Raw genomic sequence first — 72,089 nt, 5'->3', positions numbered from 1 at the left:
CAATCCTTGAGTCCAGAAGTAAGACAGAGAGAGGTCATGGTGCAGAAGAGGTAGAAATTATAAATGAACTATAGTTCACTTATAGTTCACCTATATTCATTCTCACATTTTTGAGATGTGAGAGATCCTTAGTTCCAAAGACTCCTGATAACAAGTAAACTGAGTTCTCCAAATATGAACTATGAAGCTGGACCAGAAACTTCTTTCTTTGACTCAGCAACCTAATTCATCCACTACAGTGGTTCTGAGCCAATACAGGCAGTATACCTTTTGAAAATGTAATGGAGTAACAAACCAAATTCAATCCATTTTCGTCAATGAGCATAAAAGTGCTCTTAGGGGAAATCGTTAGCTCTGTTAACTAAGCACTGTCCAGGGTGCTGAAAAACCAAATACGACTATTAAATCTTTCAGGAACCCACTCCTTAAGACCCTTTGCCTCTTGTCAATATTTTCTTTCTGATTGATACAGTGTTCTTCCCTAAACATTCCCAGTGTCCTAGAGATATTAGTGAAAGAACCAATTCTGTGAACATCTCTCATCTGAAGAGGCAATATTGCCATCTATCAAATTTGATGAGTTCCATCTGAAAATTGCTGTGAGACCACAATCCCTTTACCCTACAGTACTTCAATTCTTCAAGGACTCTTCAACTGTAGCATATTTTGCACTGGAGCTTAGCCAATCACCTCTATTAAAAACTCAGTCTTAGATTCCTCCATTGTTGAAAAAAATGACATCAATCTGAGCTCTGCATGCAGTAGTCTAGGTATTTTCAAGATGTGAATTTATAAAAGACTATAATCATTTTCAGGACTCCTACATGTTTATATGCAGGAGGTCAAAATTAACATTTTAAAGACATATTCTCTTTTTTCCTTTTATATGTAGTTAGAGTGCTATAGCTATGATGCAGAAACAGTAGCCTTTTTCACAAATAGTTTTATTCATCCTCACTGATATCTTCACTTAGAAGTGCTATTATGCTATGATTCATGATTGATTGCAACTACAACTAGGATGGATAACAAAAAGAAAATTAAGCTGTGGTGGCAAAGTGGTTAGAATGCAGTATTACAGACTAACTCTGCTGACTGCCAGCAGTTTGTTACTGACCAGCTATGTTTGAAAAGGGAATAGATTGCTTGAGAGATTGGATTGAAGAGTGGATATCTTTTCCTAAGTATAAATAATATGCTTAAATCCAACCTGCTATTAATAATGAATCAAAAATGTTAATACATATGTAGAACATCTGAGATGCCACAAGAAAGCAAACAATAAATGGTTAAAAAGCTTACTTTAAGTATTGTACTTCTAACCAACGTCCTTAGTACCGGGTGAAATCCAGCAGGTTCTGACAGGTTCTGGAGAACTGGTAGCAGAAATTTTGAGTAGTTAAGAGAACCAGCAAATAGCACCTCTGGCTGGTCCCAGAGTGGGGTGGGAATGGAGATTTTGCAATATCTTTCCCCCAGGAGTGGGGAGAGAATGGAGATTTGGCAGTATCCTTCCCCTTCCATGCCCACCAAGCTATGCCCACTAAGCCACACCATGCCCACCAAACCATGCCCACAGAACCGGTAGTAAAAAAAATTGGATTTCACCACTGCCTTAGTAACTTGCTAATCTACTTTCATAATTACTAGAAATAGAGTGTCAGCAGCTCCTGGTGGGTTGTGCTACCATGTTCATTTTTTATTCTTGGCGTAAGCATTGGATCCATTATTGCTTTTGGTGTGTTCATGTATCAAAATTATAAATAGGGTATGAGAAAATATACAAGACTGCCTTAACCCCAACATTCAATTTAAGTCTGAACACTCTCCACTCCACTCTATCCTATATACCTCCTTTTTGCAAAGATGTTGCGATGGATGAATGTATTTACAAACTACCGGTGAGAATTTATGAAACTAAATTAGTTAATGACACAAACTGGTCTTACCATGGGGATCTTATAATTACCAAAAACAGTGGGATTTCAAGACATTAAATATTAGGGACTTTCTTTTTTCTCTGTCAGACACAAAGAATTTTTAAATACCTTTTATTTGTACCTTAAGCGGAAAAAAAAGTGATGGAAGACATCTGAAAAAAGAAAAAGAAAAGCAGACCAAATATATCATTCTGCAAATCTCCACTGAAAGAGCTCATAATGAAATATTTAATTACAGCCTGTAAGCAGGTGATTTGATTAAAATAAACAGGCTTACCTGATTAATGTTCTCTGATATGGTGAAAAATGGACAAAAGGCTTTTTAAATATTAAAGAAAACCACAGCCAGCTGCTATTTTGACTACTAAGCTCTACCTATTGCTATTACAGAATGAAATAAATCAAAATGAGATTAATGTTCCCCATGGAAATAGGTACCAATAAGAATGTGAAACTCCACTGCACAAAAGTCCATGACTTTAAGAAAGTTCTTCTGAGAGCCTTCAACAAGCTGGAGAGTTGCAGATGTCTATTAGGAATTAAGATTAAATTTGTACAATCTATGAAAGTTGAAAATGAGTTACAGTAAGGGCCCATTTGTGGAACCTTAAAGGTGATATATTATGCCACAAGGTTTCATGGTCTAAAGCTCAGAGCTCATAAGCTCAAACTTATGAAATCATAAACGTGTTAATCTTCAAAGTACCATAAAGCCAAACTATGCTTCAGCCTGCCTCATTTGTGCTCCCCCCACTCAAGTTGGCAACCTTCTATTCATATTTCTAAGTTTCCTTATATCTACAATTCCTGGTATGGGACCCATGCATCTGGCCTTACTTTGCATCATAACCAAATAGCTAGCTGGAGTATCTGGAGCAGTTGCACCATAAGCAAATTCTACAGGCTAGTTGTATATTCATTCTCCACATGAAACTGCTGCAGTGCATAGGAGAAATGGAGATAGAATCGTCTCCATACAGCCAAGCTTGAGGAGATAAAAGAAGGAAAAATGAAGAATGACATGATCTGAGAAGAAAATTGCACAAGATGCAATGATCACAGGGGAATGAATGAATGATAGATAAGGGGGAAAAGGTATTCAATGATGAACCAATCTTTGGTCCTTTGGGATACACAAGAAAGATCGAACTGCTAAGAATGTTCCCTACCTCCATCAGTTTTTCCCAATCCAACCCACACTCCTGACAGACAGAACACCAAGCCAAATACCTGAATGGAACAAAGAAGCAGCAGAAATGAGTGAGTGAATTAATGGAACTGAGACAGAAGAACTGCAAGAGACAGCCAAGTGGCAGCTGCCATCATGATTCCAGTGTCAGCATTGTTAAAGGTGCAAATGAGTAGATTTTGGCTCAGAATTCAACGAAGATATTTAACAAGTTGGATTGGAAGGATAATTTTACTCTCCAAGATAGATTTTGAAAGTAATTAGGGCTTTGAACTACTCATTCTTGAATTGTTTTGATTTCAGTAATGTTTTATATTGCTGGAACTGGCTGTCACATAAATTTTGAACGAAAGAAATACTTCAGAGGGTTCCTGTTTCCTGATCTATTGTCACAGAAGAAATGGTCAAGTTGACAAAATATTATGATACATCTCTAAAGAAGAGAGAGAGAGAAGAATTTTGATTGTAGTAGAATTATCATTGGTCATAATGGACATATTATGGGTCAGATAGTACAACCAGGAAGATATTTGACATCAAAGGTAGCTGAAACTGGATAAAAGATGTTAAAACTTTTATTCTTGGTTTAAAGAAATGATGGAGAAAACAACATCTCCTTTTAGCAGTTTTTTACATCTCCACTCAGTGAAGTGGATTATAGAATTCCCAGAAAAAGTAAGAAAAAAGAAATATACCCAGTGATGCAGTTTTCTGCCTGTTTGCTGTCAATTTCATATTATAAAAGGTGTTCGAAAAATTCCTCAGGATTTTTAATCTGTTCCAATTTTCAGTTTATAACAAGAGAAGTCAATCTTCTTGCTGGTCAAGTTTTCCTTCCTTCCTTCCTTCCTTCCTTCCTTCCTTCCTTCCTTCCTTCCTTCCTTCCTTCCTTCCTCCCTCCCTCCCTCCCTCCTTCCCTCCCTCCCTCCCTCCCCCCTTTCTTTCTTTCTTTCTTTCTTTCTTTCTTTCTTTCTTTCTTTCTTTCTTTTGGGGTGAGGCCACCAGGAGTATAATAGTGGAACAATAATGACTCCACTGAAATAAGGCTTGAAATTTTGCCTCTACCCTGGAATTTCAAAGAACCAATGTCCCTTCAAGACCAGCAAATTAACACTTTCTCATTCTTATAATCACAATAACCTAATCAGCATGGCAACCATCTAATCATACTTAATGCCCTGCAGGTGAATAGCAGAAAAACCATGCCATTTTATTCAAATATTCTAATTATGAAAGTTAGTTCTCAGAAGGCTCTAGTGATCTAAAAAGGAAAATAAATAAATAAAAATAGAGAGGTGGAGAAGGTTCAAAAGCTGTATACATTTTAAGCTGCCCACTTCTGACATGTAGCATCTGACTAGATGCCTTTTATACCCTGCTCATATGTGTTATACATAAATAAATAATTCAAATAATTTGCTTTAATTGTTGTTATTCTACCCAAGAACATCATTATAAGACAGCATTTAAATATTTTAAATAGGTGAAGGATGTTCCTCTTCAACTTCTCTTTTCCCAAGGAAGTTCTGTTATTTCTTTTTCTACTGTTCTTTGTTTTTCCCCTCTTGCTTCTTCTAATGCCAATGCAGTTACTAAATCTGGGGGGGGGGAAGTTGCTACTGAGAAACAAAGAGGAGTAATCAGCATGTTTGGAATAAAGATATTTAATTCTATGCTCATATGCATGCTTGGCTGTTTTATTACAGCTACCAAGATCTGAATTGAAAAGATTTGGATGACAACAAATTCTTCTAAAAGGGCCTCACATAGAGAAACATACACACAATAGCAAATATAAAATGAATTTGATTAGACACTATCTACAACTTTCTTGGGAGTGAGGATGGATAGAGGGGAAAAAAACAGAGGGGGAAATGGGATGGAGGCACTAGGAAGAGAGTCTGGTTAGCTAACTGTTCATTCCTTCTCACTTGGCCAAATAAAGTTATTGTGTATTCTGCATTCTGGATTCTGCATTCTGTTCTGTTCTGTTCTGTTCTGTTCTGTTCTGTTCTATTCTCTGAATAATTACAATGCAGCATATCCAACTTGCTCCTTATTAAACTACATGTTCTTTTAAACCAAGCCATGTGAGTAGAGTAAAAAAATAGAATATAAATAAAGGAAATTAATACCTCTCAGAATAAAACAGTTACTATGTTTTTTTTTAGGGGTGCAGGAGAAAAAAATCCATCATGGAAGATGAGTGTACCTAAAGGCAATGGATTGGCTTTACTGATCAAGGACTTCTAGGAAAGCGTGTTCTTTAGAGGGGGGGGGGAGTGGTAAATGTTAAATAAAAAAGGTCCTTGTATTTTTTGCAGTTCACTTTTGAAATAAATACAACATTCATGATGCTAAGTATAAAGTCTCTAAAGTTTATTTGAAAAGCAAGGAAGTTATAAGAATATTCTTTCAATTTGAAGTGTCCTAACCAATCCATTTTGTTCCCCCAACGGTCTAGTAAATCTCTTTCTAAACTATCCGCAGAAACAACAATTTGTTTGCATAAAGTCAGCTTCCAGACTTAGACTCAGAAGGATCAGGTCACCCAGATGTCAAGATGTCAGGCAAAAGGTGTGTAAAGAGGTCAGGGCCAGAGGGGAAACTATAAGGAATTAGATGCTGCCAGTTCAGAAAGCACCAAGAGAGTTTGCATATAAAACGATATTGACTAAAAAGCCTGTGATTCCAACAGATAATGAAGCTAGCTTGTGTTCAAACAGGATATTTGCAGCTCTTTTGATACTGCAAATTCACAACTGTGAAAGGTCATTCACTGTGCAGAAGGTAATGTTCTTTTTTTTTATTTTGTCACAACAATATACACAAGCATCAACATAAAATAACTACATATCATATAAGCATATATATGAGCAAAAGTATGCAATAACTATATTAATTTGATATAGTGAAAGGAAACATTAGGACAGGAACGGTAGACACGTTTGTGCTCTTATGCACGCCCCTTATAGTCCTCTTAGGAATGGGGTGAGGTCAATAGTAGAGGGTTTTTGGTTAAAGCTTTTGGGATTTTGAGAAGAGACCACAGAGTCAGGTAGTGTGTTCCAAGTGTTAATAACTCTGTTGCAGAAGTCATATTTTCTGCAATCAAGATTGAAGCAGTTAACATTAAGTTTAAATCTATTGATTGCTCTTATATTGGTGTGATTGAAGCTGAAGTAGTCTTCAACAGGAAGGACATTGCAATAGATGATTCTATGAGTTAAGCACAGGTCTTGTTGGAGTCGACGGAGTTCTAAGTTTTCTAAACCCAGGATTTCAAGTCTGGTGGTATAAGGTATTTTGTTGTTTTCAGAGGAGCGGAGAACTCTTCTTGTAAAATAATTCTGGACACGTTCAATTGTGTTGATGTCAGAAATGTGGTATAGGTTCCAGACAGGTGATCTGTATTCAAGAATAGGTCTAATAAATGTTTTGCATGCTCTGGTTAGTAGTGTAGAGTTTTTGGAAAAGAAACTATGCAAAATTAGGTTTACAACTCTTAGAGCCTTTTTTGCTATGTAGTTGCAGGGGCTTTGGCACTTAGATCATTTGATATGAAAACTTTTTGGATACTGTCTTTCTTCTACTATAGACTTCTGAATATATTTTCATATATTTCATGTGAATCAGTTTGATGTACTGGTTAAGGCACCAGGCTAAAACCTGAGAAACCATGAGTTTTAGTCTTATCTTAGGCAAAACTCAATTGAGTGATGTATCTTACACATGTTTGAATTCACAGAGATTAAAGGGAATCTAGTAAATCTAGTATAAATCTAGTATGTATATGTATGTGTAGATATGTGGATCATTTGGCACTAGAATTGGCTAAACTTGATTAGTTAGATTAAGTTTTTTAAAGTGATAAGATATGTATCTATACATAGTCAAATTCACAAAGATTCAGATCAGGTTATTCCATAGAATTCACTCAAAGTTTAATATCTGGATGTCCAAATCTTTTATTTTTATTTGCTTCGGTACCATACTGAGAGGAAACAATCTCACATCAGCAGAAAGTAGAGCACAATGGATCCATCATATGAACCATTGACTATATAAGAGCAAACCAGATTGATGGAGAATGATTTTACTTTTATTTTTAATTTAACGCCATATTCAAGTGGTCAAAAGAAAGAACTGTGTTGGTGTTTTTTTTTTTGTGACCTTGTGTTTGGTGGTGTTTGCCTGGAGTACCCAAGTAAATATTATCCAGCAGAGCTATTTATTCTTATAAATTCTCCAATTTGAGCACAAACTGGCGAGTTTTCATTAGTTGAGTGAATAAAGAACTTTCAGCTTGCTGCAGTGACTCTTTCAAATCACCTAGAAATTTGGAGTGATTTCAGAAACATTTTCAAGAATTATATTAACAGGGAGAAAAAAGTTGAGAGGATGAAGGAAATGCAATGTCTTTCTTTAAAGAAAGAGATTTGTATTACTTCTGCTCCTTTGTTATCTGGTTTCTCAATGCCACAGTGTGCTATAGTGGAATTCAACAGCATAACTCATAGCTTTGACAAGATAAACTTGTTCCATAAGCAAGTTAAATGCATTTGTGTAACTCTCTGCAGAAAAAAGATTTACCAAGCACTCCATTGTATCAGGTTGCAAATACTCTTTTTCTTTGTATACCCATCCACCCCTTACAGTATGAAGTTAAAAGGAGGAGGCTACTTTTATTAATTCAAAACATTTATCTCTGTCTTCATCACATGACAATTCAGGACAGTTGTTAGAAAATGATCCATTTATTATTTAAAAATATTAATATTTTTGAATATGAAATTTAATCAGTTTAGCAGTTGCATTTCCAAGAGGAAAAATAGTTTGAGAAATTGTATCCATCAGAATTTCTGGATACATCTTAAATAGCAAATTAGCATAGATACCCAACTAACCTCTTCAGAACAAGGCTAGGGAAAGTATGCTTTGTGAGTACATAGCACTTCTTGTGAGGAAGGCAACCGGAGGTACAATATCATCAACAATAATATGGCATTTTGCCTTCAGTATATCAAATGAAGCAGGGGACTGACTAGTAGTGTTCACCCATGAAAATTTCATGTTTATAGCAAATACTTTCTTCTGGCAACCTAAAAATGTCTCTGCTCTTTGACATCATTAGATGGAGAACATGGGAATCAGATTATCAGTATACTCTGCAATCAAGCACGGAAAAGCTCTATTGAGTCAGAAAATCATGACTTAGTCCTGACTACTTATCCTATTTCTTCTTTATATTTTCCTCTCCAGACGATCTTGGCTTTCTTGGCATTATATCACTTGATCTTCCCATGATATTTTCACTTGATTTTGTCATGTTATAACATCTTGTTTTTCTATTCAACTAAAATTATGAACTCCTTCTTAAATTATAATTTAAACTAAAGGTATAGGGCCAACAAAATACAACATCAGCAGTAAGTCACATGATTATGTGGTGAACGTAAAGAATATATTTAATGGATTAATTTTGATGGATATGGTGCCTGAAGAAATTTAACTGAATTTTGAGTAACCTTGAAAGATGAAATATACAAAATATATTCCCAATGCTAAAGAAAAAAGGAAAGTGAAATTTATTTCTGCTGACATTTGAAAGTAAAGTAAAGTAAATGAAAAGCCAATAGAGACAGAGAGAGAAAATGTCCAACTAAATGCTAAAATCCACAGAAGTTCAAGAAGATACAAGACATTATAGTTAAATAAGTATTGTAAAGTGTCAGAATATTCATGACTGGGAAGACATAGTAACAAGGTCAGCCAATTGGGAGCTGAGACAGACTGGAGCCAAGGCATGCCTTAGTCTGCAACTTCTGATTCTGTGCAGAGAAATGAAACTGAAACTAGTGTGTGCTAAGCTCTGAGCTGTGAAGCTGTGTGCCTGCTGTCTGCTCTGCTGAAATGAAACTGTGAATCTGCTGTTGGTATTGTAAACTTACTTCATGTATTATTGTGTATATAAAGAAGTTAATGAATCCTCTGCATCAGTTTATCTATGTGTGCTTCTGGATTCGATTTTTGCAAAGAACTCTGACATAAAGAATTTTTTTAAAAAATGAGTGGAAGAACAAGATATTATAGCATAACAAATCCAGGTGAAAATATTATGGGAAGATCAAGTAATAAAAAAAAAAACCAAAACTCTACAGGAGAAAGAAAATATAAAGAAGTAATAGGGTAAGTAGAAGGAGAATCATGAAAAAAGGTTCCCCACTTTGATGACACATATGAAAAACTAGAACCTGTTATTCTTAGTGAAAATAAATGGTATGTGGGAAATATTTTTACTAACAAAATTGCATAAGTTAATAAAATGCCAAGAGAACTGCTTAAAATCTTACAAAGGTGTTCCCGTTTATGATTAAATGTTTGCAAGAAGAAAAGGAGCCTCAAAGAACACAATCCTACAATGTTCCAGTTGTCAAACAGTTGCATGTATCTCACATGCTAATAAGATAATTACTAAGAAGAACCACCAGATGCATATGGAACATAGTATTGAGTGTGAAATTATCTGAAACCATGTTTGTTTCTTATCTATGCTTAGGATCCAGTGCTTGCTGTATTAGGAAAGTAGCTGTTTAAAAGAAAGTTGTGGTGTCAACAGTAGAAAAAGAAAAGTTAGACAACAGTATGGCTGAAGAAGATGGAGGAAGAGTGGTGGTAGAGGGATGAAAGAACAGGAGATGTGTGTGTAAGGTCCTGCCGTGTCAGCCTTATCAGGAAAGCAGAACTCTTGAAACAAACGGCATTTCAAAATGAACTTTTATTGGAAGACAGTGATAGTGTCAACTCTGAATTGAACCTCGCTGAAGCCATCTTGTGCTGTTTCATAGTTGCCATGCACTATGGGGGGAGGATGAGGGGAAAATAGCTAGACCGCCTCATAGACAAAATAAAGAGATCTCCCATCAGAACCAAGGTCATCCCAATAGGTGGCAGTAGAAGGAGGCAGAAGTGGTCGAGGGAGCCTTCCAACTGCTTTGATTGGACAATGTGACCTGTGACACCTGGGGAGGGAAACTTTTGCTCTTTTAATTGCATGGTAACTGTGGAAACTTTTAGACTTGGTTTTCACTGTCTCGTTCTCTGAGGAACGTTCCTGCCTTGGAGTTCTGATTTCTTTGGATGCATTAATCGTAACGCTCACAGATAGCAGAGAGAGTTTAAGCAGAATCTGAAATTCCCACACTGGAGCGTAATGTTATACTGCTGCTTTTGAAACCCCTCCCAGTGTCCAGTTCATCTTTGAGCCAATCCCAAGGTGCGGAGATGTTGTGAGAACTTAGGGCTGAGAAGGTGATAACAGGCAGTTCCCCAGTGCAACAATCTCCCTCATCCAGTGTTGAGGTAAAACAGATGGCCCCAGGCACATTCTTTCCCCCTTGAAACTTCCCTAAGGTACATCAAAGCAGAGAAAGGAACAAAGGAAAATCCCTTGCAAGCGTAACCTAATCCTCCCCCCTCCCACCAGAATGGCAAGGTCCCGATAGAGATCTATGGGGCCTGATAAGATGTTTAATGAAATAGCAGATGAACAGGACATTGCAAGAGGACCTTGATTGGGCTTACTATGTGGTTCAGCAGTGCAGCAGCAGGAGTAGCAGGCCCAAGCTCCAGCAGTAGAAACCCAGGGGATGACATTGCTGTCAAGTGACCCAGGAACTGATATAATCAGACATCTGGAGTGATGGGTCAAGGAAAAAACATCTGAGAACACCAGCAAGCAGCCCTACTAGTATTGGCGCATCTATAAGTGACACAGAAGGCAGTATGGAGCTGAGCTACCTCCCACTTGAAGAACCTGGTAAGAGTAAGAGCTTTCCAAAAGAGCCTTTCATTTCTAACCAATATTTGGAGAACTTGTGATCATTCTGAGGGTCTTCATGTCACCCAAATAACAACATTAACTATTGATATTACTATTGTTATATCTACATAAAGATGAACTTATCTTTATAAAGATAAATAGAATTTAGAAGAAAGAATTATAGTCTTTCTTCTATAATTGTACAATGCAAGAAATACTGTTCTTGTCCAGGAAAGCCATCTGCAGCTGTTTTGCACAACATTTTGTTTAAAACGGTAACACTTTTTGATATATTGCTGACTTCAATTAGTTGGTTAGTTGATTTTGCTGTAATTACAATTGATTCTTACTGGATTGTTTTGAGTGATCTGTTCACTCAATTAGATAAATTAGATTGATTTAGAAAGTCAGCCATCTGCACAAAATATCTGTGAAAAAACTCTCCAGCTGATATCTTTCCCCAGCAAAAAAGGGAAAGGAAAGGAAAAAGGAAAAAAATCCAGCATTTTGTATATCTGGGAGTCGTAGTCTTATCCTATCTACTAAAAATAAGAGCAGAAGGCTGCTATAGATATTTCCCTGTTAAATTCATTAGATAGCATTTCAGAAGATTGAAGTAAAATTCCATAAGTAAGATTTCCTTGTTCAAGGTTGGAAAAGGAGATCCAGTTTCAGAGGGGAGGAAAATAGTGTAACACAAGCACTTAGACTTGCATACTGCTTCACAGTGCTTTACAGCCCTCTCTAAGAGGTTTATAGACTAGACATCCTCAGAGAAGTGAGGATGGGTTTCAGCACAAGACAAAAACTCTGGTCCTGGTGACCAACCCAGACTGGATCTTACAACATTATCTTGGGACACATACATTTGCCTTCATTAATCAGCATATTGCCCACAGTAATTTGGGTCTTCATTTTACCAACCTTGGAAGGATGGAAGGCTGAATCTACCTTCAGCCGCTCATGACTGAACTCCTGGCACGGAATGCAGAGCTAGCCTGCAATATTGCAATCTAGCCACTGTGCCACCATAGCTCTTGAGTAAGTCTCTGTTATTTCTAATGAAACCCAAAGGAGGGAGAGATTTCAATGGGAAATTCTTCCCATGTGGTTTTTGCAATAGCTTCTATCACCCAAGTTCTACCCTTTGAGAAGTTGCTGGATAATTTATTCTTCCCATACAGAAATTTGAAGAACTTCTCCAGCCACTTTTTGTATACACAAAAAGTGGAGCTAATCAAAAAGTTCTAGTTCTTCCCCACAGCCCATTTTCTTTTAGCAAGTGGCTAAAAGTCATAAATATCTGGCTGTAATTTACAATATCTCAGAAAAAGAGAGGATTTGTTGCCTTAGTCTCTTATAAAGGTAAGTTTTTTCTTCAGTTTAAAAAAGCTATTATTTTGCTCAAGTCATCCATGCAATGAATCCTCAGATTTCCTATTTCATTTGTTCTTTCCTTTTCCTTTTCTTTTTAAGAAACTTCCTCGCGGCAATTATAGAATGGTAATAAAACATTTTCCCTTCATAATCAATACCAAACTACCATCTTCAAAACTTTTGTCCTTGAGCATCTTTTAGTTATGAGTTTAATCAAGAACCATTTAAACAAGAATCTCATCCAACAACTCTCTGGTGAATTTGTGTTAATTTTCAATTAGACTTCGAGCAAACCAACTAGGATTTGCCTTTTTAAAGAGCAAGAGAATCAGAATGTAATCACATTCCTCAGTTGGCCATATAGAAATAAATGGAGTGATTTTCCCCCCAGTTTTTTGTTTTGTTTTGTTTGCTTGCTTGCTTGGAACACAGAGACTTTATGTGTTCCTTCATTACCAAACTGAAAATTTACATATCAGGTACAATATGCTTCCATTACATTTTTTGTCCCTACTCTGTTCAAATTATAAATGCTTTTTCAAATAACATCAAAATAACTACTAAGGTTTTTTGTACAGTAATTGACTAAATAGGGATCAATGAGACAATTTCACATCTGTGCCTACTTCCTTGTCCCTTGAGTTCAGATAACCATCAAAATCTACATTGTTGTTAGGTTTCCTGATACTCCTCTCGTCTCCTCTCATCTCCTCTCATCTCCTCTCATCTCCTCTCATCTCCTCTCATCTCCTCTCCTCTCCTCTGGGAATAAGTGGCGGTATAGCACATAACTGTCCAAAGGCACTTGGAGTAAAGCAGCATGTAAAATTTATTATTATGGTTTGTTGCAGAGTCAGCCAGATGTTTAAACTGGATCTGGGATTTGTATGCATCTATTGAGTCCTTCCTAAGGACTTGGGATAACCAGATGTTCCTTGAAGGTGTTAAAGATATTATCACACAGTGTAAGTTGTCCCAAGTAAAGCTGCCTTTTGCAACTGACTGTTGGTGATTTTTATTAGGAGATTTTTGAATTTCTTTTTGTTTCTTTTTGCATGATATGTGGGTAATGATAGATTGATAGATGATAGATAGATAGATAGATAGATAGATAGATAGATAGATAGATAGATAGATAGATAGATAGATAGACAGACAGACAGACAGACAGACAGACAGACAGACAGACAGATATATGAATGAAGTAAAGGTCAAAAACAACTTGATGACAAATAATCAATCTGTCTGCCTCATATGAATACTTCTGCAAAATTATTTTCCAGCAAATTGAATGGAAAGGATAAAAAATACTGAGTACTTTTTTGGTAAATCACTATGGCTGAAAATGTGGTTGGCTTTTGTAGCCAACTGCAGCAGTAGTGAAATCCAATTTTTTTTTTTACTACCGGTTCTGTGGGCATGGCTTGGTGGGCATGGCTGGGGAAGGATACTGCAAAATCCCCATTCCCTCCGCACTCTGGGGCCAGCCAGTTCTCCGAACTACTCAAAAATTCCACCATCGGTTCTCTGAACTGCTCAAAATTTCCGCTACCAGTTCTCCAGAACCTGTCAGAACCTGCTGGATTTCACCCCTGAACTGCAGGTATCAGTGTTAGGATACAACAGAAAGAACCTTCAAAAATGCTTTCTCATTCTGTAACTGAATGAACTGCAATTGTGCTGCTTTGTATGTAGCAGAAAATAGGTCTTTACTTGACACACAGGCTCAAAATGCATGAACCCAATACAAGAATGCCCTGAATGTTCATCAAACATTTGAATACCAAAATGCCAAGCATTTGAAAAGTTTGGGATTTAGATGAGACTGAAATGTGAAAAGTGAGAATAGTAACATAAATATTTGTTTGCTTAAGTAACAATTCAGAAAATCTGAGCATGAAACTTTCAAATTTTTCAGATTGCTAGGGGAGCAGCCATAGGTGAACTAATGAGAGGAAAGTCCTTATTTCCTTTTGAAATAAGTTCAAAAACATGACCAGAAGAAATTCAAAATAAATTTTCAAGTACCATGGAAAAAGCTAGAAAACAGAAATGTCTTTTTATAAAGGAAGAAGCCATTTCTGGAAATTCAAGACAGATTTTAGTACAAATTTAAAAAAAGTATCTTACATAATTTTATTCCAAGATATCCAGTTGATCAAACTCATGCTAACTAGATACTTATGCCTACTCTTACATGTAGCACAAGGGTTACAAACTCAAGGCCCAAGATATCCAGTTGATCAAACTCATGCTAACTAGATACTTATGCCTACTCTTACATGTAGCACAAGGGTTACAAACTCAAGGCCCGAGGGCTGGATCCGCCCCACTGGGTGCTTAAATCTGGCCCATGGGGCCACCCTAGAAACAGCCTGTGGAGGCTCTGCCAGTGAAAATGGAGCTAGGGAAGGCCATTAAGTGGTGGGATTAAAAAAATTTTTACTACTGGTTCTGTGGGCATGGCTTGGTGGGCATGACAGGGGAAGGATACTGTAAAATCTCCATTTCCACCACACTCCAGAGGCAATTTACTGCAAAATCCCCATTTCCTCCCAATCAGCTGGGACTTTGGAGGCAGAGAATAGATGGGGGCAAGTCCAGTCAGATTTTTTACTACCAGTTCTCAGAACTACTCAAAATTTCCACTACCGGTTCTCCAGAACTGGTCAGAACTTGCATGCATGCACTGCCCTCCCAGGCTCTGTTTTCAGCTGTGATTTATTTATTTATTTATTTATTTTATTTATTCATATTTTTATACCACCCTATCTCCCTAGGGACTCAGGGCAGTTCACAACCAAATAAAAACATACATATAAATACAATTAAAACATCCATTAAAAAACTTATTATAATTGGCCAAATAATTAAAATAGTAATAAAAATAATAAAATCCCCATTAAAACCAATTTGAATTTAAAATCTAGTCCAGTCCTGCGCAAATAAATAGATGTGTCAAGCTCGCGGCGAAAGGTTCGGAGGTCGGGAAGTTGGCAAAGTCCTGGGGGAAGCTCGTTCCAAAGGGTGGGGGCCCCCACAGAGAAGGCCCTTCCCCTGGGTGTCGCCAGCCAGCACTGTCTGGCCGATGGCACCCTGAGGAGTCCCTCTCTGTGAGAGCGCACGGGTCGGTGGGAGGTATTCAGTAGCAGCAGACGGTCCCGTAAGTATCCCGGCCCTATGCCATGGAGTGCTTTGAAGATAGTCACCAAAACCTTGAAGCGCACCCGGAAGACCACAGGTAGCCAGTACAGTCTGTGCAGGAGAGGTGTCACATGAGAGCCATGAGGGGCTCCCTCTATCACCTGCGCTGCTGCATTCTGAACTAACTGGAGCCTCCGGGTGCACCTCAAGGGGAGCCCCATGTAGAGAGCATTGCAATAATCCAGACGAGATTACAGCCCCCTGAGCTCCCTTTTCACTGGCAGAGGGCAGAGGAGGCCGTTGCAGCTGAAAATGGAGCTTGGGAACTCGTTTTCACTGGCAGAGCACTCGGGCCACCACAGACGCCCCCAGCACAAATGATGTCAAGTTGGCCACGCCCACCCTGGCCATCCTCACTCTGGCCCCCAAGGTCAAAACAACCCTGATGCAGCCTTCAATGAAATCGAGTTTGACACCCCTGGTGTATCACAACAAGTATGCAATAACCCTAAATTTTGAAGTTTTGAGCGGCCAATATAACAAACATTGCACATAGTTGTAGGAACTGAAATAGGCTTACATCTCCTAGAAAATTTTATGCCTAGCTATCTACCACTCTAAGCAATATGATATCTGTTAAAACAGCAGGCCTTAAATGATATCAGGACATGTGCTGATTTATATTCAGAATCCTTTTCTCACTTGAGTTTTTTTCTATAATTCACAGTTGACGGAACACCTAATACAGCATGTTTATCTCCATTTAGGGCTTTATGTCCCTTTTGAAAAACTAGGCAAAATTTGTTTTATCAGAATGTGTTGTGTCTTGCCCGCCCTCAGAGCAGCCGGGGCCTTCTTATCTGCTCCCGAACACGGAGGAATGTATGCCTTCCAGCCCCAGTCCTGGCTCCATGCCCAGACAAACTGCAGAAGAAGGAGCATCTCCCTGCCCCAGCCCTGACTCCATGCCCAGACAAACGGAGCAGCTAGACCCCTCCCCCTCCTCCACAGCAGGTGAGCCTGAGGAGGGTTTACTCCCAACAACAGCTGATTGGAGTAATCCTCGCATCAGAAGATTGGATAGGCGGAGGCAACAGAAGGAAGGGAGGGGCAGGCCTTAATGAGTGCTGAGTCATGGAGCCACACCCCATGGCCTATATAAAGGATCTACTTTCTGGCAGTCTCTGAGTCAGGCAAAAGTCGAACTTATCTTGCTGAAGTCACTTACTGGTCTCCTGCCTGCTCTGAGGACTTTGCTAGGACTTTGGGCAGAGCTGCAGAGGCAAGCCTGATTCGGATTTCCCTGACCCGGCCGTCAGCGGAGGAGTGGGCACGACAGAATGTAAGGTAAAGGTAAAGGTTCCCCTCGCACTTACATGCTAGTCATTGCCTACTCTAGGGGGCGGTGCTCATCTCCGTTTCAAAGCCGAAGAGCCAGCGCTGTCCGAAGACGTCTCCGTGGTCATGTGGCCGGCATGACTCAATGCTAAAGGCGCATGGAACGCTGTTACCTTCCCACCAAAGGTGGTCCCTATTTTTTCTACTTCCATTTTTACGTGGCTTTCGAAAGTGCTAGGTTGGCAGAAGCTGGGACTAGTAACAGGAGCTCACCCCGCTACACGGCAGCACTAGGGATTTGAACCACCAAACTGCCGATCTTTCGATCGACAAACTCAGCTGTCTTAGCCCCTGATGCATGACAGCCAAGACACTGGCCTATCAAATACATGCAAAGTATTTTTTTTTTAAATAAAAGTATTTGCAGGCTTTCCTTTAGTATGTTTCCTTCAGAAGCAAGCTTGCTTCGGGCCTCAGGATTCAGTCTGGAAAAGATCAATGAGCAAAGAAATAAGTTATGAGCCCAACATTTACACTGTTCATTACAGCTTATTGCCTTAGTTTCTTTTTGTGTAACGTTTGTTTGATGTGCAGAAATCCATATATGAACAGTAAAATGCAGCAAACATAGAAATAATCTGGTTGCCTCTGCATTACATTTGCAGAGTCAGAGCACATAGCAGGACATGAACTTTGATTTCAAAACACTAAATGGGGTCAGTGCTAAGCAGAAAAATCCCAGTTTGTAGACTCGGTGGGATGTCACAAAACCAGTTCTGTAAGATAGGCAAGAAAATTGAAGGTGCACCCCGGCAGGTATTAATTTTATGAAATCTTCACTACGTTCCCCTTTTTTTCCTCTTCCTCTACAAGGCAGGAAGATGTGGGATCTAGAAAGAGAAATATTTTTCTTAGGCCCTATGTGCATGCCTCCAACTGTATGCACAGATGTTTTCCAACTGATGCCTCCCAAATATCAACTAAGAATTGCTTTACAATGACAGAGGGATTAATTTGTATTCAGTCCCTCTGTCTCTTTAAAATGATGCTTCAAATGGAATGTATAGCAAATGCCCTTTGAAAGGCTATACTAACAGTATAATTTTTTTGCCTAAATATTGTTGAGAAGAGAACAAGGACCTTGACCTTCACCAATTATTTGGCTCATGGGAGAGCATAATGTTCAACATTATTATAGGAAGATTTTCAATATGAAATGACTCTGTGACCATAATGCTAGTATTTCAATAAGGGTGACTTAAGGGCAGCCTCAATTAATTCACAGATGGGTACTTATGCATCCCCCATAGCCAGTGTAATCACTTCCCTTGCAGTATGCAGGCTAATTCATTTCTAATAGGAAGCATCTATTGATGTGAGTTATAAAGCCATCTGAACATGCATTTGCTACATCCTAGAATAAAGTTTCTTTCTTTCTTTCCTTTTTAAAGCAAACTACAGCTGAATAATGTGCAATCTATTTTTTTCTTTTGAAACAAAGTCATTGTGGCTGAAAATTCAAGTTGCATTGGTTGATATTAAGGGAGAGCAAATTGATTCTTTGATCATAGCAATATTCCTGATATAGCTCAAGGTACATCTGTTGCTCAGTCCATTTAACCCAACGTCCTTCTAGAAGAACTTGTACCAATTGGAATTATATTTCCAAACTTTTCAACTGACATTGGACTTACTTAGGGAAAAGCCATAGTTGTACTAATATAGAACCATTTTGAGAAAATAATTTTGGAAAATGGAAAATGCTGCATATTGAAACCAATTTTAATGAATATTGGTATTAATTCCAATTTAGGGAAAAATTACACCTATTCTCAATTCTTATTCTTTCATATGTAAACATTTCTTTCCTTCTTTTTCCTTCTCCTGTTTCCCTTTTTCTTTCCCTTTATGTGATCATCTATACATAAAAGCACTAAAAAGTAAGCAATTATCAGAGATTAAAATCAATTCTACTGGAAATCCTGCAGGGAATGAATCTGAATTCTTCTTTTCCCATAAATCCCACACTAAAAGGCTACAAATCAGAATAAAGAGATGCTGACTTAGAATAAAATTGGTAGTTGAGTTGGACAGAGATTGCACATTTATAACATGGTCATTATATATATATCATTAACTGTTGAAAAATCCAGTTTATTTTCCAGCACTTCCTAATCACATGGCATTCAAGGGGGGAAATTAAATTTATAAATAACTCTTCCAGGTGTGTGCAAGCATGTTTTATGTATTAAGATATACGTGACATGTTGGCAACCTTGAAAAGCTTCAAAAATATGTATAACCACTATTTAACTCCAGGTCTGACCTAGTCAATTTCTATCAATGTTTAATTTAAAATCAGTCTAGAAATGTATTAACTGAGAAACTAAGACTGCATTAGAGCAGTCCACAAATATCTGCCAGTGAAATAAACAACATCCAGCAAAGATGGATTTTTATTCATGGCAAGTGTGTGAATATGGAATCAAAAACCTCTTGTTTTGCAGATTTGCATAAGCAGGAAAGGAGACAAATGATTGTGCCCAACTAGTGTTGTCTCCAATATTAAAATAGAAAATTGCTCCATTTTTGCTCTATAATTCTATCACCAGGAGCCCTGATGGTACAGTGGTTAGAATGCAGTATTGCAGGCAAACTCTGCTCACAGCCTGAAGTTCAATCCTGATAGGGCTCAAGGATCACTCATCCTTCTGAGGTCAGTAAAATGAAGACCCAGATTGTTGGGGACAAGATGCTGACATTGTAAACTGCCTAGAGACTGTTGTAAAGTACTTTGGAGTGGTATCAAGGGTGAAATGCTCCCAGTTTGGACTGGATTGCCTGATCCGGTAGCGATGGCAGCGGGTAGTTCGGAGAACCGGTAGCAAAAATCCTTCCCCCCCCACCCCCAAATGCCCAGCTGAGTCAAGTAATCATCAGAGGTTGTTTTTTTTTTCCTTTTAAAAGCATTTTTCTTCAGGAGAAAAAAAAAGAGAAAAAAAGCCTCTGATGATCACGCGACTCAGCTGGGATCGTCAGAATTCTTTAGAAGCATTTTTTTTTTCAGCCGAAGAGGTTTCTAAAAAAATACTTTTAAAAGGCTCCTATGGTGATCCCAGCTGAGTTGCCTGATCATCAGAAGCTTTTAAAAGCATTTGCTTTTAAAAGTTAAAAAAAAATGACCACACCCACCCAGTCCCATTACCCACACCACCGCCAAGCCACACCCACAGAACCGGTAGTAACAAATTTTACATTTCACCCCTGGGTGGTATATAAGTCTAAGTGCTATTGCTACTACCCTTTGTTGAGCAAGGGCAGACTAGGTGGCTCAAGTAGCTAAGACGCTGACTTTGTCGATCAGAGAGATCGGCAGTTCGGTGGTTTGAATCCCTAGTACAGGTCTCCTGCTTGAGCAGAGGGTTGGACTAGATGACCTCCAAGGTCCCTTCCAACTCTGTTACTGTAATATTACAGGCAGGATCTTGCCAACGGTTCCCTTGCCATTGCCCTTGTCAGCACCAGTTTTATTCTCTGAGAGACCCATGTACTCATTCATTCGTTTGTTACATTTATACACTTTCCACCTCACTATCTAAAATGATTCTGGGTGACTTTCAATGGCAAACATAAAAACATTAAAATTAACAACAGTTAAATAAAGGCTAAGAATTAAGAGGGTGTGGTGTGGGAATGGTTTGGGAGGGTGGGCTTTTATCTCCATCAATCACTTCCAACATAGCACTCCCCCATCCTGATCCAATCAGCTAATCAGCAGAATCAAGTTTTAAGGTCCTTCCAGTAAGCGTGAGGATAGACCTCACCTCTAGCAGCAAAATGTTTTTAAATCTTTGCACAACAAACCCTTTGCTGTTTACCATGAGGGTTTATAGTATTAGAGCAGAACTGAAGAGACCCAGGTTCAAAATTCCATATGATCAATTTCGGGGAAGGGAGGGTTTATTATGCTGTGAGGAGAAAACATTTGTGGAACAGGGTAGGTGATGGAGATGGATTATGAGCTCCTGGAGAAAATATGGGCTATAAATAACATGCATACACAAACACACACACATACACAGAGAAAGAGAGAGAGAGAGAAAGAGAGAGAGAGAGAGAGAGAGAGAGAGAGAGTTTGCTAGACCAATTCTTGAATACAGCTCACCTGTCTGGAACCTATACCACATTTCAGACATCAATACAATTGAACGTGTCCAGAAATATTTTACAAGAAGAGTTCTCCACTCCTCTGAATACAACAAAATACCTTATGCCACCAGACTTGAAATCTTGGGTTTAGAAAACTTAGAACTCTGCCGCCTTCGACAGGACCTGTGTTTAACTCATAGAATCATCTATTGCAATGTCCTTCCTGTTGAAGACTACTTCAGCTTCAATCACAACAATACAAGAGCAAACAACAGATTTAAACTTAATGTTTAACCGCTTCAATCTTGATTGCAGAAAATATGACTTCTGTAACAGAGTTGTTAATACTTGGAACACACTACCTGACTCTGTGGTCTCTTCTCAAAATCCCCAAAGCTTTAACCAAAAACCCTCTACTATTGACCTCACCCCATTCCTAAGAGGTCTGTAAGGGCCTCTTACAGCACAAATGTGCCTACCGTTCCTGTCCTATTGTTTCCTTTCATTATATCCAATTAATATAGTTATTACATAGTTATGCTTATATATATATGCTTATATATTATATAGTTATTTTCATGCTTATGCTTATATATACTGTTGTGACTAAATAAATAAATAAATAGAGTTTTCTTCCTAGATTTTTCAATTGTCACTGCCTCCTTTCTAGGGCTGAGACAGAGTGACTGATCCAAGAATACCCAGCTGGCGTTGGGCCTAATTCAGTCTCCAAGTTTCTACCCTATTGTTTTAACTATTACACCAAAATGGTTCTCATATCATATGTAATATAACATCCTTTTTGAGCAATAGGAGATGAACAGTTTAGAGGCAGCAAACAAATTATGTATCTCTCACCAACCCAATTTGGTTATCTAAAAGTTTGCAATTTTTAAAACGAGAAATGTAGTCAAGCTGTAGGCGCCAATTAAAAAAACATATCTGTTTATGAGGAGATAACCTACAATGAAAATGTTTCTAAAATTGATGCCCATTGCATTCTAAATATCCACAATGTACAGTATGAATTTTCACCTATGGGATAGTGAGGCACCTCTCTTGTAGTGACTTCTGAGAGAGTGGAATAATAATAGGAATAGAATAGAATAGAATAGAATAGAATAGAATAGAATAGAATAGAATAGAATAGAATAGAATAGAATAGAATAGAATAGAATAGAATTTTATTGGCCAAGTGTGATTGGACACACAAGGAATTTGTCTTGGTGCATAGGCTCTCAGTGTACATAAAAGAAAAGATACGTTCATCAAGGTACAACATTTACAACACAATTGATGGTCAATATATCAATATAAATCATAAGGATTGCCAGCAACAAAGTTACAGTCATACAGTCATAAGGGGAAAGAGATTGGTGATGGGAACTATCAGACGATTAATAGTAGTGCAGATTCAGTAAATAGTTTGACAGTGTTGATGGAATTATTTGTTTAGCAGAGTGATGGCCTTCAGGAAAAAAATGTTCTTGTATCTAGTTGTTCTGGTGTGCAGTGCTCTATAGCATCGTTTTGAGGGTAGGAGTTGAAACAGTTTATGTCCAGGATGCGAGGGGTCTGTAAATATTTTCACGTCCCTCTTCTTGATTCGTGCAGTATACAGGTCCTCAATGGAAGGCAGGTTGGTAGCAATTATTTTTTCTGCAGTTCTAATTATCCTCTGAAGTCTGTGTTTTTCTTGTTGGGTTGCAGAACCGAACCAGACAGTTATAGAGGTGCAAATGACAGACTCAATAATTCCTCTGTAGAACTGAATCAGCAGCTCCTTGGGCAGTTTGAGCTTACTGAGTTAGCGCAGAAAGAACATTCTTTGTTGTCCTTTTTTAATGATGTTTTTGATGTTAGCTGTCCATTTTAGATCTTGCGATATGATAGAACCTAGAAATTTGAAGGTTTCTACTGTTGATACTGTGTTGTCTAGTATTGTGAGAGGTGGAAGTATGGAAGGGTTTCTCCTAAAGTCTACCACCATTTCTACGGTTTTGAGTGTGTTCAGTTCCAGATTGTTTTGGTTGCACCACAAGGCTAGTCATTCGACCTCTTGTCTATATGCTTGTAGCAGGTTTTCCTCTATCTGTGAAAGAATTTTCCAAATTAGCATCCTCACCGTCCACATTAATATTTATCTGGGGGAGGGGGCAGGGGATGCAGAAAGTGAAAAATTATAAGAAAAATGGGGAGATTTTGTTTAGTGTTTGTTTAGTCAAAGTGTTTAGTCTTGATTTGAAAGATGCCTGACATTTAGAACTTAGGGAAAGTTCCTATAATAAATTCAAAATCAGATAACTTAATCTTGACAGACAATTTTTATTTATAACTGCTTATTCAAAATAAGCAAAGTATCACAATATAAAATATACCACGTGTGGCCATGAATACTGATTTCCTAGCAGACTAATTCGCAAATGTGCATCTATTAGTTCCTGTTGTCTTACATGCATGCCTGTCCCATTAATCAATTTTATTTTAATCCATTTGATGTAAGTAGATATCATTCACACATCCATTGGGTAGTTCAATTGAATAATCATATAGGGAGAGAATCAGGTAAGAAATATGTTTTGGCAGGCCCAAGTCTTTTTCCAAGACTGGTAATTTAAAATTCAGAAGAGAATTAACAGAACAAAAACTCTGCTTACCCTTTGAAACTGGAACATTCTAATATACTTTAGATTTGGCTAATTTAGTGGTTACTCATCTGCACGGAATGTATAAAATGTATAAAAAAAAAAAGTATAAAAAAAACTTTTATGTCTTAGTCCAAATGCAAACAATCTCAGTAAAACAGTCATTGACTCCACTCTGCTGATTTCAAAGGATGCCTATATAAAGATGTCACTTTGTACGCAGCCTTATATTGTGCACTGCAATTAATACATCACTTCAAATTTCCTCTGTCTATCAATCTCATCAGCAATAATTGAACACCCATTTATTTTGGGATTTTCCTCCAAAGAACCGTGAAAGTCCAGAATGGCAGAGAGGATAACCTCAATCACAATTGCTCTGCCAAATATTAAAAAAAAAAGATAGGCTTTCAAATAGTTAGAATGGCAATAATAAAAGGAACTAGCTAAGCCAATAGATTGAAGGAGTACCCAATATTTCAGAGCTGAAAGAATCTTGCAAAAGAGATAAAGACCTTTTCAAGAAAAAATCTAATAAAGTCAGTGAGCATTTCCTGCCACAACTGAAAGAAAACGGATCAAGATCGCAATTGAAAGAAAATGGATCAAGTCTTTTCAGCTCAAGCAAGCTATTGCAATAAAAAGAAGAAAGTTCTTATAAAACCGCTGGAGCCAAAATGCATCACAAAGAACGGGCAATTGGCTTCCAGAGCAAATGGGCATTTCTTTTCCAGGTCTGAACAGGAATGTGATACTTGGACTGAATGTAATGAAATTGCTTCCAAGTCTGCTCAATGGCTCTGGGAATGTTACAACTTTTTTTCACCTCCAAAGCCTAAATAAATTTCTCCCAACTCTAGAGGCAATGGTTCATTTCCTTTTTTTATAAATGGAGGGAGTTTGTGCTATGCTCTTCTTATGCCAAAGTCTACACATGCCAAGTTGTACAACACTGTAGAGATGTATTGAATGTAGTGACATCAGTACATAAGCAAAGTGCAAATATACCCTTACTAACTTCAAAGTTAATTAATGCAGGAAAGCGTACTTGACTTTCAAAGTCGACGTGTGTGCTTCAAAGGCTTTGTAAAAGAACTATTTTCATTCTGATGAGCATGGAAGGCTCATGTCCTATTAATTCCAGATCTGATAGTCCAGATTTCATTTGAGGTTACATTAGGATTGCATAGAATTGTGCTGCCTGTTTATACAAGGGAAAATTATTTATTCATTTATCATATTTATATAGCTGCCCATCTTATAGTCTCTGATTTTTATAATAAAGGTAACATGAAAAAAATTAGCAATACGCTAAAAAGCAACAGGAAGAACCAGAAATTATCTTAGTGCTTTTATTGTTATTAATACATATTGTAGGAGAAGAGTAGGCAAAATTAAGGGGCAGAGTTAAGCAAGTCATAAGCCTGGAGTCATTATATTCCAACAAAAGGTCTAAGTACAAATCCTCTTTTAATTCCATTAATTCTTATCTGGTGCCAAACCCCCAAAGCTTCAATCTCAAACTGTCTACCCCATTCTTGAGACCTCACCCCATTCTTAAGAGGTCCGTAAAGGGAGCATAAATAAGCACACCAGCATGCCTACCATCCCTGTCTTACTGTCTCCTTTTATTTGTATTTACTTCCTTTGTTTATGTTCATACCTGTAGTTGTTATATTGTACATGTTTGACAAACAAACAAACAAATAAATAAATACAGAAGTATGGATAAAAGCTGAGTGTTTATCGTGTCCCACCCCCCCCCCACTCCGACGAACGAGTCAAGGAAGTCCGTAACCAATTTGGCAACAAAGCCTCTGCAGCTTGCCAAGTTCCTCCGAGGTTTCTCAGGGCAGGCAGGAGTCCAAGTTGTGACTTCAGTGATAGGGTCTGGTATCAGCAAACTCGATAAGACTTTGCTTGACTCAAGGTTGGAATGCCAAAAGCAGGTCCTTTATATAGGCTGTGGGGTGTGGCTCCATGACTCAGCATTTATCCAGGCCTGCCCCTCCCTTCCTTCTGCTGGCGTTGCGTCTCAGATCTCCAGAAGCGAGGGTCCTCCCACCCTGAATTGTCTTCAGCTGGATCTGCTGGCAGCTTCTGGGAAAGGGAGGGGTCAGAAGGAATAGGCCCGAGCACTTCCAATACCTGGCTGTTTTCCTGCTCTGATGGCTGAGACAAAGGAACACACGCTGTATGAGTGAGATTTATCGGGCTTGTCCTTCCACTCTTGGAATCGTCTCCGGGCATTGGGGCCAGGGCCTGGGGCTGGAAGCATGACAGGCCGTTCATCTTCATTATCAGACACGGAGTCTGATAACAGGCCTGGTTGGAGACGGGAGCCCAGCTGAGGAGAGGAGGGAGGACGAGTCACAACAGTGTTGTCCAAAGAATCTAGTCTGTTCTGGAGCTATTACTGCTAGCCTAGTACCTTTCAATTTACTACAAGGATTCATAGAAGAATCCTTTTGGAACCTGGATGGGGAAAAAAATCACTCATCTTTCTTTTCTATAGTTTTAAGTCATTAATGAGATGGAGGCAGCCAAATATAAGCAAACTGACCTGCTTCGAGATCTGGCAGATTTTGAAGTTCCACATGAGGCCTAAAGATTATTAGCCACACGAGCTAATTATCAGCCGCAAATCTCATCTCTCTTTTAAAAAGTGTAGGAGAAGTCACCATTTTAAAAAGTTGTGTTTTCCTTTTCTATTTTTAATGCTATTGATCTGTGACTTTGAAACGCATTCATCTACTTCTCAGTTCAAAGGACGATTGGATTTTCCTACATTTATCAGCAGTGATCATGAGGCTTACCTGTAGCTGCTTCAAATGTGAAGCGAGAGAGAAACAGAGACAAAGACACACACAGAGAGAGAGAGAGAGAGAGAGCCCGCTATCTAAGATTCTTATTTGCTCATTTTCTCCCATTTTCCAAAAATCTGCAGATTTATTGTTCTTCCTTGCAATGAAATCTATGAGCTTTAAAGGTCATAGGAAGTCTATGGGTAATATGCTTAATCCCATGCTATGCATTATACAAAGAAAATGTATAGAAAACTTCTTTAGCACCAAGTTATGCTCCAATTCCTGCTGCTCCTCTTCTTATGCCATGCCATTATTCTAAACCAGCGATTTATTTATTTCTTCTTATAGATTCTTATAGATCTTATAGATTTCTACTGATTGCTTATATTTCCAAGCTTAAAACCTTACTACTTTTGCAACACCCCTAATCAAAGCCGATCAGGATATGCAGACAACTCCTTCTCAGCACTTACCATTTCCTGTAAAATGAATCAACTTCTCTGGAAGTAAATAATATATCAGAAAGAAGTTTGATAAGGCTTCCAGGAGTAATTTTCCAGAGTCCCCCAGATTAAAATGTCGGCACATAAAATATCAGGGACAGCTACGGCTATTTATCTTCACATAAGAAGAAAATTCAATATATGAAACAGAAAGTGGCTAAGCCAATGGCTGCCTGTGTGCTTCCTCCCCTCCCCACCTTCTTGTTATTTTGCAATTTAAATGGCTACTTGAATTGTGATGAATGGCAGAGGAATAAATGCCAGCTTGTACCAGGGATGCACATTCCTAATGGAACAGCCATCATATGATTTGAACTGGTGCAGATGAAAACCCAGACGCAATAAATTAATTGCACAACCCTGACCTTTGAAGAGCAAAGGAATACTTTTCTGTGTGTGTCTCATACACAGAGACGTTTATCCACATTCATCCTTTTGTGGTTTTCTAGCATTGCAAGGAAATTGTGCTACAGAGACAAAGGAAACATTACTGACCATTTTAAAGCAATTGCATATCTTCTGGGGTGAGAGGGAGAAAAAATCTTAATATTTCATCCCAATATTTGGATGGACTTTGAATGAAATTAGTGGGTTGTGGTAACCAGTTTTGGTCACCACATTATACAAAAAAAAATGTTGAGACTTTAGAAAAAGCGCAGAGAAGAGCAACAAAGATAGGGGACTGGAGAATAAAACATATGAAGAAAGGTTGCAGGAATTGGGTATGGCTAGTCTAGTGAAGAGAAGGACTAGTTGACACATGATAACAGTGTTCCAATATGTGAGAGGCTTCCACAGAGAAGAGGGGATCAATCTATTTTCCAAAGCACCAGAATACAAGAAACAATGGATGGAAACTAATCAAAGAGAGAAGCAACCTAGAACCAAGGAGAAACTTCCTAACGGTGAAGACAATTAACCAGTGGAACGGCTTGCCTTCAGAAGTTCTGGGTGCTCCATCATTGGAGGCTTTTAAGAAAAGACTGTCAGCCATTTGCCTGAAATATTATAGGATCTCCTGCACAAGCAGGAGGTTGGCCTAGAAGACCTTCAGTGTCCCTTCCAATTCTGTTATTCTGCTATTTTGTTAAAAAGAGAGCCAGTTTAGTGTCATGATTAAGACATTAGGTTAGAAACTAAGAGACATTGAGTTCTCAGTTTTTTGTGCCTTGGGCACAAAACTAGCTGAGTAACCTTGAACCAGTCAATTTCTCTCAGCTCTGCGAAGTAGCAATGGCAAATCACTTCCTGAAAAACCTTGCTAAGAAAACTGCAGGGACTTGTCCAGACAGTCTTCAGGAAATGAGGCAATGAAGAATTACCTCATTTCGGACCTTAATACAATTGAGCGTGTCCAGAAATATTTTACAAGAAGAGTTCTCCACACCTCTGATTACAACAAAATATCTTATGCCACCAGACTTGAAATCCTGAGTTTAGAAAATTTAGAACTCCGCCGCCTTCGACAGGACCTGAGTTTAACTCATAGAACCATCTGTTACAACGTCCTTCCTGCTGAAGACTACTTCAGCTTCAATCACAAAAATACACGAGCACACAATAGATTTAAGCTTAATGTGAATCGCTCCAATCTTGATTGCAGAAAATATGACTTCAGTAACAGAGTTGTTAAATAAATAAATAAATAAACAAACAAACAAACAAACAAACGAACAAAGAGGAGATCATTGAATGGAAGTGGGGGGGAGCTATTAAAATGGTAGGACAAATTTGGTGCATTTCAAATGTTTTGGACTTTGATCTCCATCAGACCCCAAAAGCATGCTCTTTGAAAAGGGATCGTGGGAGCTATAGTTTAGAGCAGCAGCCACCAACTAGTGGTCCATGGACTACTGGTGGTCTGAGAGAAAACTTTGGTGGTCCGCAGAAAAATTATTTGTATTTTTTATATTGCACTAAATCACGGGTCCTCAAACTACGGCCCCTGGGCCAGATATGTGCAATGAACATTTGTGTTGCTGTAGAGAGTCTTCCACTTTGGGATCTTTTTGTGTAGGTCAGAGGGGAAGGGCAGAAATTCTGACTTGGTGTCTGCTTTGACCTCCTGGTGCAGGGTTTTGGGCAAAGGCTGGAGGGAAGTGTCACTGGTGGCAAAGAGCCACAGGGCCTTGTTCCAGTGGAACTCCATCATGGCCTGAAACTGGCTGACCATCTCAGCCTGCTGAGCTTCTAGTACCTGGCCTTGCACTCCCTCAGGTCTTCCCTCTGCTTGGAAAGCCTATGTTCGTAGTCCTCAGTGAGGTGCTTCTGCTGAGCCTCCTTCTTGGTCAGATCCAATTTGAACTGAGCCAGCTGTTTTGCCAACTCTTTCTTGTGGTGGCTGCTTAGCTCCAACAACTGCTTCCTGGTGGGGCCCTAAGGAGGCTGGGTGGACAGGCGAGGAGGGGCTGGGAGGGGAGGGGTGAGTAGAGGCCAGCAAGGTGCCCCTCAGTGTGAGTGACATCAAATTGGTCACACCCACCCAGTCACATAACCACCTACCCACGCCCACCCAGCCAGTCATTAGGCAGATCATTTTAGTGGTCCACGGGATTTAAAATTATGAATTTAGTGGTCCCTGAGGTCCAAAATGTTGGGGACCCCTGGTTTAGAGTTTGTGGGAACAAGGCTGGCTAAGGCTGGCTAATAGAACTAAAGAGGAGGAGTGTATCGAATTACCGCAGAAGGCTGAAGGCAATTGCAGATCGTCAAACTGCTAAGCACAATAACCTCTAATTTATTCAAGAATCTGTGATCAAACAAGAAGCTAATGTTAAGCAGCTGTAAAAATATCAAAAGGGGAAAAAACTAATCAACAATAAATTATCCTGTACTGATTAAACCTTTTAGCTTTCCATCTTTCCTGTAGCCCACCAAAAACACCAACAAATGTGGGAGATCAATTAATTAAAATATTTAAAATTGAAGGCAACTTGCATTTGCAAAAATGTGATATCATGACAGAGACATGACAAGCCTGTTGCTGGAAAGGCTGGTTGAGATAATAGATACATCAAGGATGAGATGAGGATGAGCAAGAGGCTGGCTTTCTGCTGCAGTAGAGAGAGTAGCGATTTATGTCTAGGCCACTGGTAGTCCCAAATTTATGACCACAACTGAGCCCCAATATTTCTGCTGTTAAATGAGACATTTGTTAAGTGAGTTTTGCCTCACTTTATGACCTTGCTTGCCACAGTTGTTAAGTGAACAACTGCAGGTATTTAATTAATAAGACAGTTGTTAAGTAAAACTGGCTTCCTCATTCATTTTGCTTGTCAGAAGGTCGCAAAGTGGGATCACATGATCCCAGGACACTGCAACTGTCATAACTATGAGTCATCTGCCAAGCATCTGAATTTTGAACATGTGAACATGTTGGTGTAATGGTTGTAAGCAGAAGTCACCAACTTTTCGGACCTCAGGGACCACTAAATTCATCATTTTAAATCCCGTGGACCAGGGGCCTCCAACCTTAGAAACTTTAAGACTTGTGGACTTCAACTCCCAGAATTCCTCAGCTTTGCTTTGCTGGATGAGGGACTCTGGGAGTTGAAGTCCACAAGTCTTAAAGTTGCCAAGGTTGGAGACCCCTGCTGTGGACCACTAATATGAATTTTTAAAAAAGGTAAATAGTATTTAGTGCAATATAAAAAATGCAAATAATTTTTCTCCGGACCACCAAAATTTTCTCGCAGACCACCAGTTGGTGACTGCTGGTCATAAGCATAAAAAATGATCATAAGTCACTTTTTTCAGTGCCCTTGTAATTTTGAACAGCCACTAAATAAACTGTTGTTAGTCAAGGACTTCTATCCCACTGTTAATGGTGGCACAGTGGTTAAAGTGTAATATTGCAGGCAAACTCTGCCTACAATCCTGACTGACCCAAGGTTGACTCAGCCTTCCATCCTTCCAAGATCGGTAAAATGAGGACCCAGATTGTTGGGAGCAATATGCAAAGAATGTTTCTAAGTAGTAAACCACCCAGAGCATGCTGTAAAGTGCTATGGAGAAGAATGTAAGCCTAAATGCTATTGCTATGCTAAGACATAGAGACTTTGGAAAGAGTGCAGAAAATAGCAACAAAGATGATTAAAGGGCTGGAGGCTAAAACGTTTGATGAACAGTTTGCATGAATTGGATATGGCTAGTCTAGTGAAAATAAGAACTAGGGGCAGGGGTGAAATCTAAAAATTTTCCCTACTGGTTCTGTGGGCGTGGCTTAATTGGTGGGTGTGGCTTGGTGGTCAGATGGCTTGGTGGGCGTGGCGAATAACAATAAATAATAAAAATAATAAACAAAGTATAAAAAAACAATAAGAGGTACCAAAAACCAACTTTCACACTTTACACACACACACCACAACTAACTCACACACAATGTAAAAGCAGCTGCACTTGACACTTCACATAGCCACAAAAAGCTCAAAAACCAACTTTCATACTTTACACACACACAACACAACACAACACAACTGACTCACACACAGTGTAAAAACAGCTGCACTTCACATTTCACACAGCTACAAAAAGCTCAAAAACCAACTTTCACACTTTACACACACACAATTAACACACACACACACACACACACACACAATATGCCACATACAGCTTTCTGGGATTTTGTGTGTTTGTGTAGTTAGAGTGAAACACTACAGAAACACATCAAATCTCAGAAAGCTGCACAAATATTTTATTTTATTTTATTTTTTATTTTATTTTATTGTGGACTTCAAATCCCAGAGTTCCTCAGTCAGCAAAGCCAGCCAGTTGATCACCGAGAAAATAGATTAGCTGAGCGATTGATTCTGTCTGGGCTGAAACTGAAACTGCTTTCCGGCTGGAAAGAGAGCCATGCGTTCATCAGTAATCAGGTAAGTGCCTTAGAATCTCTACTCTTACTTGTAAGAGTACAAGTAAGGATCTGCTGTTTTTTTTACTTTTAAAGGCCTGTTTTGGCTGAAGCAAAACCGGCTTTTAAAAGATTAAAAAAAAAAAACCCTCTGCTGATGGTGCGGCTCAGCAGAGGCGGGGGGGGCGGGGCCAGGGATTTTTGCTACCGGTCCTCCAAACCAGCAGCCGCCATCGCTACCGGATCACGCAATCCCGTCCGATCTGGGAGCATTTCACCCCTGATTAGGGGTGACATGGCAGCAGTGTTCCAATATTTGAGGGGCTACTTAGTAGAACTACAAAGATGACGGGGTCTAACTAACTAATTTTCAAAGCACCAAAAGGCAAGGCAAGAAAGAATGGATGGAAACTAATCAAAGAGAGATCCAACCTAGAACTAAGGGAAATTTCCTGACATTGAGAAAAATTAACCAGTAGAACAGAAGTTGCCTTCAGAACTTGTGGATGCTTCTTCACTGCTGGCTTTTAAGAAGAGACTGGACAGCCACTTGTCTGAAATAGTACAGGGTCTCCTGCTTGAACAGAGGGCTGGATTAAAGGTCCTTCGCAACTCTCTTATTCTGTTATTCTGCTAAATCACAGCACTGCATCACGGTAATGTAACAGACCATTAATGAAAATGAAATTATATTTAAAATTGAAATCATGCAGGAGTCAAAAGCTTTGACTGTATGGCATAAAAGGAATGAAGCAAGCAAGCATGACTTTATGGCCATTATTAAAATATTAGGCTGGAAGAAGTCCAATCTCAGGCATGCAACTTGTGAGGACACTTTGCACCAATCCGCTGTCTTTCATCCTAGCCCTCCTACAGAACTAACGATGTGAAGATATAATGACAGGAAAGACCTATGTGTCTTGCTTCATTTCCCAGAGGAAAGTTAGGATATAAAATAAACTAATGTAAAAGGCATATCCAGTCAGAGAAAGAAGAACATATGATCACTAGCAATTCATGCTTGCAGCCTGCAAGACAGCCTTCTGATGTAGTACTAGGGCAGCAGGAGAGAGAAGTGTAAGAGTTCAAAGTCCTTCACATATGCTATCTACAGAGCCCACTTTCCAAGGTAGGCTGGAATGAGAATAGGAATGGAAAATAGGAATGGGAATGGAAAATAATAGAATAGAATAGAATAGAATAGAATAGAATAGAATAGAATAGAATAGAATAGAATAGAATAGAATAGAATAGATTTATTGGCCAAATGTGATAGACATTTGTCACTGCTGCATAAGCTCTCAGTTACATGCAAAACAACAACAAATAATAATAATATCCATGTAATTATATTCATTATAATGATACCAATAAGAGAAGGCAGTGGAACAGATGAGAAGGATAAAAGTTATACTGTCAGATCCCTAATGTGATACTGCCATTCAAATGGAGGGAAGGGGAGCATAGGGGTAAGCTGAATTTTATAACCTTTTTCCTGGCGCCTAAGCACCCTGCAGCATTCTCACCATTTTTGGAATGTAATAAGGAGGGCGGGCCATGTGGATTGCTTCAGTTTGTTGAAAGCAGAAGAAGACCCTGGGAACAGGCTCCTTATCTATTTCTCAAGACAGCCATTACAATAATATCTTCATCCCTGTGGATTGGCTGAATCCACATTTGGACTGGAAGGAGGGATTCTAAAGCCCTATTTCTAACTGTATAGTTTGGGAGGGAATTTAGAGTCTGCTTCACCTTGTCCTGCTATCACTTCTTCTCAATAAAAGGTTCCTTTTGAAATACCACGTTTCAAGAGTCTATACTTTCTTGGGAAAAGAGGAGAGGCAGGGCCTTATAGATACATCCATACTACATGAGTAAATTTACTTCGATGTAAGATAGCACTATGGGAATTAGGCACTCAGCAGAGTGATGGTATGAGGGGAAAAATGTCTGTGTGTCTAGTTTTTTGGGCATGCAACACCCTGTAGCAGTGTCCCAAGGGGAGAAGTTGAAACAGTTTATGTCCACAAAAAGAAAAGTCTGTAGATGTTTTCTCAGCTCTCTTTCTGACTCGTGCAGAATATAGATACTCAGTAGAAGGCAGGCTGCTTGCAATAGTTTTTTCTGTCGTCTTAACTATCCATTGAAGTCTGTATCTGTCTTGTTTGATTATTGTACCAAGACAGAAGTACAACGGACAGACTCAATAATTCCTCTGTAAAACTGTAGGTTTTATAGCCTAGAGAACAGAAACTTGGAACAATAATATGCCATCTGCAACTCTTTGGATACCCGGAAAAAGCTATCATATCTCCCTGAAATCTTTTTTTGACTGTTCCCCTAACAATTTCTCATTATTTGTTTTTATTCCAGCGCTTTTATCATTGTAGTTGCTATCCCCTAGACATATTCCTAAAATATGGTCCACAAAATTGGATGCAATAATCTAGCTGTGATTTGACCAGTTTCGGAGCAGAAGAATGATAACTTCACTCCATCTTCACAATCACATTTCTTTAAGCTAATATTCCCCAATCTTTTTCACTGCTTTTTTTCCTCTGGTTCCATTGTATACAAGTCATCCCAAACTGTGAAGAATAACTGCCTCTGTAAACATTTTAAAATATGAGTTTTAACTTTCAGCCAGTGCAATCACAAACATTTACATTATTTCCAAGATTTATAAATAAACCTCTTCAATATGTTTATTCATCTAATGATATAATTAGGGGGAGATCAAATCACACACTAAAAAAGAATGATTCCAACATGAGATGAAAAACACTATATTAATTCCAGGAAATGTTACCATCAAGCAAATTAATAGACATACTAAAGAAAACAGATGCAATAGTCAAATCTAATTTAGTGAGTTCAAATTAGCACCTACTTGAAGTTCACTTTAAAGAACTACAAATCAGTTAACCTTAAATTAAGAAACTTTTATTATTCAATTAGCTAGCGCAGTGTGTAGCAACAACAAAAGATTAGAGCAATAAAGGGCAATGGTACATGACAAACCAGGTGAATATTTCGTCCTTTTTAAATAACTTGATTTGGAAACAAGCTTTGTTAGTGTCACAAATTTAGGGACATAGCAATTGACAGTGTAATCACTCAACATCAATCAAGTTCTTTTATTATTTATTTATATTTGTTGAAAACTTTACAAATAGTAAAAGTCAAAGCTAGAGAAAACATAGAAAGGAAGAAAAAGGTGCAAGAAATGAAACTAATGACCTTTTCTTAAATATTATACAAATCCCTTTAATGCCTCACATATATCACTTTGATCCCCAAACCCATAAATCATCATATTATTTTTCCTTCTTTCAGCATATAAGATTTCCAATCTTTTAGAGGATTTTGTGTTTTTTTAATCTGACCAAAGAAATCAACTTTGCCATCTCAGTTAATTCTGACATTTTCACAATCCATTCTTCCAGAGTGAGAATTTCATTATTCTCCCATCATTGAACATACGATAGTCCTGCTGCAATTATCATAGACAAAATCAATCCGTCATGACTTATTTCTTGTCCATAAACCCCAATAAAACAGTTCTAGTTTCTTCACAATATTTATCATTTGCATCATGTGATTTTATGTTCAAACTTTCTTAGCTTTCTCACAAGTCCATCAGGCGTGGTATAATTTCCCATCAGGTTTATCACATTTCCAACTCTGGTTTAAATTACCTGTGTATATTTTTGATAATTCCTCTGGTATCATAAACTAATGACACATCATTTTTGGAAATTTTTCTCTTAAATTATGACACAGTGTAAATTTGATACCAGTTACCCACATTCTCTCCTGAGCATCCATCTTTGTATTATATCCAATATTAATAGGATTAATTGTTCACCTTTTTGCTATTGCACTTTCGTCATTTGTACATAATTCAAACTCTGTTTTGTATTTTTTTAAAATTTCAGATGTTTTTAAATGCCATATTAAACTTTTCTCTTAACATAGCATATGAAAACCATTGAAAACTACCAGTATACTGTTCTGCAGTCAACTTTTTCTCTTAGCTTCATTTTAAATTCTTCATCCTCCTGTCTTGAAATATACCATATCTCTCTGTGTTGGGATCTTTTTTAATTTCCTACTTCTAGTCAATGTCTTTATTTAATGGAGTCAATCATTCTCTTCAGAAATCTAAACATTTTCCCCCAATGTAGGTACATTTTGTTTAATTACTTCTTTCAAATGTTTTTCATTGACAAATTAACAAGAACCAACCATGACTTTGTTGTATCCTACTTTTTAACATAGTCCAAACTCCAGGCTAGGTTTTAACTATTAAATCCTTTAATTTCATCTGTCTTTTTGAGTTTTTTCCATGGGTTGAAGGTTCTCTCATCCAATTGGTATTAACTGCTGTGTTGTGTCAAAGGTCTCTTTTTACCATAATCCCTTTTCTCCAAAATGTGCTTAAGTGGATCCAGCAAAGTCAGTGTCCATTAACAGTCTCCATCAGAGGCTTTGACTTGCTGCCTTATTCAACAGTTCCTGGCACTCTGCTTGAAAGTAGCTGATGGATCGTGCCAGGCTGTTGTCAAGAAGCACCCCAGAGTACAAATGGGCAATCTCATAACTCTTGTCTCATCTGGGGAAACTCTCTTGGTTTGGTGCAATACTGGTTACCCTTAATTGCCTCAGCATTGTTTCTACCATTTAGAAGAGGTGGTTCGGTCCACTGTTGTTCTACCCAGAAACCAATCAATGTCAACGAATGTCTGTATCATTTCTTTTAGATGGGAAGGAGACATTTTCAGTAAGGAAGAAAGGAGATAGAACAATTCATCAGCAGCTCATTTTATGGAAAGTGATTCTTTTATTTATGCGACATTCCAGAGGTTGGGAGAAATAGAATTGAAAAATATGTTATATACTTAATGCTAGAAATAAATTTCAAGACTATTTCTCCACTGTGTTACTTACGCTGGGACTTGAATAATCTCAGTTCTGGGATTTATTTATAGCGCTCTACCTGAGGGAAAAAGTATGTGTGTTTAAAAATATATCTTACCCTGAACATCTACATATTGCTTCCCTCAATATTGAGTGCTAGTTTATTTTATTTATTTGTCAAATTTATATAACCACCTTTCTCACAAAACAACAAACTTTCATAGGGAAACTGTTGAACTAACTCAATTATAGTTGCCTGTTGAAAAAAGCACCTATGGGACAATTGTGTGGCTTTCTATGCAATAGTATCAGTAGTGGGTTTCAATTTAATTTGCTACCAGTTTGCTCATGCATGCGTGTGCGTGTGCTCACGCACATGCATGATACTTCTGCGCATGCGCAGAAATGTCTGGGCGGTTGGGCAGAGCCTCCCGCTGCCACCACTACTGGTTCACCCAATCCGTAGCGAACCGGTAACAACCCACTACTGAATAGTATGTATTTTTCATTGTCTTCTGGGAGGTTTTTCCAATTCTCATCCTCAGTCTAGGATTTGGATTTCTTGGTCTCTTATCCAGCTTCTAACGAGATCTAATCCTGCTTACATTTTTGAGATTGTAAACTGATATATGTCAAAATAAATCATTTATGGCCATTGACTGAAAGACTCTGTTCCTGTGGCTCAGGAGAGGTGGAGAGTGTGGGTCACATACTCCTTCCATATTCCTTTTGCACAGAGATTCAGAAAAAAACATATCCTGCCAATAACTGCTAAGTATCCTGGCTGTTCTGACACTGCTTATCTCCAGTGGCTGCTTAAGGATGAACAGTCCATAACTACAGTGCAGGTGCCTAGATTCTACGCAGCAGTAGTGGGGTTTCATCAGAAACATGTATCTAATCCACCATAGTCATGTTATATAACAAATATGACTTCAGTAACAGAGTTGTTAATGCCTGACTCCGGGGCCTCATCCCAAAATCCCCATAACTTTAACCTAAGACTGTCTACTGTTGACCTCACCCCATTCCTAAGAGGTCTATAAGGGGTGTGCATAAGAGTACCAGCGTGCCTACTGTTCTTGTCCTAATGTTAATGTTCCCTGTAATTGTATTTATTTTATGTATTCATTTCATGCTTATACTTATATATTATTTAATATGTATTTGACAAAATAAATAAATAAAATAAAATAAAATAAAATAAAATAAAATAATAAAATAAAATAAAATAAAATAAAATAAAATAAAATAAATGTGTCAAACCCTTTTCACTGCTTATTGCTTTCCCTTTTAGTATTAAACTGACAATAGGCCACACAGTTTATGGATTGTAATTTTACTATAGTTAGGCCAGGTATAATTGACAGACTGGATTTTATCATAGATTTTAGTTGTTATTTATTATTTTATACTAGAATTTTTAATGTTATATTTACTGAGTGTTTTTGTTTGTTCTGGTCTCTTGTCTATGACTGTTATAAATTGAATTGAATTGAATGGCCAGTTGAATTGGAGTTTAAAGAGAAGTGAAAGTCTTAGCTTTTCTGCTATGAAGTAATAGTGTATGGGAATGACCTGAGGAAGCTGGCATGGGGTCAGAGGATGCTGCCTAGGGAACGATCTGATAAAAGGAGAGGAATCCAAGGTTGCATAATGGGAAGAGAAAGAAACTCAGAAATGAACATCCCTAGTTTACCAGGTCTGGAATTTGGGGACAGGACAATTAGAATTTACAGCTGGGTTCTAATTCGGGGGTCTCCAACCTTGGCAACTTTAAGACTTGTGGACTTCAACTTCCAGAACTCTTCAGCCAGCTTTGCTGGCTGAGGAATTATGGGAGTTGAAATCCACAAGTCTTAAAGTTGCCAAGGTTGGAGACCCCTGTTCTAATTCACACATAGGTCTTGAAAGTGCAAATGTCCCATTAAAGTATAATGATCTATTAAAATGTGAAATAATTTATTTCTTCCCATTCTTATTAAGAGAACTTTTCAATGTTACATTTGTCTTTACCATACCATACCTCCCATACTGAAAAAGCTATGTCAACCAAGAACACACTGTTGTCACATCCCTCTCTTCCCATCTCCAATAGGGCTACATTTCTTTCCTGGATGTGCTAATTGGGTCATGTATTAACCAGATGTGTTAATTGGATTGTGGCAAGAGAAGTGGAACAAATTCAATTCCTGGAACAATAGGTCATAAAGCCTAAAACTCAGAACTTAATCTACTGGATTGAACTGCCTGAGGACCAACAATTATTTCCTTTATGATGATGGTTATGTAGGGCAAAGCAGTTTTGTACAATGGCAGTTCCTTTTCTAAATTACAGTTATCCCTGTCCTTGAGTCTTTGCGCTAGGACTGCAGATATCTCACCACATAGATTAATAAATGCCAAGAAGTCTGGTTTTGCCTTTGGACTTAAATGTTCCATAATACATCATTCTATCCAGAACAGGCAATGTATTACTCCAGCATGTATTTCTATAGCTGAGCATTCAAAGGAGACCACATCTATTGCTTAACAACAATCCACCTCAGCTCAGCACCACTTTTAGCTAGTTTGGTTATGGGATTCAATAATTACTGGTATTGAGGTCGACCTTTAACTCATAGGAGTGACCAAAACTAGAATAGCAATAGCACTTAGATTTATATACCAGTGCTTCGGAGCACTTTACAGCCCTCTCTAAGTGGTTTACAGAGTCAGCATATTGCTCCCAAAAATCTGAGTCCTCATTTTACCAACTGAGAAGGATGTAAGGCTGAATCATCCTTGAGCCGATGAGATTCAAACTGTTGAACTGCTGGCAATCGGCAATTAGCAGAATTAGCTTGCAATACTGCACTCTAACCACTATGCCACCATGGCTTTCTTTTACAGACTGAAATATTCATGTTCTGGGCGAAGGTTAGATCATGGTTTCATATTGCATTATATATTTTAGATTCTCATTTTTTTATTGTTGAGATTGCACAGAGCAAAACAAATTTGTGGATATTTTCAGAGCTATAGATTTGTCCATAGCTTTCTAGAAATATACCATTATATGTCCATTTTTATCTCTCTAGAACAAGCATTGTTTTCAATTTAATATGGATCACTACTTTTTGTACAATAGCTGCATGTCATTTAATTAATATTTATTTAGAAACTTGCATTCTTCCATAATTGTATTAATCATATCCTATATTTTCTGGGTACTAATTCCATCATTAATCATAGCCTAGGAGTGGAAAAAAGTGCCCATGTATATATGATAAAAATATTTAAACTCACAAATTTAAATAAGACTAGATTTGAGTGTTTGACTCTTGTTATTTGATCAACAGCTTGTCTTTTTTTTCAATGTAAAAGTAAGGATTTGAAAATGTATAAAAAACCAGGGGGGCTATATCATTAAATAAATAGCAATAGCACTTAGACTTATATATCACTTCATAGTGCTTTACAGTCATTTCTAAGAGTCAGCATATTGCCCCCAAACAATCTGATTCCTGAGCCAGTAAAAATCGAACTGCAGAACTGCTGGCAGTCAACAGTCAGCAGAATTAGCCTACAATGTTGCATTCTAACCACTGCACCACCACAGCTCTTAATCAGGTATAGTAAAAGGTAAAGGTTCCCCTCGCACATACGTGCTAGTCGTTGCCGACTCTAGCGGGTGGTGCTCATCTCCGTTTCAAAGCCGAAGAGCCAGCGCTGTCCGAAGACGTCTCCGTGGTCATGTGGCCAGCATGACTAAATGCCAAAGGCGCACGGAACGCTGTTACCTTCCCACCAAGGTGGTCCCAATTTTTTCTACTTGCATTTTTACGTGCTTTCGAAACTGCTAGGTTGGCAGAAGCTGGGACAAGTAACGGGAGCTCACCCCATTACACGGCAGCACTAGGGATTCGAACTGCTGAGCTGCTGACCTTTCGATCGACAAGCTCAATCTCCTAGCCCCTGAGCCACCGTGTCCCCTTAATCAGGTATATGAAATGAAATTAATGAATTATTTCTTTCTGACATCTATCATGCTTCTTGAGAAACCATAACACAGATTCTCCAATCACACAAGGTGTGATTTTTGTCTTTGAATGATTCAGTTAGTCAGGACTGGTCGTAGTTCAGCCAGATTTGCAAGTCAGTACAAAGTAAGAATTGAGAAATAGCTGAGTTATTTTTCCTTCTAAATTTCAATATATGCTTCTCACACCAGGATAAAGTTATATCCAGATTTTTCTCTGTTTAGAATGAGTTAGGAATGAGATACAAAAGCAACATTCTGAAAGTATAAATGAAACAGCATGAATTTGTTCTATAGGGGAGATATGCCACTTTTAAATTACATAGATAGATAGATAGATAGATAGATAGATAGATAGATAGATAGATAGATAGATAGATAGATAGATAGATAGAGGGAGGTGTGGCCAGCATCGCAGGCGAGACGGTCGCAAACCCTGATGTCTCCGGGGTTTGCGCCGATATCCCCTCGTCCAGGGGGTCCGTCCGAACTTTGGATCGGACCATAGCTGCCTCGAAGGGGCAGCAAAGAATGGGGGAGCCGCCGGAGTGAACGGGGAGATGGCAAACTCCCCATAGCTCTGGATCTTTTCCTCGACCCAGAGGGGTGGAATGCAGCACCATAGTCCATCATGGCAGCTGCACCAAAGCCGTGGCAGCCACAAGAGCGGGCAGGAGGAAGAAGCATCAAGAAACAAATTGTTGAAGTCGGGTGAGTGATGATCTCACAAAGAAAAAATAAGAATTTAAAATAGGCACAAGCCTTGGGGAGAACTTGTAGGTTGGCGGCTAATTGAATAACAAGTGAAAGTGAAAGTCAATTTGGAGAATACACATTCAGGAAGTGAAAGAGAGAAGATAGGGCTTGGAATGGAAGCAGAGAAAGAAAAGGAAAATATTTTTTTTCCAACTAAACAACGGTTTGGAGATTCCTGGAAGTCTTAACAGATTATATTGGAAATTAAAGAAATTTTAAAGCTTTAGAAGAGAGTTTCAGATGGCGTGTCTTTGAACTATAGAAATTGAATTCCGTATTTAAACAAGAACCCAGAGGCAAAGAAAGTATGCAAGAATGGAATAGCAGACTATTCCCCATGGAGAAAGTTCTGTGGGTGTGGGCACACGACATTCTTTTGGAAGGAACTTATGGCTGCCTTTATAATTAGAGGCAGAGAAAAATAGCAAGAGTCGAATAGCTTTCTTGTGACTATTCCCATGAGGACTGATGTTGCTGGGACCACACAACAGTTTCAGAAGAGATTTCTAGATGGTATGTCTTTGGATTATTGATTTAAGCGTAGAATTCCTTACTTAAGAAGAACTCAGAGGCAAAGAAAGAAAGTAAGAATGGAATAGTGGACTATTCCCATGGAGAAGGCGCTGCTGATGTAGACACATGACATTTTTTTGAAAGGAACTAATGGCTGCTTTTAGAGTTATATTAAGAAATGTATTTTAGAAAATATTAATAACTATATTAAAATATGAGTGACAATTATGATGAAAATAATTGAGGTTTTGGGAAATGGAGGGAAAATACTAGAATAAATTGGGATAAAAGGGAAATGAGTGTTATTATACTGAGGAAAAGAATATATATATTTTTTTGTTCTTACAAATAAGTAAGGTAATGAAAGGATTTGATAAAACTTCTAAGGAAACAGTTAATATTTTGGGGGAATAACTGGGGGAAATAATTAGTGACTACCCTTGTAAATGTTAATTTTTTTGTTTGATATCAAAATGGATTAGATGGAAAACTTTAAATATATGTTATTGATTTAGAGGTAGAGGAAGATGAAGGGAAGAATGAAATTGTCTATGTGATCTCTGGGCAGTTTTAAGAAAGAGATTTTAGATAGGATGACCTCTGATTAGTAATGTAGATATAAAACTGAGAGTGGTAAATATATGTTATTGATTTAGAGGCAGAGGAAGGGAAGAAAGAAATTGTCTATGTGATCTCTGGGCAGTTTTAAGAAAATGATTTTAGCTGATCTGACCTCTGATTAGTAATGTAGATATAAAGTTGATTGGTGAAACTTCAAAAAATTTAAATTGAAGATTTATTAAGGAATTTATTAAGGAATTAACCACGGGGGGCTAGACTTCACTCAAATATTCTTCTGAATGCATAGGAGTTTACAGGATGAGATGTTAGGTCCACTTAAGGAATTATTTAATCAGATACAACTAGGAGGGGGAATTCCCCCCTCATGGAGAACCTCTTTTATTTCATTGATACCAAAAGAGGAACAGGATTGTTCTAAACCTGGGAATTATAGACCAATTTCACTTTTAAATAATGATTATAAGATTTTTGTTAAAATAATAGTTAATAGATTAATGTTGATTCTGCAGCGAAGAATTCATAATGATCAATCTGGATTTATAAAAGGGAGACAGATGAAGAATAATGTTAGGCAGATTGTTAATTTACTGGAGTATCTAGAAAAGAAAATTTTTATTCCAGCAGCATTTATCTTTCTCGATGCAGAGAAAGCTTTTGATCGATTGCATTGGGATTTTTTATTTAAATTAATAGAAAAGATGCAATTTGGAGATGGTTTTATAAGAATAATTAGGGCAATTTATGGAGAGCAAACAGCACAGATTATAATCAATGGTAGCTTAACAGAACCTTTTAAGATTGCGAAAGGAACAAGACAGGGATGTCCTTTATCACCATTATTGTTTATTTTAACTCTAGAACCATTATTGGATAAAATACGAGAAGTAAAGGAGATAGAGGGAATTAGAGTTAGACAACATGAATATAAGCTAAGAGCTTTTGCAGATGACCTGGTGTTTACTTTAACAAACCCTATAAATTCTAGTAAATCTTTGTTGGAAATAATTGATCAATATGGGAATGTTTCAGGGTTTAAGGTAAATCAGAAAAAGACAAAAGTGATAATAAAAAATATGGCCAGACAACAGAAAGAAAAACTAGAGGAAATAACAGGATTTGAAATTGTAAAGAAGGTTAAGTACTTAGGGGTTTATATTACATCGTCAAATGTGAAATTGTATAAGAATAACTATGAGGTTTTATGGCAAAAAGTTCAGAAGGAGTTGATTGTTTGGAAAAAATTGCAATTATCTTTGCTGAGGAGAATTGCTGCTATTAAAATGAATGTTTTACCTAGATTTTTATTCCTCTTTCAAATGATACCAATAATTAAGAAAGATAAGAATCTTGAGGAATGGCAGAAGGGAATTAATAAATTTATATGGGAAGGTAAAAAAGCTAGGGTTAAAATGAAAATAATTCAAGATTCTTGGAAAGGGAGGTTTAAAATGCCTAATTTTAAATTATATTATGAAGCAGCTGCTCTCTGCAATAAGTGATTGGGTTAATTTAACAGAGGAAAGAATTTTGAATATAGAAGGTTATGATTTGTTATATGGATGGCATGCATATCTAATTTATGACAAAAAAGTGGTTAAGGCCTTTAAAAATCATGTGCTAAGAACTGCTCTTCTGCGTGTTTGGAAAAATACTCTTATAAACTAAACTATAAGGTTCCTATATGTGCAAGTCCTAGACATACAATAGAGAATATAAATATAGAACAGAATCAGGAAATGATTACATATAAAGATCTTTTGTATACTGAAGGAGGTAATTTGCTATTAAAATCTCTGCACGTATTAAAAGAGGAAGGGAAAAATTATACTTGGTTTCAATATGAGCAACTACGTGCTAGATGGAAGGAAGATCAGAAAATTGGTATAGAGCAGAACGAGGGAAATTTGGTAAAGCAAATTAGAAATCAGTCTCAGGAGCATATAAAGAGATTGTATAATGTGTTACTTGAAATAGATTCTGAAAGGGACTTGGTAAAGGACTGTATGATAAAGTGGGCACAAAATTTTCAGGAGCCAATATTATTGGAAACTTGGGAAAAATTTGGGTTAGAAATGTTAAATTCACGAGGCACAGAATCTGAGGAAAATTTTTATAAAATGTTTTATAGATGGCATCTAGATCCTAAAAAATTATCGTGTATGTATCCAGATATGCAAGCAAAATGTTGGAGATGTAATTGTGATGACGCTACATATTTTCACATTTGGTGGACTTGTAAGGACATAAAGGCCTTTTGGATAAAAATTTGGTGGATTTTACAAAATGTTTTGAAAAAGAAGATAAAGTTCCTGCAATTTTTTTGTTGGGAATTATTACGGATTGTACAGTAATTGAGACTAAATTGATTTTAAATCTAATAACAGCAGCAAGATTACTGATAGCACAATATTGGAAGAAAAAAGAAGTACCAACAATAGAAGAATGGATATTGAAAGTTGCCAATTTGGCTGAGATGGCGAAGATATCAGCCTTTTTGAAAGACAATACGCAAGAAAGATACTTAAAGGAATGGAAAAAATGGATTGACTATATTCAACGTAGATATCAGACTAAGAGTTATCAGACTGTTTTGAATGATTATGATGTATTATTTTGATTGTTTTGGGGAAGTTAGGAATTGATGATTGTAGGGTATAATTAAGTTGGGATGAAAATTTTTAGCATATGTTTGTTTTATTTTTAACTATACCTTGTGCCCGTTCCGGGAAGTTGGGGGGGGAGGGGGGTTGTGAAGGGAGGGGAGAGGAGGGGGGGAAAGGGGGAAAAAATTTTGTAAAACTTTTTGAATTAAAAAAAAATATTCTTCTGAATGCATTGAATTTGACTTTTTTTTCCTATCAGATTTTGTGCAAATGAATAATTGAATTTAGGAAGAAGAAGGAAGATTTATTGTATTAGATTATAATATGTGAAATTTAATATGTTTAAAAATATACCTGACCAATAATTGTTCAAAAGGATTTTTTTTTATTGTTTATAAAAAATAAAAAAAAATTGGCACAAAAAAAAGATAGATAGAGAGAGAGAGAGAGAGAGAGAGAGAGAGATAGACGATAGATAGATAGACAGACAGACAAATTACATATTTCAGAATGAAAGAAAAGTTGTAACAGCCTGATCCTTAATTTTTTCTATTTACAGAGAGAGCTATCGCTGGTAACTTTGATTAGTATATTTATCTGTGATAAACATTAAAAAGAAACAACTTCTTTTCACCTCAACAATCTTATAAACACATCGAGACATTGTGTGCAATGTAATGAAAGCTAAACAGATTTAGAGCTGTATAGTACCTGGATTGAAGATCGGTTGTCCTATTTCTGTTTGTTAACTTGAACACCATAAGAAACAAAAAAAAAGAATCTGAAGGTAATTGCTAAGTACAATTTTATTACATAAAAAATCCACAATCAATAAAGGCAATATAAATTTTGGGTTACATCCCAGGATATGAAAAAATATGCATATGAAAGAATAAAATATCAAGTCTGAAACTGTTGAATTGCTTTTTTAAAAAAATTTGCATTTATATCCCGCCCTTCTCCGAAGACTCAGGGCGGCTTACACTATGTCAAGCAATAGTCTTCATCCATTTGTATATTATATACAAAGTCAACTTATTGCCCCCAACAATCTGGGTCCTCATTTTACCTACCTTATAAAAGATGGAAGGTTGAGTCAACCTTGGGCCTGGTGGGACTTGAACCTGCAGTAATTGCCTTACACAATGTAAGCCGCCCTGAGTCTTCGGAGAAGGGCGGGATATAAATTCAAATTTTAAAAAAATTGCAAGCAGCTGCTGTTAATAACAGACTGTCTTAGCAGTCTGAGCCACCAGAGGTCCCTGGTGGCTGGTGCTTTTCAATTTACTTTAAGAAGGACCAGTATTTTAATGTCAAAGGAAAAGCTTTCAACCCTAAAGCTGAGGTTATTGATAAAATGGTAGATTACCAGAGAAACTTTTTTTCTGGCTGGAAATTTAGAGAGTCATTGCTCGTTAGAGCAAATTAAGTCTGGGCACTATTGGCTTGCCTTATCATAAGCTTCCTTCTATTGAAAATTAAATCTGGAGCTTATCAAGTCGGATAGCTACTAACAACAGGTGTGATGTTTTTAATGAAGGGCAATTACTTCACATTCGCCTGTCACTTGTGGGGATCATCCAGGTAATAAAATGGTACCTGGGATGAATGCTTAGGATGCTTACTGTTTCCCATGGAATAATTAACCCATCCTGCTGTTGAGGCATCTTGAAGTCAGCTTTGATTTAAATGTGGTTCCTCTACATCAGATCATTATCAGTAAAGCTTTTTCTGTTAAAACATCTTCGCTGATATGATGAGAACAGCAATGGAGGCCAACAGTGAAGTGGTAATTTCCAAAGAATTTTCTCTGAATATTGGGTACAATCTAGGCAACAAATAACAAAGCATCCATTTTCTGATGTGTAACCCCTTGTAATTGCAAATTTAAACTGATTTTTAAAGTGCTGTTAGTTATCTTGGGAATATATTGTTTTATTTTAAAAAACGAACATATGTCAATAAATAAACAATCCATTGATTTCTTTTTTTAAGCAAAATATCTACTAACATTCTCAGGGATTTTCCTCTTTGTCTTGTTTATTTCTACCAAAAAAAGTCCCCTGATGTCTTTCAAACAATATACTGGTAATGGGCCGTAGAAAATTTAATATACTTTACTGAATATATCTCATATGAGTGGGTTCAATAAGCATGCAAAAGCTAAATGAAATAGTCCATGTTATAACTTATGTTATTTGGATCTATGACCATAATAAAGATTTGATGTGTTATTTGAACTGGGCCAGGGATATTCCAGAGTCCTGTTAGGTATAATGCAATAGAAGAGAATATTTGCAGCTCAGAGTTGAATTGTGAGTTTTATGGTGCTTTTGGAGCTTGGTTGTTTGCTTGCAGATGTTTCATTACCCAACTAGGTAACATCATCATTAAGTGAGAGTAATGATGTTCTCCATTTGTGTTGTGTTCTTTTGTTCTCCATATGCATTTTGTAGGTTGAACTGCTTTTTTTATTGCCAGCATGAGCTATAAATTATTTTGCTGACATGTTTAATTGTTGTTGTTTGTCCCTTTCTCCCAGATCATAAGTTCAAGAGATTCAGGAAGTCAGATACTAAAACATTAAAAGGAGCAAATATTTTTCCCCAGCTTGAATGAGGCAACAGATCTACACAGTATTTACTCAATTGTGATTTAAAAGAAAAAAGAAAAAAAAAGAAAACCCACAAAATAAGTTGATTAAATCTTTCTTTTCCTGAAAGCTGTTTTCACCTGTGGCACAGATTCTATCTCAAATTCTTGTTATGTAGCAAGAATGTGGCTGCTAATAGAGGAAGGACAGCTTATCTGCTCCAAGAAGTGTAATCCCAATATAAGCTGATAAACCAGCTATGGCAAAATTTGTAACGGTAAGTATATGTCAACATGGAGAATTTAGTGGATAGGGAAAACTTTATATTATCATTTCTGACCCATTCATCTGGCTTTATGTTTAGTTTGTATGTGTCTGCCTCGTATACATCAAAGACAAATTCTGATGCACGTCAGGTATGTATGCATAAATTTATATACCAGATGAAATGGAGCAGAGTATAAAGATATTTTATAACAACGCTGGAACACAAATGCTACAAATGAATTTCTTACTGTTGCAAATTGCAGCTGGCATGTTACTAAAGATTAGTGTGAAATAGGCTGATCCCCAGGGAATACAAACCCACTTGAGAAGGTGGATTTATATTCATCCATTCTCATGAATTTTCCATAATTAATAGACTCAAAAGACTTATCTTGTCCATCAATCCTAACTCAGGGTTGGAATTAGATGTCTCAAGAGGCACTCTAGCTTCATCAACGTTTGAATCTGCAACACAGAATTTGGTTCTATTTGTGATTGCATCACGCCATAGCAGCTCTCTGCTAGGTGCATTCAGCCCAAAAGCAGCACTAGAAGCTTGGGAGAGAAAGAGATGTTTTTATTCAAAAGGGAATTATTGATTGCAACTCCTAAAGTCTTCAACTACTTACATCCTCTGCCTTCTCCTGACTAGACCCAGTTTTCAATTATTTTCATTTAAGCAAGCATGATGGGATACTAATATCTAATAAATCAGCAGACATTGCCAAGCAAGAAGCAGATCACAGGATAATTGCTGTTATTATTATTTTTTAATATCAAAATATTGGAAGCAAGAAAGTTTATCCTTGTACTAAATATGGTCAACAGCAAAGCCTTCAGCTTACCGGATGAAAATCATTCATCCATAGAAGACCTTGAGCCTCAGACAGACACAGAGGATTTTCTTAGTATGAAATTAAATTCTTCTGGTGGGGGGCTGGGAGAAGCAGCTCCATGAAAAAAAGAAATGTCCTGTTTACCAACAGCTAAGGAACTCCTAGCAATGCTTAATTTGCTAAATGACAAAAGAGACAGGTCCTTTTTTTGTCTTTAAGAAAGGGGCAGCCTACAAAAATTCCTAACTAACCTTGGACTGATAGCCAAGTAACTAAGTTTTGGGTTCTCGTGAAAGAATATCTCATGGTCTGAAAAAGCTGAACGAACTCACACCTGATTACTGCTTGGTTGGAATATCCTCAAGAAATATTTGGGATTGCAGAGTCAACCACAAAAGCAGGAAAGATATCCTAGAAGACTATATAGTTCTGTATTGTTGCTTACTTTGTTTTTTTATTTAGCATATGGCATTTATAGACATCATGCAACACAGACTCGCAAGGCTTATATTGGACATTAACACAATTGAGCGGGTCCAGAGGTATTTCACAAGAAGAGTTCTCCACTCCTCTACTCACAGTAGAATTCCCTTTGCCTCCAAATTGAAATTTGAAATTTTGGGCTTGGACAATCTGGAACTGCGCCGCCTGAGGTCCGATCTAATCATAGTACACAAAATTATCCACTACAACGTCTTACCTGTCAACAATTTCTTCACCTTCAACCACAATAATGCACGGGCAAACAATCAATACAAACTCAAGGTAAACTGCTCCAAACTCGATTGCAGAAAATACCACTTCAGCAACATAATGGTCAATGCCTGGAATGCTCTGCCTGACTCTGTTGTTACACCCTCAAACCCTCACAGCTTCAATCTCAAACTGTCTACTGTGGACCTCACTCCTTTCTTAAGAGGTCCATAAAGGGGGTGTGCATAAGTGCACCAGAGTGCCTACTGTCCCTGTCTTACTGTCCCCGTTTATCTGTATTTACTTCCTTTGTTCATGTTTATGTTCATACCTATACTTGTTATCTTGTACATGTTTGACAAATAAAATAAATAAATTTTTGTACATTAGTTTGGGAAGGGGGAGGAGGAGAAGGAAGAGGAAATAAATGAGAACTTCAAGTATGGTTTCTGCCCATAATAGTTGGGACCCTTTTAAGAAGATACTGAACAGCCATTTGTCTGGAATGGTATAGGGTCTCCTGCTTGAGCAGGTGGTTGGACTAGAAGACCTCAAAGATCCCTTCCAACTCTTTTATTTTGTTTTTAATGAGCAAATTTAGTCAGGCAGGCAATACATTCACTGCTTGGAAGAATATTCTGAAGAGGAAATGAGTCAGGACATAATAGTCAATAGCAGTGGAGTGTAAATAGGAATGAAGAAGGCAGGAAAGAAAACTTTCTGAAACAACTAGAGGGACTATAGAGTCCTGCAACCCAAGGTCAGAAAGATAATGGGAAAATAACTATGGCTTTTCATCTGAATCACTAAGGATAGCTAAATACTCAGAGAATGTTTGCAATTGCAGCTAAATAGAAATGGGATGAGGAAGTATAGGCTTTCTGTCCAGAAGCAAATTAAAAACAGTCACCAGGCATGAAACTGGAAGCTATAACAATGGAGTTTGTGGTGAGGGAAGAGTTCCAATCAGTAAGCAAAGGTGCCACAGGGTAGCACTTTTCAATTCTGCATGACATTATTGTCCAAGGCTCATCTTGTTTAATTCAAATATCTGACAACTTCCTATAATTTTGTTTTATATGGCATCCTATTGTAGCCAGTTTGAAAAGAAATGTGATGTGTACATAAGAGATGGCAGAGCGAAAAGGAGAAATAAACAGCTCAAACAACCTTCACACCACAATAAGCACTCAGAATTGTGGTAGAGAGGCCACCTGGCTAATCGGAAAGAATGGTTTTGAAAAAGATAATAATAAAATAAAAGGCTAATCATCCCATTCATTCTCTTGCTAGTTTTCCAAGCACAAAGGATAAAAGAAAGTTAAGCTGTTTGCTATTCATTTTATTGTGGAACATAATGCTTCCCAATCATGTTGCTCAGAGGCTTCTTTTTAAAATATATATAAAACATTGTGCCAGGAAAGTAATTTGGTTTATAGCAGGAACACTAGCAATGCCAGTGCCTCATTTCTGAAGATTGATAAACTACTAAGGGCTCCATTACTCATTGCTAACTGCATGAACAGGTATACTGGAAAATGCAAGCAAGTTCTGACATTTTACACGTCCTTGGCACCAAAAATACAACACATAGTGAGAGAGAAAGATTGCTGTAGGGAATCTCTTCATGAGCCTTTCAAAGATTTAGATGTTGGTCTATTTTTGGAACTATAAAACCTTATCCTGTTCCTTGCCCCCAAAAAATAAAAAATAAGGAAAAGGGAATGAAAACTGCTACCTCAGCAACTTTGGATTCTATGAAGTAGAACAGTATTTCTCAACCTCAGCAAGTTTCATATGTGTGGACTCCAACTCCCAGAATTCCCCAGAGTTGATGTCCATGCATCTAAAAGTTGCTGAGGTTGAGAAACACTGAAGTAGAAAATTAAAGCTGTGGAATGAATGTGGCAGAGAGAAAAATGAGTGAAAAAAATGAGAGGTGGTCACTTTGGACTTCACAAAAATATGGACCACTAAGTCTCTGTCTCTCTTCAAGCAGATGGAAATGTTTAGCCTAAACAATGTAGTGAGGTCAAGCGGAAAAAAGGGAACAATTAATTTGACCTTATTAGTAGTATTTGGGAAAGTGGTGAAAAGAAAAGATGTAAACCTAAAGCCATTTTCTATTGTACTACTGGATAAAATTGAAACTTGAAACAAGTATAGAGCAGGGGTTTCCAACTTTGGTCCCTTTAAGACTTGTGGACTTCAACTCCCAGAGTTCCTCAGCCAGCTTTGCTGGCTGAGGGACTCTGGGAGTTGAAGTTCACAAATCTTAAAGGGACCAAGGTTGGAGACCCCTTGTTGTGCCTCGCCCGCCCTCCTCTCCTCAGCCGGGCCCCTTCCATCTCCTGCTATCTGATTCAGAGTTTGATAAAGAAGAGGAACAGCCTGGCTTGCCTCCAGCCTCCAGCCCTGGCACCATGCCCGGACAGAATGTCAGGAATGCACAAACAAACCTCACTGCTACAGCGTGTGAGCACAAAGGCAGCCACTGCTAGAATTGCCGGCAGCAGATCAGGAGGAAGGAAGTTCACAATGGGCGGATCCCCGCTTCCAGAGAATTGAGAGGCGATGTCAGCAAAAGGAAGGGAAGAGCAGGCCTGGATAAGTGCTGAGTCATGGAGCCACACTCCATGGCCTATATAAAGGATCTGCTTTTTGGCATTCCTTGAGTCAAGCAAAAGTCTCATCTGGTTTGCTGAAGTCACACTTTGGATTCCTGCCTGCCCTGAGATATCTGAAAGCAATTTGGCAAACCTGCAGAGGCTTCGTGGCCACACTTGATACAGACTTACCAGACCCGGCCGTCGGAGGGGGAGAGGGACATGACACCCCTGGTATAGAGGGACAAGTGAAGATAGGGAGGATAAAAAAAGAAATTTAATGCGCCATCACAAAAGATCATCATCATCATCATTATCTCATTTTTCAAAGAATAAGATAAAATTTCAGTGCATTTGTCAAGAAGGTGTGTTTTTGCCTTTATTTAATTACAAGTTGCTGGAGAAATGAGTCCAAGTGTCCCAACCCAATGTTAGACTCTGAACCTTGCTGGGGCTGAACAATGTAAACCTTTTCAAATTGTAACATGCTGGACCAAAATATATAAATTAATGTAGTTTGAGCTGAAGTGTCCAGACATATTAGTTCCCACATATTAAACTCTGATGTGCCTGCCCTCAACTAGCCTGGATGTTAAATCTAAAATTATATGATTTTTCTCATCTCTAGCTTGGCTTAAACTCTCTATTGTCCAACCTTGGTCCCTTTAAGACTTGTGGAGTTCAACTCCCAGAGTCCCTCAGTCAGCTGGGAGTTGAAATCACAAGTCTTAAAGAAATCCACAAAGTTTTAAAGGGACCAGGGTTGGAGACCCCTGCTCTATTGCACAGTTTTATAAAATATGAAATCTGTTTTGATTTGAGCTAGAGACTGCATGTTTTCTTGGCAATAAAGAGTGCTTTGCCACTGATTTCTTCTGAGGTGTTTGTCATCTAACCCTGGAATTTTAAATAGTGTCCCACCCAGATCTGAGCCCACATCGTTTTTCAAGATGAACCAAATAAGAGATGTGTTGATAGGAACCTGGGGAAAAGTGAAAAGGAAACATTATACGAAACTGCCAAGATGGGTTTTGCCCATTGAGGCAATGATTTACCCAAATACTTTGGATAAAAAAAAGTTAATATGATATAAAGAATTATTAAATAGCCAGGGGAGTCTTAAACCAAATGAAGACTTAAAAGAACAGGGTGTAATTTTAGATTGGTGGCCATACCTGCAGACACAGTTGAGATGCAAAAAAGATACGGAAGAATATGGAATTCAAGGGGCACCACAACAATTGGATCAAATTTTGACAGGCAAAGAAGAAAAATTTATAACAAAAGCCTATAAATGTTTGTTAGAGGTAGAAAAGGGAGAAGAACTAGTGAAAGGTCCAACAAAATACAGGCCGTAATATAAAATTAGAAAAATGGGAAAAATTAAGGAGCAAAAATTATAAATTAACATTGTCAACTACATACAAAGAAAATCAATACAAAATGTTTTATAGGTAGCATTTAACACCGGCGAGACTGGCTAAAAAATATGCAAATATGAAACCGGAGTGCTGAAAGATGGAACATTTTATCATATGTGGTGGCAATGCCCCAAAGCAAAAAAATATTGGGAACAGATAAGGGGATGGCTGCAGGAGATAACAGGAGAACAAATTGAATTCAAAGCTGAATTAATTTTATCAGGAATGATTAACCGAAAGATCAAGAAGCAACTCCAATACATTATTCTACACATAGTAACAGCAGCGAGAATTGTCTATGTGCAAGGTTGGAAATTAGAAAATATACCAGCCAATGAGATGATTATATACAAGATACCAGAATGTGCTGAATTAGATAGGCTCACATTAGAAATGAAAGGCAAGGAAGAAGCAGAAATTTATGAAACGTGGGATAAGTGGTATAACTGGTTAGAAAAGAGAAATAAAAATGTATAGGAATAAATGTAAATACCTATAAGAGACACATGACACGGTACTGTTGAAAAATGCTTATTTTTATGTAATTTGAAAATAAAAAATAAAATGTTAAAAAAAAGAGAGAGACTTGAAACAATAGTTCAGGGATAGATTGGCATGGAGAAAAATCTATGTGGTCACTAGGAGTTGAAAAGGACTTGATGGCACATATCAAACAAACAGGGACATAACATAATGTAAAATCTGAATTTTACTCCTCTGCAAGCTTAACAAAAAGTGGTTCTGCTTCTTCCTCTACTGACCCTGTGTTTTCAAAATTCACAATTTAACCATTGCCTCTTTCTAGTTGAAATACTTTGGAAAATCTAGTTGTGATAAACTTGTGAGAGCTTCTGACAGCCTACAGTTCTTTCTCACTGGAAAAGAGGGAAAATACAAAATCTGATCCTGTGTTCTTGATCAAACATGTTTTCTTTTGCTGTTGTTCTGCTCTACGGTTTTTAGTTTATGAAATTACTTGTCTGGAAATCTTTCCCTAAGCATGACATAACACCAGTTCGGTTAACCTTAGAAACTATGTTATTTCCTGAAAGGTCTCAAAATTGCAGCTTACAAGAAAGTTTCTGTAAGGCCACGTAGCAATAGCCCCTCTCCCTTTCAGATTGGATGGCATGTTATTTGACAGGTAACTATAACTGCTTGCTGGTTGCATGCTGGCTGCCTCTATGCATTCTAGACTTAAGAATTGTGTCAGCAAGAACAGAATGTATATTCCACCTAAGATTTATCTAGCAGATGTGATGTGATTTAATGGTCAAATGTTTGAGAACTCTTTCAAATTACTTTTCAAGATTAATTAACAAAGACAAATATATACTTCCATCCAAGCATATAATATGCATGTGAACTGTAGGTATGGATCACTAAGCTATCTTTATATTATTATAGGGCAATAGGTTTAAGAAGAAAAGTTTTGATGGAACCTAGGAAAGGTAGACTGCAGATTTTCCATTATTTATTATTTTGTGATGAAGATGTTTTCCTGAAAACAACTTACTTCACCTCCATAACTCCCTTTCAGTGCTGCAAAATCTTGCTAGTTTACAGTGGAGCAAAATATTATCATCACCTAAAATGAAAATGCTGGGTTCATACAGCATGCTATGGTAAGGGAAAGTATTTCAATTAGTGCATAACACATGCATTGGTGTTCTGCGGAGTCCAGACAATTCATGCCAGCTAATCCAGCCTTAGAATTTGAATGAACCAAGCCGTAACATTATACCCTACTTTATAACATTAGCTTAGACATAATGTATTATTTGTTACCTTATTTGCATACATTTATGGTATGCCACCTCTTCCAGTCACTTTATTGTTGGCATCAGTTATAATAATAATAATAATAACAACAGAGTTGGAAGGGACCTTGGAGGCCTTCTAGTCCAACCCCCTGCCAAGGCAGGAAACCCTACACCATCTCAGTCAGATGGTTATTCAACATTTTCTTAAAAATTTCCAGTGTTGGAGCATTCACAACTTCTGCAGGCAAGTCGTTCCACTTATTAATTGTTCTAACTGTCAGGAAATTTCTCCTTAGTTCTAAGTTGCTTCTTTCCTTGATCAGTTTCCACCCATTGCTTCTTGTTCTACCCTCAGGTGCTTTGGAGAACAGCCCAACTCCCACTTCTCTGTGGCAGCCCCTGAGATATTGGAACACTGCTATCATGTCTTCCCTAGTCCTTCTTTTCATTAAACTAGACATACCCAGTTCCTGCAATCGTTCTTCATATGTTTTAGCCTCCAGTCCCCTAATCATCTTTGTTGCTCTTCTCTGCACTCTTTCTAGAGTCTTAGCATCTTTTTTACATTGTGGCGACTAAAACTGAATGCAGTATTCCAAGTGTGGCCTTATCAAGGCATTATAAAGTGGCACTAACACTTCACGTGATCTTGATTCTATCCCTCTGTTTATGCAGCCCAGAACTGTGTTGGCTTTTTTAGCAGCAGCTGCACACTGCTGGCTCATATCTAAATAGTTGTTCACTAGGACTCCAAGATCCCTCTCACAGGTACTACTATTGAGCAAGGTACCACAAATACGGTACCTGTGCATTTTGGGTTTTTTTGCCTAAATGTAGAATCTTACTTTTTTCGCTGTTGAATTTCATTTTGTTAGATAGTGCCCAATGTTCAAATCTGTCAAGTTCTTTCTGTAATTTGAGCCTATCTTCTGGAGTGTTGGCTATTCCTGCCAGCTTGGTGTCATCTGCAAATTTGATGAGTTCCCCATCTATCCCCTCATCCAAGTCATTGATGAAGATGTTGAAGAGTACTGGGCCTAAAACAGAGCCTTGGGGTACTCCACTGCATACTTCCCTCCATGTGGATGTAGTTCTGTTGAGGACTACACGTTGAGTGCAGTTGATCAGCCAGTTACGGATCCATCTGGTGGTGGTGCTGTCCAACCCACATTTTTCTACTTTATCTAGTAGTAGGTTATGATCTACTTTATCAAATGCTTTACTGAAGTCCAAGTAAATTATATTGACAGCATTCCTCTGGTCTACTAATTTTGTCACTTTGTCAAAGAATGCAATAAGATTAGTCTGGCATGATCTGTTTTTGACAAACCCATGTTGGCTTTTGGTTATTACTTTGTTTGCTTCTAGGTGTTCGGTGATTCGTTGCTTGATTATCTTTTCCAGAATCTTCCCCGGTATTGAGGTCAGGCTGATAGGTCTGTAGTTTCCTGGATCTGTTTTTTTTATCTTTTTTGAAGATGGGAACTCCATCAGCTCTTTTCCAGTCCTCTGGCAGCTCCCCTGTGTTCCAGGATCTTTGAAAGATATAGTTCAGTGGTTCTGAAATCACGTCTTCCGGTCCTTCAGAACCTTGGGGTGTAATCCATCCGGTCCCGGTGATTTGAACTCGTCTAGTGTGGACAAGTGTTCACTTACCATTTTCTTCCCTGTTTTAACTTGTGTTTCTAATATGTTTTTGTGGTGCTGTTTTTGATAGGTTGGATTGTTTTTTTCTTTTGTGTAAAGACAGATGCAAAAAATGAGTTAAGTAGATCTGCTTTCTCCCTGTTGCTTGTCATCTTCTTGCCACTTTCTCCCAGCAATGGCCAATTGTTTCCTTAACTTTTTTCTTGTTTTTAACATGTTGGAAGAAGCTTTTTTTGTTATTTTTTACTTTTGTCCCTAGCCTTTGTTCATTGTGAGCCTTAGCTTTCCTCACTTCATCTTTACTGGCTCGGACTATTTGCTGATATTCTGCCTTAGTTATTTGCCCCTCTTTCCACTTTTTATATTTGTCCTTTTTGTCTTTCAATTTGTCAGATAGTTCTTTATGCATCCATGCTGGTTTCTTTTGAGAGTTTTGAGAGTTTTGAGAGTTTCTTTTGAGTGGCTTACAATAAATACAGCAAAATCTGTTTGATTCGTAACTGCTGCAAAGATTGGAAATTCCTTCTTTAAATATTTCTGGTTTTTTCCTCTCTATTCTTGATCTATACTATTGCTCACTTTTTCATCTGTCTGTCCGGCTGTCCATCCATCATCTATCTATCTATCTATCTATCTATCTATCTATCTATCTATCTATCTATCTATCTATCTATCTATCTATTATCTATTTATATTTCCTTCTTCATGTCTTTTTCTCTTTTGTTTTTTATTTTTTTATATTTAATAAAGAGTTACATTGAAAATACAGTAAAATTTCCATGGCATTCATACAATAATTTTCAATTAAAACTATTATTATAGGGTTTTTTATTATTTATTTATTCGTATTTTTTCGTATTTTATTTATTATTTTATTATTGTATTGGTAATAATTGAGTGTTAGTCAAAATGACAAATGATTAATTTAAAGAATTATATTATTGCTTAACTGATGAGCATAGGTCTGTATCACAATTTGGGATTAAATGTGGTATATAATACTGAACTAGTTAAAATCTATATGATCATAATTTCCTTAATTTTATACTCATCTAATATTGGATAATATTACTTTCTACTATATACCATATGTGTTTATGACTCCTGTGTCCCCTATACAGAGGGCCACATTAGCCTTTATAGCAGAATCGACTTGCCATTAGCATTTACATTGTACACTAATCTTATAATAAAGAGTCAGCATTAATTTACTGCCTCTGATGCTGATGAGCTCTGTATAGAGAAGAGAGTTGAAATATATCCCTGACTTCCAGTTCTTTTTTATGTTCTAATTACTTTGCAGGACTACAGACCACGCAACACTATATATTCTTCCTTTACTGTGGGCAGTTTTATGATAACTTCCCAAAAGTATATGGAACTTGTTATATAGGCACATAAATTAAATAATGGTTGGAGAAAATCTCCAACTAATGCCTTATTATTATTATTATTATTATTATTATTATTATTATTATTATTATTATTATTATTATTATTATTATTATTATTATTATTATTATTATTATTGTGGTTCATCGCACAGTCAGATGTTCAGACTAGATTTGCCATTTTTGTACACCTATCCAAGGACCTGGGGTAGGCAGATGCGGATATTTGATGGTGTTAGAGATAACTTTGTAGGATATAAGCCAGGAGTGTCAAACTAGCGGCCCACGGGCTGAATGCATCATGCACAGGCCATGCCCACCCCTTGCCCCACAAAGGCAAAAAAATGTCATGGTATGTCATGTGATGCAATCAAGTTTGACCCCCTTGATTTAAGCTATTCTGTGTAAAGCTGCCTTTTGAATAGAATAGAATAGAATAGAATAGAATAGAATAGAATAGAATAGAATAGAATAGAATAGAATAGAATAGAATTTTTTATTCTATTCTAAGAAGTGGCCAAGTGTGATTGGATACACAAGGAATTTGTCTTAGTGCATATGCTCTCAGTGTACATTAAAAAAAAGATACGTTCATCAAGAATCATAAGGTACAACACTTAATGACAGTCATAGGGTACAAATAAGCAATCAGGAAACAATATCAATGTAAATTGTAAGGATACAAGCAACAAAGTTACAGTCATAAGTGGAAGGAGGTGGGTGATGGGAACAATGAGAAGATTAATAATAATGCAGATTTAGTAATAGTTTGACAGTATTGAGGAATTATTTGTTTAGCAGAGTGATGGCGTTTGGGAAAAAACTGTTCTTGTGTCGAGTTGTTCTGGTGTGCAGTGCTCTATAGCGTCGTTTTGAGGGTAGGAGTTGAAACAGTTTATGTCCAGGCTGCGAGGGGTCTGTAAATATTTTCACAGCCCTTTTTTTGACTTGTGTAGTATACAGGTCCCCAATGGGTAGCATTGGTTGGTAGCAATTGTTTTTTCTGCAGTTCTAATTATTCTCTCATGTCTGTGTCTGTCTTGTCTTCCATTGAGGACCTGTATACTGCACGAATCAAGAAGAGGGCCGTGAAAATATTTGCAGATCCCTCGCATCCTGGACATAAACTGTTTTAACTCCTACCCTCAAAGTGACGCTATAGAGCACTGCACAACAGAACAACTAGACACAAGAACAGTTTTTTCCCGAAGGCCATCACTCTGCTAAACAAATAATTCCCTCAACACTGTCAGACTATTTACTGAATCTGCACTACTATTAATCGTTTCATAGTTCCCATCACCAATCTCTTTCCACTTATGACTGTATGACTATAACTTGTTGCTGGCAATCCTTATGATTTATATTGATATATTGATCATCAATTGTGTTGTAAATGTTGTACCTTGATGAACGTATCTTTTCTTTTATGTACACTGAGAGCATATGCACCAAGACAAATTCCTTGTGTGTCCAATCACACTTGGCCAATAAAATTCTATTCTATTCTATTCTATTCTATTGTTGGGTTGCAGAACCAAACCAGAAGGTTATAGAGATGCAGATGACAGACTCAATAATTCCTCTGTAGAACTGGATCAGCAGCTCCTTGGGCAGTTTGAGCTTTCTGAGTTGGTGCAGAAAGAACATTCTTTGTTGTCCTTTTTTGATGACATTTTTGATTTTAACTGTCCATTTTAGATCTTGCAATATGGTAGAACCTAGAAATTTGAAGGTCTCTACTGTTGATACTGTGTTGCCTAGTATTGTAAGAGGTAGAAGTATGGAAGGGTTTCTCCTAAAGTCTACCACCATTTCTACGGTTTTGAGTGTGTTCAGTTCCAGATTGTTCTGGTCACACCACGAGGCTAGTCATTCAACCTCCCATCTGTATGCAGATTCATCATTGTCTCAAATGAGACCGATCACTGTTGTGTAATCTGCGAACTTCAGTAGTTTAACAGATGGATCGTTGGAGATGCAGTCATTGGTATACAGAGAGAAGAGAAGTGGGGAGAGCACGCAGCCTTGGGGGGCCCTGTGCTAATAGTACAGGTATGTGATCCTGCTTAGCTTCACCTGCTGCTTCTTGTTTGTTAGGAAGCTTATGATCCACTTACAAGTCTGTTCAGGTACCAGTAGCTGGTTTAGCTTAGTTAGAAGAGTGTCTGGAATGATGGTATTGAATGCTGAACTAGTGTCTTATTTTAATTTTAATATTATTATTTTAATATCAGTCAATTTTGGAATTGACTGATACTGATTTTGTCAATGCTGATGATATTCAGGTGGTTCATTGAGGATATATACTTTCAATTTTCAATTGCTCCTTTTTTTTAAACAAAAATTTCCAGAATGCCGGTAGTCAACAGGCTTATGGTGGAAAAGAAAATCCTCCTTGTCTTATTGCTTGATTATTGTAACAAGATGAACCTTCATTCATAAAGCTGAGTAGGTGCCACCAGCTCAGCCCTGAGTTCAAACAATAGATTTGTTCTGTGCTTTTTGCTAGAAGCACAACTGCTGTCAGATGCAATGGAGCAGAAACAAACCAAGCAAGGCTCAGATGTTTTGATAGCACAGCAATCACGTTAGCCATTATTCTGCCTTAATGCTTCTGCTTCAGTGCTTTATATAAGACTTGTACTGGATATTTTTTTTAAAAAAGTATCTGTGTTTTCAATTTCAGGAAAGGGCAATATGTATATTTCAATAAAGGACGTACAACAACAATGATCCCATATTTATCAAGTGATATTTTCATTCAGATACAATCTGTGCAAAAGAAGCATGTTTACTTGAAAAACACTTCAACAAAAGAAAAAACAAAGACTAATAACCAAGTCATTGGTTAGTTCCCCTGGGGGCCCAAAGCAGAATATTTTAACTCAATAATCTTTTATACATTATAGATAAAATGCTTGTCTTACAACTTGCCCAGAAGAGGCAGACAACTGACCTTGAGTAAGCAATATATTTCCAATTCAACATTGTTCCAATTCAATAAAATAAATGCATTGTAGTTGAGTTCCCCATATTAAAGTAGCTTCAAGATTCATTTTCTTCTAACCACTCTGTTTTGTTATGACTGAGTCAAATATTCTACTGTTAGCTTGTTTTTCTGATGAAAAATGGCAATTTCTTGTTTCTGAGCAGATAGAAAGAAGTATTCCAATTTGAAATGTTGGTTACAATGTTGCTCCCTGTAACTACAGGTACTTTAGTGCTATCTCTTGGTCCCAACTATTGCTTTTTTGTTGTTCCTTTTTTGTATGATGATATAAGTGATACTAAACAATTCCATACTTCCACCTCTCACAATACTTGACAACACAGTATCAACAGTAGAAACCTTCAAATTTCTAGGTTCTATCATACACGAGATCTAAAATGGACAGTTAACATCAAAAACTTCATCAAAAAAGGACAACAAAGACTGTTCTTTCTGCGCCAACTCAGAAAGCTCAAACTGCCCAAGGAGCTACTGATCCAGTTCTACAGAGGAATTATTGAGTCTGTCATCTGCATCTCTATAACTGTCTAGTTTGGTTCTGCAACCCAAGAAAGACAGAGACTTCAGAGGATAATTAGAACTGCAGAAAAAATAACCTGCCTTCCATTGAAGACCTGTATACTGCACGAATCAAGAAGAGGGCTGTGAAAATATTTACAGATCCCTCACATCCTGGACATAAACTGTTTCAACTCCTACCATCAAAATGACACTATAGAGCACTGCACATCAGAACAACTAGATGCAAGAACAGTTTTTTCCCGAAGGCCATCACTCTGCTAAACAAATAATTCCCTCAACAATGTCAAACTATTTACTAAATCTACACTACTATTAATCTTCTCATCGTTTTCATCACCAATCTCTTTCCACTTATGACTGTATGACTAACTTTTTGTTGCTATCACTAAGGGTTAAATTGCAACCTATGACCATCATTTGTGTTGTAAATGTTATACCTTTGATGAAGGTATTTTTTTCTTTCTTTTTCTTTTTCTTTTTCTTTTCCTTTTCCTTTATGTACACTGAGAGCATATGCACCAAAACAAATTCCTTGTGTGTCCAATCACACTTGGCCAATAAATTCTATTCTATTCTATTCTATTCTATTCTATTCTATTCTATTCTATTATGGATCCCCTAGAAAACAGGTTGATGTCACATTTTAATCAAGATTAGACAGCTTGTAACTAATTTTGATCTAATTTTGATGGTACATTATATGATTTTTCTCCTACTGACATAGCTGACATACTCTCTTGCAAGATTGTGTTTTGACATCTATTTATCCATGCATACCATCAACTTAGTGAATGGCTCCAGATAACTTGCAAAGGTACACTATAATATTAATGGAAAATTAACCATAGAAAGTATAATCAAGACAACATAAACAGTTTAACTGGGGAGAGAATTCCCACCAACTAGTAGATGACACAATTTCTTTCTCTCATACATGCAGACTCTGTGAAGAAAGTTTAAATCTCATTGTTGCCTTAAAAACAATTATGAAAGTCTGACAATCCGTATCATGAACCTTCTGTCATCACTGGCCCATATTAGCTATATTATCAAAATGCATTTGGCTGGTTGAGTTTTCATTTCTAGGTGGGAAAAAGGCATTAAAAGAAAAAAAAATCTATGAAAGTTTTGCAACAATCATACATTGTACTATAATGCAAAATATTTCAAGCAACTGCTGGGTGTCTGTTGTTCTCCCTTCTCTTCAATGTTTTGTCCTAACTCATTGGATCTCCAAACTACAATAAAACCTCATCTCTTTGACCATTTCATTCTGTTTCCCTGATGCAAATTAATACATTGTAGTCATGCTTTGGTATTGTTTTCATATATTTAATGATTTGTGCCTACATCTTTATTATGATCATCAACCATAATAAAGGCTTTGATTTAATTTATAATATTTTCTCTTCTCTCTACATTGAAATCACAGTCAACCACGACTCTCACTACAAATATGACAGTGTTAATCCAAAGTAGTTGGATAGGTAGTTGGATAAGTTGTTGGATAAATAGTATTGTGTTAATTTTTGAACTCAGTTTGACTCCTTCAAATGTAGCTCTCCTGGACAAATGATTTCTATATGATACTTTAATGAGGGACTTCTCATACTTCTGAGGAAAAAAATATTTTATTAAATGTCCTTCCTTGCTTGGTGTGGTGTTTAGAAATTGCTATCAAATTAGACATTTTAAAACTTGGTGAGAAGAAATATATCTGAGCTTTTTCTGTTTAAAGAGGGTTGGATTTTTTTCTGCAAAAGCCACTTCTGTTTGATTAATAAACAGACAAATCTTGAATTTTAGATTACTTTTCTATTGACAAAAAATAAAATAAGGAAGCTACTTTCAGGAAGAAAAAAAATGATATATGTACCTGATGAGTCATAGACTGGCTGCCATTGATAAAGAAACATAATCAATTTCCATTGAATTAACAGAAGTCAGCTCTTTTGTTCTGTCATGAAGATAGAAAGCTAGTTCTGATAAATTGCTTCTGATAAATTGCTATTAATCGACTTGCCTCCAGAAGTTGTGGGTGCTCCAACATTGGAGGTTTTTAAGAAAAAAACTGGACAATCATTTGTCTGAAATTATATAGGTCTTCAGTGGAATGGGAGGTTGGGCTAGATGACCTCCAAGATCCCTTCCAACTGTGTTATTCTGTTAAGTGCTATGTTTAAAGATCTCAATATACTATACAAGTTCTTTTCTTACATTAATACTCTCCTTACTCTTAATACTTTAATGAGTTAAGTTGTGGGATGCTGACTAGCTCATAGTTATCTATTAAAGTAAAGGTAGAAAATCTGTGCCCATCCACATTTCATCCAACATCCAAAATGTTTCATTGGGTAGCATAGGGAGGGAGGGAGGGAGGGAGGGAAGGAAGGAAGGAAGGAAGGAAGGCCTACAGTTTCTCTTTCAATTTGCAGCTTTCCTGAATTTCCATATTTCAGTTAAATTCCAAAGGAAGCCCTCATAAGAGAATTGCATCCATGCCCTGTCGCCTTCTTCAATTAGAAAATCTGTTTGTGTGAATATCCAGTCTTGATATTCAATCAGAGGATGATTGAATCAAATATCCAATTCAAAACAACTTCTCAATTACAAACAGTTTCAGATGGTTGAATCAACCAGCTTACACATTGCTTCAAATACTTCTGCACAGAAATTGATTACTCCAACATTGATTAATGGAGATCTAATCAATACTTCAGTTTGAATCATCAAGCTCGACCAATTTCTGGAATTGAAAGATTTGACCTGCTTTGCACAGGCCTGGCGGACAGACTGGGATGCTTCAGAGGGATAGAAATATATGAAATAGAAAATAGCTCCTGCACTTTCCAAAAGCAACCAACTCAACATTGTCACAAAGAGAAGTCAGAACAACTTTAGATCCACACTGAGAAGTAATAAGCCTGTTTTGTAGAAGAAAACTTTTAAAAAATTGCAAGGCCAAATTTAGCACAAATGAAACACCTGATTTTTTATCTGTCTGAAAATGTGATTGGTATTCATGTCAATAATCACACTTGACAAGAAAAAGTTTTAAAATAACCGAGGGATTCTTTTATTTGCATTTTTTTTAAAAACCCAAGACAGTAAACAGTTACAACAATTCTCACAATCACGAAGTTTCAGATCAGTTAAAATTCAGGTTCTGGGATTTGATTCAACAAAAGAGTTATTATTTTTAAGACAATCCTTTTTATTAGAAACTATCACCTCAATTCAGAACAAGCCTATGTGACAACTTGTGTTGGGGATTTGGGATCTGAAAGGATTATGCTTGTAAGAACTCCATCATGAAGGGCTGTTAAATCTGATGAAATTGTTCCTAAGCATGTTAAAAAACAATGTCTGAAAGCAAACATCCTGCACTAAACCATGAACCAGAATATACTATCCTCTGGTTTTTGTCTGCTCAAAAATCTATCATGGGTAGAATATGGTCCCCCCCCCCACAATTTCCTTTACAGGTTTGATTTTCTTGTACCAATGTTTTCAAATAAACTGAAGGGTAAAAAGGAATTCATACATTTCTGGAAATAGAGAAAATCATTAGAAAAGAGAATGAGAGGCAGAAGAGAGAATAGACTGGAAATGAAAAGAATGTTTTGACCTGGTAAGGTGGCATCTTCCCACCTAACACAGAGAGATACACCCCCCCACACAGAGATGTCTGTCATTTGATCAGAAATGAATAGTGCTTTGCACAGAAAAAGACTGAAGAGTCTTTAGATAAACAATTATTTCTAAAGAATTATACAATACAGTTCTTTGGAATACGATAAAGATGGAATACAATAAAGATCAATTCAGAACAAGCCTATGTGACAACTTGTGTTGGGGATTGAAGAATGACTCAATATTTTTTCCCCTTCCAATCTTCGATTCTGAGTCCATCTTCATAATTCTCTTGAAGTGGATCTACCAATGGGCATGCATTAAAAGAGAGCTATGTTGTATCTGAGAACAGTCAAATTCATCCAAGGCAGTTATTTTAAAAGAGCATCAAAATAGATGGATTACTTTATGAAAAAAAATCTCAGCTACAGTACAGTAGCATTAATACTGTAGCTAGGGGAAAAGGCATCTCAAAGTTGAGGCTGTAACTCCATCCTGTGGTGCCTAGAAATTACAGCACATCTTGTTTTCTTCTGATCAGACACAGCTCATCTCTGAGTATAGACTGTCATCTGGCTATATTGGTGTACGTGCAACTTTTTCCTTACTTTTTTCTGTATAGGAAAGTATAGGAAAGTAAACGGCTGAATTTCTCTGAAGGCTTCAGAGCACAGACATCATAAAGACTGTGGGACTTTCTTCCTTGCTGGTTTCAGGTTCTTCTCAACATATTTCCTCCCTCACACAAATTCCTGCAGGTAGAGCTGAATATTTATGCCTCACCTCAATTGCACCATTGTTTGCTACTGGGGAAGCCCCAGCATATGTAAAACTTTACTCAAAGGGAGATTCCCAAATAATAATAATAATATAAACTTTATTACAGTCATCGACCAGCAATAGACATACAATAAATTAAAACTAATACTGACATTAATCATTATTATTATTATTATTATTATTATTATTTATTATATTTGTATACCGCCCATCTCCCGAAAGACTCAGGGCGGTTCACAGACAAAAAACAACAGAAAACATATAATAGATAAAAAACAGCTAAAGAATAGATAGTTAAATTCAATTGATGCTCTAACTTTTAAATACAAATTTAAAACCTCATTTAAATCCCCTTTTTTAAAAAATCCAATTTAAAACTACATTCAGGCTAGTCCTGCTCTTCGAAACAGCAACGTCTTCAGCTCGCGGCGGAAGGACTTGAGATCGGGGAGTTGACGAAGCCCCAGAGGGAGCTCATTCCAGAGGGTAGGGGCCCCCACAGAGAAGGCCCTCCCCCTAGAGGTCGCCAGCCGACATTGTTTAGCTGACGGTATCCGGAGGAGGCCCTCTCTGTGAGAGCGCACTGGTCGGTGAGAGGATAATGGTGGCAGTAGGCGGTCCCGTAAATATCCCGGCCCTAGGCCATGGAGCGTTTTAAAGGTGATGACAAGTACCTTAAAGTGAACCCAGAAGACCACTGGGAGCCAGTGCAGATTACGCAGGAGGGGTGTTACATGGGAGCCAAAGGTGCTCCTCTATCACCCGCGCAGCCGCATTCTGGACCAGTTGGAGTCTCCGGCACACTTCAAGGGAGCTCCATGTAGAGAGCGTTGCAGTAGTCCAGGCGGGATGTAACAAGGGCATGAGTGACTGTGCATAAGGACGCCCGATCCAGAAAGGGGCGCAACTGGCGTATCAGGCGAACCTGATAAAAAGCTCCCCTGGCGACGGCCGTCATATGTTCTTCTAAAGACAGCCGTGCATCCAGGAGGACGCCCAGATTGCGTGCCCTCTCCGTGGGGGCCAACAACTCGCCCCCGACGGTCAGTGATGGAATTAGCTGACTGTACCGGGGTGCCGGCATCCACAGCCACTCGGTCTTGGTGGGATTGAGTCTGAGTTTGTTTCTCCCCATCCAGACCCGCACGGCCTCCAGGCACTGGGACATCACTTCAACAGCCTTGTTGGGGTGGTTAGGGGTGGAAATCTACAGCTGAGTATCATCAGCGTATAGGTGACAACTCACCCCAAAACCGCGGATGATCTCACCCAGCGGCTTCATGTAGATGTTGAACAGAAGAGGCGAGAAAACCGACCCTTGCGGCACCCCACATAAGAGGTGCCTTGGGGCCGATCTCTGCCCTCCTGTCAACACTGTCTGCGACCGGTCGAGAGGTAGGAGGAGAACCACCGATGAACGGTGCCTCACTCCAAGTCCTCGAGTCGGCGCAGCAGGATACCATGATCGATGGTATCAAAAGCCGCTGAGAGACCTAATAGGACCAAGACAGAGGAACAACCTCTGTCCCGAGCCCTCAAGAGATCATCAACCAGCGCGACCAAGGCTGTTTCAGTGCTGTGACCAGGCCGAAAACCGGACTGGAATGGATCAAGATAGACAGTTTCATCCAGGTACTGGGGCAACTGTCGTGCCACCACTCGACAACCTTTGCCAAAAAGCGAAGGTTGGAGACCGGACGATAATTTGCTAAACTAGCTGGGTCAAGGGAAGGCTTCTTGAGGAGGGGCCTCACCACCGCCTCTTTCAAGGTGGCAGGGAAAACACCCTCCATCAAAGAAGCATTCACGATTTTCTGAGTTAGCCTCGTGTCACCTCCCGGGTGGCCAATACCAACCAGGAGGGACACGGGTCCAATAAACATGTGGTCGCATTGAATAATAACATCACTGTTATGAAAATATATTATCTCAAACCATTAGGGTCACTCCCTAATTTACGTGAGTGGACAGCCGATAAGTATGTGAGTAAATGTATTTTTCCAAAAATTGTTATAGATATCACCAAAAAATTGACACACATTGACAGCTATAATTCTGTAACCCATTTTTTTCTTGTGGACATTGCAGCAACACAGACTTTTGTCACTGCACGCGTGGTAGCCGGGTTTGAGTCTTGGAGGAGAAAGTCTACATAAAAGTCGTCTGTCCTCCCTGGCAATCTCTCTAGTAAGGGGAGAATATATATTGACCTACATACTCTGTATAACTTACAGTACAATAAAACATGTGAGATATCTTGATTTCTTCTTTACCACATATACATACTTGTTCTGCTATTGGTGTTCTCTTATACCTAACCTGGAGAAGTGCTGAGGGGAGAATATTAAATCTGGCTCTGAAGAAAGCTATTCTTTGTTTTGGGAAGATCAGATCATTTAGGATGTGAGGGTGATTTGGCTGCGACACCTGTCACCCCATTGATCGCCAGGGCTGATCCCCATTGGCTGATATGGCTGGCTAGGCGGGTGTCCCTTCCTCCCTCACTGCTCCATGCGTGTCCCTCCCGAGCTGCGTGCTCACTGGAAGAGGACAACCATCCCAGCTAGAAGGTGTGTACCGATCTTTGGTCAAGGGTATATGATAGCTGTGCTCCAACCAAGCTCAAGATTCCCAAATATGTAGGATGGCAATGAAATCTTCCCCTTTTTTATCCCCCTAATTTCCACTTTAGGAAAGAATGCTAATCACTACTATAGCACTGATGGAAATATTTACCCACCATGTATGCAGCAATGCCAATGAAAAATTCTTCCTGAATTTGGTGTTCATTTTTTAAATAGCAATTAGCACTTACAATTATATACCACTTCACAGTGCTTTACAGCCCTCTCTAAGTAGCTTACAGACTCAGCATATTGTCCCCAATAATCTGGGTCCTCATTTTACTGATCTCAGAAGGTTGAATCAACTTTGAGCCAGGCTGGATTGAAGTCTTTGTTAATGGGAATGCAGAATTAGTCTGCAATACTGCAGTCTAACTACTGTGCCATCATGGCTCTTTAAGAAACGAATTGTTAGGGGTGGAAATATAGAGCTGAGTATCATCAGCGATAGATGACAACTCACCCCAAGACCACGGATGATCTCACCCAGCGGCTTCATATAGATGTTGAACAGAAGAGGCGAGAGAACCGACCCTTGCGGCACCCCACATAAGAGGCGCCTTGGGGTCGATCTCTGTCCCCGTCAACACCGTCTGCGACCGGTCGGAGAGGTAGGAGGAGAACCACCGATGAACAGTGCCTCACTCCAAGTCCTCGAGTCGGCGCAGCAGGATACCATGATCGATGGTATCAAAAGCCGCTGAGAGATCTAATAGGACCAAGACAGAGGAACAACCTCTGTCCCGAGCCCTCAAGAGATCATCAACCAGCGCGACCAAGGCTGTTTCAGTGCTGTGACCAGGCCGAAAACCGGACTGGAATGGATCAAGATAGACAGTTTCATCCAGGTACTGGGGCAACTGTCGTGCAACCACACTCTCGACAACCTTTGCCAAAAAGCGAAGGTTGGAGACCGGACGATAATTTGCTAAACTAGCTGGGTCAAGGGAAGGCTTCTTGAGGAGGGGCCTCACCACCGCCTCTTTCAAGGTGGCAGGGAAAACACCCTCCATCAAAGAAGCATTCACGATTTTCTGGAGCCAGCCTCGTGTCACCTCCCGGGTGGCCAATACCAACCAGGAGGGACACGGGTCCAATAAACATGTGGTCGCATTGAATAATAACATCACTGTTATGAAAATATATTATCTCAAACCATTAGGGTCACTCCCTAATTTACGTGAGTGGACAGCCGATAAGTATGTGAGTAAATGTATTTTTCCAAAAATTGTTATAGATATCACCAAAAAATTGACACACATTGACAGCTATAATTCTGTAACCCATTTTTTTCTTGTGGACATTGCAGCAACACAGACTTTTGTCACTGCACGCGTGGTAGCCGGGTTTGAGTCTTGGAGGAGAAAGTCTACATAAAAGTCGTCTGTCCTCCCTGGCAATCTCTCTAGTAAGGGGAGAATATATATTGACCTACATACTCTGTATAACTTACAGTACAATAAAACATGTGAGATATCTTCGATTTCTTCTTTACCACATATACATACTTGTTCTGCTATTGGTGTTCTCTTATACCTAACCTGGAGAAGTGCTGAGGGGAGAATATTAAATCTGGCTCTGAAGAAAGCTATTCTTTGTTTTGGGAAGATCAGATCATTTAGGATGTGAGGGTGATTTGGCTGCGACACCTGTCACCCCATTGATCGCCAGGGCTGATCCCCATTGGCTGATATGGCTGGCTAGGCGGGTGTCCCTTCCTCCCTCACTGCTCCATGCGTGTCCCTCCCGAAGCTGCGTGCTCACTGGAAGAGGACAACCATCCCAGCTAGAAGGTGTGTACCGATCTTTGGTCAAGGGTATATGATAGCTGTGCTCCAACCAAGCTCAAGATTCCCAAATATGTAGGATGGCAATGAAATCTTCCCCTTTTTTATCCCCCTAATTTCCACTTTAGGAAAGAATGCTAATCACTACTATAGCACTGATGGAAATATTTACCCACCATGTATGCAGCAATGCCAATGAAAAATTCTTCCTGAATTTGGTGTTCATTTTTTAAATAGCAATTAGCACTTACAATTATATACCACTTCACAGTGCTTTACAGCCCTCTCTAAGTAGCTTACAGACTCAGCATATTGTCCCCAATAATCTGGGTCCTCATTTTACTGATCTCAGAAGGTTGAATCAACTTTGAGCCAGGCTGGATTGAAGTCTTTGTTAATGGGAATGCAGAATTAGTCTGCAATACTGCAGTCTAACTACTGTGCGATCATGGCTCTTTAAGAAACGAATTGTTTGTCGGTTGACCAACTAAGCTGCATAGGCACTTGTCTTGACTGATTCTGCAAGCTCATTTCTTATCTAAGCTTCCAGAATTTTTAGGTCTAAATTTCCATCCTGACTAAACGAGAATTCTGAAAGAATTGTTGCAATATTGGTTTGTAAAATTATTCGTTCATATGACTTGTTCGAGCAATTGTAACTAATAACATTTATGGTAAAAATAGAAATAGAAATAAAAAGAGATATTGAGAGTATTAAATACTGTAAAGATAAAATTATTAAGTAAAATTACACAGTACAAAGGAATACTGTAACATTGCAATTACTTTTATAATCTAAATACTATAAATAAGTGGTACAGATAACTATTAAAGGATATAAATAATACTAGAATTTATAAAGCACTATGAGAATGTTTTAGAATTTTGGAATGCTATGGGAAAGCCTCTTTTGGTGTAGTGGGTAAGCCATTAGGCTAGGAAGACCATGAGTTGCGGTCCTACCTTGGTTATAAACTTAGCTGTGTGTTCTTGGACCAATCACCTTCTCTCATCCCTAGGCAGGAGGCAATGGCAAACCATTTCTGAAAAATCTTGCAAAGGATTCGTCCAGGTAATTTCTGAGAATCAGACACAATTTAATGGGAGGGAGGGAAGGAGAGAGAGAAAGAGAGAGATACAAAAATATATTAACTAAGGACCGTGGTTAGATTGCAGTACTGCAGGCTACTTTTGCTGACTGCCATCTGCCTGCAATTTGGCAGTTCAACTCTCACCAGGCGTCAAGGGTGACTCAGCCTTCCATCCTTCTGAGGTCAGTAAAATGAGGACCCAGATTGTGAGAGCAGTATGCTGATTCTGTAAATACTTAGGGCTGTAAAGCACTGTGA

The sequence above is a fragment of the Ahaetulla prasina genome, chromosome 9 (assembly GCF_028640845.1).
Source record: "Ahaetulla prasina isolate Xishuangbanna chromosome 9, ASM2864084v1, whole genome shotgun sequence".
Classification (NCBI taxonomy): Eukaryota; Metazoa; Chordata; class Lepidosauria; order Squamata; family Colubridae; genus Ahaetulla; species Ahaetulla prasina.
This window is presented reverse-complemented; position numbering follows the sequence as displayed.